Source organism: Gallinula chloropus (assembly GCF_964237585.1).
Source record: "Gallinula chloropus genome assembly, chromosome: 24".
Lineage (NCBI taxonomy): Eukaryota > Metazoa > Chordata > Aves > Gruiformes > Rallidae > Gallinula > Gallinula chloropus.
The window spans coordinates 6,283,799-6,355,473 of record NC_140109.1 but is presented as its reverse complement, the minus strand read 5'-3'; the positions used below and the strand labels follow the sequence as shown (position 1 = coordinate 6,355,473).

The window sequence follows — 71,675 nt, the reverse complement described above, 5'->3', positions numbered from 1 at the left end:
CAGAGACATGAGAGATGGGAAACCTAAGGGTCACCTAGATCCCTCACTCAACACCCAGCAGTCCCAGCTCCTGGAACTTGCCCAGTCCTTCTCCAAATCTAGAGTCCCACACACAGGATTGTGTGTATTTATATACAAATACATATTTATGCACTCCCCTCTAGTTAAGACAATGATGAGAGATTAGGATGTGAAGGATGTGATTAAACACACAAAATAATATCAGCAAACAGAGACAATTCCCTTTCAAGAAGAACAATTGTGAACAATTGTTTGTATCAAAAATAGTGTGGCCAGCAGGCCCAGGGAGGGGATTGTGCCCCTGTGCTGGGCACTGGGGAGGCTGCAGCTCGAGTGCTGGGTCCAGTTCTGGGCTCCTCAGCATCAGGAGGACATGGAGGTCCTGGAGCGTGTCCAGAGAAGGGCAACCAGGCTGGGGAAGGGGCTGGAGGGCAAATCCTCTGAGGAGCTGCTGAGGGAGCTGGGGGTGTTGAGCCTGGAGAAGAGGAGGCTGAGGGGAGCCCTTCTCCCCACCTCCCCTGCCCTGCCAGGAGGGTGCAGAGAGGTGGGCGCTGGTCTCTTCAGCCAGGGGCCAGGAGCTGGGACAAGGGGCAATGGGCTCAAGCTGCGCCAGGGCAGGGTCAGAGCAGCTGTGAGGAGAGAATTCTGCCCTGGCAGAGTTGTCAGGGCCTGGCCCAGGCTGCCCAGGGAGGGGGCTGAGTCCCTGCCCCTGAGTGTGTTTAACAGAGGGGAGATGAGGTGCTCAGGGAGCTGGTTTAGCACAGGATGGGAATGGTTGGACTTGATGGTCTTAAAGGTCCTTTCAAACCTTGTGATTCTGTAATTACAGCAACAGAGTTTCCTACAGCACTTCCTGCCCTTATGAGATGCCTGAAGGAGAGTAGAGACACCCACTTACAGCCTCACTGGTCTGTGCACTGACCTATAGAAGATGCTACTGTGGGTGGAAGAAGCGATCAAGGGAAAAACCCAGCCTCTGGGTTGAAAAGTTTGTGACTCTATCGGTGTCCATCAGCAGAAGAAAAGACAAACCACTCTGCCCTTCTGCCAGGAATGGGGCAGAAATATTAAGAGAAGGGAATATATCTTTTTTTTCTTCAAAAAAAATGATCCAGCACTAGTTCCCAGACAAAATGTGCCAGGACTGAAAGATGCTCCTGGCCTGAAACTTCCCTCAGCAGCCCTTAATTAGCAGGTATGGCCCTGCCTGCTCAGCCACATTTTTAGATCTCTGGGCTCTTGCAAGCTGTCAGAAAGGCAGGCATTATTTTAGGTAAAATACCACCACAAACCAGAGTGACATTCAGTTTGACGTGTGTGGATAAATTAAGGATGAGGATACATTCAAGAAAACTCTGAGTGCCTCTGTCACATTCCTATATTCAAGGAGAAATGCAGCTGAGTTTCAGTTGGTCTTGGCTTCTCCGTTGACCTGTAGCAGTAAATTTCCCTCCCTCCCCCCCTCTTTTAGTGTTTAAATAGTTTGTCAGTGAATGATCCCATTCATAAAGCGCTGGTGATGACAGTTCTGTAAAGCTAAATGGCACTTAACTGTGCACCTAATAAATCTGCAACGAAAATAAACAGAGGGGATGAGGAGAGGGAAGAAAAGGAGGAAAAAAATAGATTAACAGTGTCAAAGAGGGGAAAACAGATTATTAAAAAATAAAAATCACTGGCAGGTAGCACAGGATATCATCATTAAAACTGGTTGAAATGGTATGGGGCAGGATTGGGCCCTTTTCCTGCCCCTGGTTGGGTGATCTGTGCATTCTCAGGTGGAAACGGGTTTGGGTGATGTCTGGGAACTCTGCATTTGGTCAGATAAACCTGCTGCAGACAGCACAGCCCCATCATTTCCCTGGTCAGGCCCCACCTGGAGCATTGTGTCCAGTTCTGGGCTCCCTGGGATAAACCAGCCAGGGATCTCCTGGAGAGAGTCCAGAGGAGGCTACGAAGGGGATGAAGGGCCTGGAGCATCTCCCCTGTGAGGAAAGGCTGAGTGAGCTGGGGCTGTTCAGCCTGGAGAGAAGCAGCCTGAGAGGGGATCTGATCAATGGGTATAAAGATCTGAAGGGTGGGACACAGGGGGACATGGGCAGCCTCTGCTCAGTGTCTGTGGGGACAGGACAAGGGGCAATGGCCGCAAGTTAGAACATAGGAAGAACTTTTCCCCAGTGAGGGTGAGGGAGCCCTGGGACAGGCTGCCCAGGGGGTGTGGAGTCTCCTTCTCTGGAGAGATTCCAGCCCTGTCTGGACACCGCCCTGTGTGCCCTGTCCTAGGGACCCTGCTTTGGCAGGGGGCTGGACCCCATGAGCTCTGGGGGTCCCTTCTGACTCTGTGATCTCTCTGTGTCTCTGTGCAGGTATCTGCTTCCACTGGGACCTCCCGAATTAGCAAAAAGGCATCTCCTGGAAAGCCAGATTTGCATTGATGAAAGGGGTATAACCCCAAATCCGTTCAGAACCACCTCTCCAACAGCCCCCCCAACACACAAACACTCAAACTGCCAAAAGCAGGAGTCACCCCAGGGTGGAAACCAGGGCAGAAATACTGGAACTACCACAATCCAGCAAGAAAGAAATCTCAGAGAGCTCAGAGCCCTTGTGTCGCAAACAAGATGCTTCTCACGGAACCCACAAACTCCAAGAGAAAAAAGCCTTAATAAATCAATCAAGCCAGAGGTGGCCCTGAGAAATGTCAGGAGTATTTAAGAACTGGAAAGAAAAATTGAAATAAGGAGAGTGAACAGAGACTTTAGTAGCTGGGGGGTGGTGGGGTGGTGGTGGGGAGCAACACTAAATATTGCAGAGATAGAGGGAAATGGGATAATGGGGAAAGGGGTTTGTTATGCCTAATCTCTCTCTTTAATAAGAGAATGGGGTTTCCAGACAAAGGAAATGTGGGCAGTATAATTCTGTACAGGGAATTAATAACTTTGTGGACAAAAAGTGGGGTTTGGTCTGAGAGGGTCCAGAGATCAAAGGGAAACGTGTTCGGAGGGAGACAAGTGGGCTCAAGGATGTTTATTAACAGACTTGTTTGGGATTCAGACTGAGATTAATTTTATAGAAGTCTTTCATTAAAACCCTGGGCAGAAAAAAGCCAAGTTGAGACATCAAAGTCTGCTGATGACAAAAAGCTGAGTCAGATTGCCATTCCCCAAACCTGCAAGAAAACCAGGAGATGGAGGGGCTGGAACAGGGGAAGGAGACATGGGAGGAGAGAACTGGGAGTGTGGTAATCAGGGAGTGATTAAACGAGGTTTCTGGCTACCAAAATCAGGTGGCCCACATTGAAGAAAGAGGAAAGTAAGAATGCAATTGTTAATACCAAAATGGGCCAGGTGAGGGGTGTGCACTGGAGCTAGCACTGCTGTGAGACCTCGTGCCTGGTTTTCATCACCCACATTCAAGGAAGATAAATTCAGCCTGGAACAGAAGCAGCTGAAGGATGCCAGGGTGGGCAGGGGAAGGAGGTTATCTCATGAGCCAAGCCTCCCAAGAGCCTAGTGGGATGAAGGCTGCGTGGAGACACCATCCCTACCTATAAATACCCAGGGAGAGGAGCAGCAGGGAGGGAGAACTCTTCATGCTACTGGACAACACTGGTGAAAATAATTATAAATACAGCGAAATGGGACATGGAAAATACAGTGAAGACTGCCACAGGGGTTAGAGCCTACACAAGAGGAGCAGAAATGGACACCCCCCCCCCCCTAGTTATGAAAGCACAGACAAACATGTCCAGTTGCAACAACCTGGGCTTGGTAACCCAAAGAGAGACCCTGAGTTTTATTTCCTGCCATCAGACAGGATCTCACCTTGAGAAAGCAACACCCCACACCCCCTGCCCCAGAGCAGGAACAGTGGAGAACCTTGTTGCTCAGGGAAGAGGGGAATATTTGGATTACATTTTCTAAGCATCCATCTCCCTGTCTGTTGGGATTGTAACTACGCTGAGTTTAATCAAACTAAGTGGTTAGGAAGAACATGCTGGAAATGAAACTGATAAAAATAGGATCCTCAAGAGGACAGTACTCCTCAAAGCTCTAGGGGAACATCCCTGGTTTGGCAACACTCCCCTGCTCACCTACTCCAGATTTATTGTCCAGAATTAGATCTTAGTTTCTTTGCTGACAGCAGATCTTTCAAAAGAGCTACTAGAAAAGAGTCAAGGTGCAGAAAGCTTCCCTCTTCCAAAAGACAAACACCAAACAGGGTCCTGCCTTCACCATCCAGCTGCTGGGTTGGCAATAACTCACTCCTGATTGAGGACAACCTAAGGAGATGGCACATGGCACCCTCAAAGGAGCCCCATCTTCAGTGGTGGGATTATCTGCTGCCCAAAAGGTGGGATCTCTCCCAGGTGTCCTACAGCCAGACTTTGCAGGCTTGTCTTGGCCCTTGTTCCTGGGCCCATGTCCCACACAAACTGCAGGTAGTGCTGATAAACCAGGCTACAAACCCCACTCTCTGCTACCTTGGGCTCTCCATGAATTACTGCTGGAACAGATGGGCTCTGTACCATGCCCACAAGGTCAAGACCAGAGCTGGGAACCAGGGAGCAAAGCATCCCCCAGGAAGGGGTTCAGAGCCACTGCTCCACAGCTTCCCAACAGCTTTCACAAAGGGAGGGATGAAGTTCAAGGGCTCTCCTATCCCTGGGTGGCAGCATGGCAGGAGGAGAGAGGCAGGTCCTCAGGAAGGAAGGGGGGAGAACCTCAGGTATAGCAGGGAAATGTCTGGCTGATGCTTCCTGGATGAGTTATCCCATCTCTCCTGGCAAGAGCTTAGAGGAGCCGTCAAGCCGTGCCCTGCTCTTTGACATCTCTATTTCACTTCTCGCGATGGGAGCCTTTTCACTGCACAAATGGAGCTAATTATTACCTCAGGGGTAAATACTCACCCAGGCACACTGAGAATAAGGCAGGTAACTCCCAGTCTGGGCTTCTAATCCCATTATCAGACACCTCCTCAGCATCATTATCCTAAATAACCAAATGAAACATGAAGTGGAGGGGGGGAGGAAACACGGCGGTATTTCCAGTAATGGGAAGCATGGACAAGAGGAAACAATTTCTCTGAGTCATGATCCCCACCCAAATAATAGAAATACCTCCATGTGGAGAAGCAGATGACGTTATGGACTAGCTGTGTGCTTCATTTTCCTCATGAAAAAGCTCCTATGTGCAAATCCCAGGACAAAAACCCAGCTCTCCCTGCTCCGGTGGCTTGGACCCCAGCGACCTGCTGGCTGTGTGGTTTGCAGGGATGTGATGCTCTATGCATCCCCCAGTTCAGACTGGGATACCCTGAAGCCCTGCTCTTCTGATCATCCCACATCTATGGGCACAGGAGCAGAATATATTTGGGTTTTAGGGTTCACTGCAAATTGTCCTCATGAACTTTAACTGCAGGACTCCAAAGTCTAAAGCTGGTGTTCAGTTATGCATTCCTAGAGCACAAGAGAAGCAACAAGTTGCTTGGGGTTCTTTCCTGGTGGGATATTTTTGGGGTTGTCATTTTAACCAAGCATCACTAACTGGAAGAGGTCTGAATTACACAACTGTAGGGGTTGGAAAGGACCTCAAGAGATCATCAAGTCCAACCTCTCCCCCCAAAATTCCATCTACTATGTTCACAACGTGCTGCTCTTGTCAATAAAAGGAAAGTTACTATGCTCCAAGGATTCATGCTCCCAAACCACTTATTCTTCAGCTCACCTGATAAATCCTACCTGGCAGTACCAGACCCTTGGAAGAAAGAGGAGCAAGCTTCTCACAGGATGTCCATGCCCAGCATCTAAGATTCCATAGGATCTAGGCTTTGCCAAACCTCTGCATTTGTCAAAAACACAGATTAGGGCCCAAATTGGCTGAGAATTGATGTGGCTCAGGAACTGGTTGAGCATCTGGTCCGGATGGTGAGCATTTGTGCTGTGCATCACTGGTTTGATATATTCTTTTATCATTATTAGTATTATTCTCTTCTTCTCTGTCCTATTAAGCTTTATCTCAAGCTGTGAGTTTTACCTTTCTTTTTTTGATTCTCTCTCCTATCCCACTGTGGTTGTTTTAGCTGCCTGCTGGGTTAAACTGTGACAACAGTTCAGCTTTTCACCTTTGCATTTTCTCTCACCTCCTCTTTCTCCCCTCTTTTTTTTTCCCCCCTCTCATTCCTTCCTTACCACCCTTTTCCATTTTGCTTCTGAAAAAAGAGAGAAGAGGAAACTGAAAACCCACCCAAACACCAAATTTCTTTGTACTGGCCTGGAGTTTCATTTTTAAAAAATAGGAAAAAAAAACCTCAGGATGAAAGCCCATTTATCCTCACTGGGACCTGGGGGAACTTACCATCTTGCAGGATGAGCTCAGTGCTTTGCAAAATGATCTAAAGTTTGGGTACAACAAAAGGTGGGTCCCAGCCAGGTCTCCGGATACCAGCCCTTTCCATCCCTGTAGGGGAGCTTGGGTTTCGACATCGGGGCTTGTTCCTTGCTGTTAGCACTGGAAGCCAAACAGCCCTCAGCATCTGTGAGGTTCAACCCCCCCAAGGGCACAGGTCTAGGATCAGCCTCCTCCGATAAGTGACGAGCAGATCTGGAACACACCTCAGTGCCTGGGAGACAGAACAATCAATAATCTTTAAAAACCAGCCCAAACAACCACAACCTGTCTTCAGGAGCAGTGCAGAGGCACATGGAAAGCCCTTTGCTGTTAGGGTGTTGATATAGACTGAGCCTTTCTGTGCAGACTTCCTCAGCATTGACTGCAGATAGTGAATCATAGAACCATAGGATGGTCTGGGTTGGAAGGGACCCCAAGGGTCACAGAGCTCCAACCCCCCTGCCACAGGCAGGGACACCAACCTCCAGGCCTGGAGCTACACAAGGTTGCCCAGGGCCCCATCCAACCTGGCCTTGAACACCCCTAGGGATGGGGCACCCACCCCCTCTCTGGGCAGCCCCTTCCAGCCCCTCAACACTCTCTCTGCAAAGAACTTCCCCCTAATCTCTCCTCTCACCCTTCCCTCCTTCAGCTTCACTCCAGCCCCCTTGTCCTGCCAGTCTCTGCCCTTGAACAAGCTGATTCCCCTCCTGTTCCTCTGCTCCCTTCAGGGACTGGGGGGCTGCAATGAGGTCCCCCCACAGCCTTCTCTTCTCCAGGCTGAGCCAGCCCAGCTCCCTCAGCCTCTCTCCGTAGGGGAGCTGCTCCAGCCCTCTGATCCCCTCCGTGGCTCCTCTGACCCCTCTCCACCAGTCCCACATTTTTCTTGTCCTGGGGCCCCAGCTCTGGACACAGGACTCCAGCTGGGAGTGGTCTGCTTTGGCTATGCTTCTGAACAGGGGTGCATAAAGTGTGGTTCATCATGTTCTTTCTGGGTCTCAGGAGCACGAAGCAAATAACTCCCCACCCCAAGAGCTGGGCATCACCACAGCTCCTGTTCCAGGTTTTCTCCAGCCCAGCCTTGAAGCCCATCTCAGCTCAGCAAAGGGGAAGAGCTGCTGCAATCTTTCCATTTCAGTGACAGGAGGAAAAACAGGCTTAATGGAGGAAAATCCTGAAACAAGAGGACAAGAGGCACTTGCCTACCAACAACAGCTGGGATGGGTATGGTCAATTCTACTAGAATTTGTAGATGTTTTTCTCCAACTGCAGATGTAACCCAGAAGAGACAAGTATCACAGAATCATTAAGCTTGGAAAAGACCTCAAAGCTCATCCAGTCCGATCATCCCCTTACCACCTCTATCTCTCACTAAACCATGTCCCTAAGCACCTCATCCAACCTTTCCTTGAGCACCCCAAGGGATGGTGACCCCACCACCTCCCTGGGCAGCCCGTTCCAATGCCCAACTGCTCTTTCTGAGGAGAAATTTCTCCTCATTTCTAACATGAACCTCCCCTGGCACAACTTGCAGCCATTCCCTCTCGTTCTGTCACTAGTTATCTGCAAGAAGAGGGTGACCCCAGCTCACCAGGACCTCCTTTCAGGGATTTGGAGAGCAATGAGGTCTCCCCTCAGCCTCCTCTTCTCCAGGCTCAACACCCCCAGCTCCCTCAGCCGCTCCTCAGAGGATTTGCCCTCCAGCCCCTTCCCCAGCCTGGTTGCCCTTCTCTGGACACGCTCCAGGACCTCCATGTCCTTCTGATGCTGAGGAGCCCAGAACTGGACCCAGCACTCCAGCTGCAGCCTCCCCAGTGCCCAGCACAGGGGCACAATCCCCTCCCTGGGCCTGCTGGCCACGCTGGGGCTGACACAAGCCAGGATGCCCTTGGCCTTCCTGGCCCCCCGGGCACACTGCTGGCTCGTGTTCAGTCGCAGCCACCCAACACCCCCAGGTCCTTCTCTGCCTGACAGCTCTCCAGCCAGTCTCCCCCAGCCTGTAGCGTTGCCTGTGGTTGTTGTGACCAAAGTGCAGGACCCAGCATTCGCTCTGGAAAGGTTTAGCCAAGAAATTCTTCAATGGTTTCAGTGTTTCTCCACTGCTGGGGTTTTCCATACAATCACACGTGTTCTGAACGTGCTTTCCATGAACATTCAGGAGATCATCATGGAAGGCATTGAAAGTAATCCAGCACCAGCAAGCATCAGTACTTCAAGAGCTAATTTTGCACTTAATTACATTGAAAAATAAGATGCTACAATTGCTACTCATCCAGAAGAGGAACAAAAACCGTCTGCAGTGTCGTAGGGCCTCATTAAAAACTAGCCCAGACAGCTAGAGGATTGCAGTGTTACCCAGAGTGACTCATGAGTGATTAGAATGGGATTAACAAAAAAATAAATCACTGGAACCATTCCCACTGTAAAGAGGGGTTGAGTCAGAGACAATTACTTTCATCTGGGAAGTGGGAAATGTCATATTGTAAAAACTCACTCTTTGCTGGAAAGTGACCAACTCTGCTTTGCTTTTGATGCAGAAATGGCTCTTTAAGATGTTTTGAAATTGTATATTTATATCTTATATAAGTATATATACTTTATATACATCTATTTCCATATATATTTATATGTTTATCTATTTATATTACATATATACTTATATTTTCTATTTATATTTCTATTTTATATTTATCTGCTTCATTAGATATCACAGACACACCCCATCCTATTTCAGGGCAGGAAAGGAAATGTGTTTCCCCCCTGGTTTTATTTTCCTCCTCTCCCCACCCCACAATAAATTTATCAGAACTCCTCCAATTAGGCAAAGCTGCTGGGTCCCAAATGGAAAACAAACCAAGCAACCAACCAAGCCCACGTGCATTCTTACAGCACACAGGCTGGTTGAAAGAAAGGCTACCTAGATGGACATTTCCATAAGCTGTGTTTAAAATACACACTTAAAATGGTTTGAAAGTGGTTTTTTAAAGAAATTTACTCCAAGGGATTTCCACTTGGAACTCAGAGGAGTTAAAATATCTTCCCCAACAGTCAGTTTTTTCTGTCTCTGGAATGATCTGCACACAAAATTGGATTTGGGGAACTATTCAGCCTTCCAAATAAACCTGAATTTTTTCATTTCAATCTGAGGGTGGAAGTCATTAGACAAATTATTCCCAGTAAATTGCTCTCTTCACCCTCACAGAGTACTATCACACTGAAGACTTGTGGAAACATCTTATTTTTGCAGATAACAGTGCTGATGCTGCTGTCCAAGAACAATAGAGGGGGGATTATAGATTTTGTAGACCATCTAAATCCAATTCCTGTCCAAACAAGCCATGGGCCTTTTTTAAATTAAATGCCATTTCAAGTCCAATAAATACAGTTGAACAAATGCATGGCTCTGGAAAGAAAAGAGAAATTTAAGATAGCCATAGATTAAAACATACTGTGTCATCACTCCAGACAAGCACCCAAATCCTGCCCCACCACCCTTCCCTCTGTGCCCATCAGGAGGATGTCAGGGCTGAGGGGAAAGAACAATGGTTCAAAGACCAGTTTAGATGCGTTTTAATGGCAGAGAAAAGATTTTGTAGCTCACAGCCTGTGTTTTTAACACAAGAGGGAAAGCTTTTGTCCCATTTCCAGCTCTCAGTGCCATGAAAAAAAGGCATTGAACTCCCTGGGATTATCAAAGTTCCTTGCAAGTGAGCATTGCCCAACTCCAGTCAACTTGTTTCAGGTTTAGGTGCAAACCTGCAGATGAACTTCAAGCTGTAGGTGCTTTCCCAGAGTTGATTGCTATGTATGAAATACACCTTGAGTGGAGCAGTGTCCCACCTTGGCTTTGCTGAAGTCAGCTGGAGTTTCAGCATGAAAGCTTTACATGATGCAGGCATGTGCACCATGGCAGAGGTGGAATCCAACTCTTCCAAACACCAGTGGGCAAGAAACTTGGGGGGAACAAGGTGGGGGAAGTCCTTCCTCCACACTTGACACTCCTAGGATAAAGTCCTTTGAGATCCACATGTGTGATCTGTTACCACCACCCCAGAAAATATGATGATATGAAGAAATCATCTTCACAGGATCACAGAGACCCGTTTATTGGATGTCCAGACTTAACTACAGGTGGGGAGGTGACAGAAAATAGCTCCACCACCCATGCTCTGGTGTTCTGCCACATTCACCTGCACCCTGAGACAAGGTGGCCTCAACAACACCCCTCACCTACCCCAGCAAGGTGCTACAAGGAAGCTTGCACAGTACTTGCTGCACAGAAAGCCTGAGGAGTCCTTCTTTTCTCTCCAGGGTTTGTTACAATAGAAGAACCTAGCCCAGGAAAGTCTCTCTGCCTAGCATTCCAAAAGACCAAACAACAACAACAACAACTGGGTTATTTATATATTTATTTTTTAATTAAAAAATAAAGGTTATCTTAATACATCTCTTGCAGCCTTTGGGCAAAATGCACCCTTAACAAGACTTTTATGAAACACGATGCACATCTATTCTTGGCACACATCTTAAACACGAACTTCCTGCAGCAACTTCTCAACTCCATCATTCTCCCAACACCCCTTGGAAACATTTAAATGTTCTTTAGAAAAAATCCTACAAAAAAAAAAATTAGAAGTGGGCCCAAAGCAAAAAAAAACAAAAAACCACCAACAAAAAAATTCCAAGATCCAAGAACCTCAAAGCTTTTGGAGCAGACTCAAACCCAAACCCTCATCTCATTCAAAGTTTTATCCTGGATCACACTGCAAATTCACAGCCATGGCACCCAAACAACCAAGAGAGATGAAATCTGAATGGTGACCTGGGTATGGATCTCACTTTGAGATCAAAGGTTCCAAGAAGAACCTTTAAGCTTGGGCCCAAGCAAACCTACTGGTCTGAAGTTCTTCCTCCAACAGTCGAAGTTGAGCCCATCCCTAACTAATAAGTGCTGGTTACAGGATGAAATGGTGCTATCAGAGCTCCCCCATTTCTTAGCTGTCCTTGAGCTCAGACCAGACCAAGTCCTCCATCCATCTGCACCACTTCAAAAGGCAAGGACACAGTCAAGAGAACACACCAACCCCTCCAAGGCAGCCAGGCCACCATACACCTGCCTCCTGCAGCGTGAGAGGAGCCCTGAGCTTCTCCTTCCTTTGCCAGGAGCTGACTCAGGTTCCTTGAGGTGTTTTCCTCAGTGGGAAGGCTCACACATGGCACCACAGGGCCGGGATGCTGCCGCCGCTCACACGGGATGACTCTGTTCCCCCCTGGCCCGTGGGGGTTGAATCCCAAAGGCACAAAGTGACCAATCTTTAGACTTATACACAAGGGCTACATATATATATATATTTATATATATATGTACACACACACACTTACATACATATTTAAATATATATATATACATATATATATTTGGTTTTGGTTTTTCTTCTTTTATTTTTTGCTTTTCTCTTCCCCCCCCCCCCCCTTTCCCCTCCTTGCTTTCCCTTTTAACTTAACGGTGTAGTCTCCTCTGAGGAGGGCTCTGGTATATGTTCTGGAGACTTCTCTGTCTCTGAAGAGACTTCTGGCTTCTCCTCTGTCAATTCAGGCTCCTTGGGGGCTTGAGATCCCTCCGGGTCCTGACTCTGAGCTTGGCTGTTCATTTTCTCTTCTGCTTCGATCTCCTCAGAGGTGGGAATGGAGTTTTTCTTTGGACGGCCTTTGGGCTTGGTTGGAGCTTCCTGTCCACCCTTCAGCACCTGGGGCAAAGAGATGAACTGTCAGGATCAATCTGAACTCTGCTGCTGTGAGACATCCTTCACAGAAGAACTAATGAATCAGGAGAATATGAGGTTGGAAGGGACCCCTGGGATCACCTGGTCACAGAATCACAGAATCATAGAGGTTGGAAGGGACCTTCAGAGCTCATCGAGTCCAATGCCAAAGCAGGGTCCCTAGGACAGGGCACACAGGTCAGCATCCAGATGGGGCTGGAATCTCTCCACACCCCCTGGGCAGCCTGTCCCAGGACTCCCTCACCCTCACTGGGTAAAAGTTCTTCCCCAGCCTATGGTCCAACCCATCTTGGAAAAAGCTCCATCTAGGCAAAAGCAGCATCTAGACAAGATGGCCCAGAACCCAGAAGGATGAAACTTGGCTTTGACCTCAGAGGTAATCCACCTTGGTCACCCTTTCAGCCTCACAGAAATGCCCTGCATCTGTGCTGTGTGCTCACCCCTTATCTTGCATAAGTAAAATGAAATGCAAATGTTACCCACAAGGATACCCAGACTCCCCAAGTCTCTAAGTTCCTACAGGAGGCCCAAAAGGAACCCAGGCCCACAGCTCTCCACACTACAGAGAAGATTTTGATCCAGAATCCAGTTCCTTTCCAGAGTGTTTGCTTTATTCACAGCCAAGTAAGAACAGTCATAAACCTTAGCCAGAATTTCCTCTCACTGCCTTTCCTCTGAGGCTGCTGAAACAGCCTTTAGTTTTGATTTTAGTAACACCTGCATTAAAACACACAAGCCCCCTCTCATCTGTGTAAAATGTGGGAATCAGCAAAAGAGAAAGTCTGTTCCTATGTGCAATTCCCCTCTCCCTGCACATCACCACAGCAGCAACAGGACACCTCCCATCAAGGATCTGTAGCAGAGCTAATCCCAAATTTGGTTTAAGTGGTAGTGACTGTTGCAGCTGTCAGATGCATTCAAAGACACAATCTAGAATCCCAGCATCACCAGGCTGGAAAAGCCCTTTAAGATCATCAAGTCCAACCGTCCCTGTCCTGTGCTAAACCAGCTCCCTGAGCACCTCATCTCCCCTCTGTTAAACACACCCAGGGGCAGGGACTCAGCCCCCTCCCTGGGCAGCCTGGGCCAGGCCCTGACAACTCTGCCAGGGAAGAATTCTCTCCTCACAGCTGCTCTGACCCTGCCCTGGCGCAGCTTGAGCCCATTGCCCCTTGTCCCAGCTCCTGGCCCCTGGCTGGAGAGACCAGCGCCCACCTCTCTGCACCCTCCTGGCAGGGCAGGGGAGGTGGGGAGAAGGGCTCCCCTCAGCCTCCTCTTCTCCAGGCTCAACACCCCCAGCTCCCTCAGCCGCTCCTCAGAGGATTTGCCCTCCAGCCCCTTCCCCAGCCTGGTTGCCCTTCTCTGGACACGCTCCAGGACCTCCATGTCCTTCTGATGCTGAGGAGCCCAGAACTGGACCCAGCACTCCAGCTGCAGCCTCCCCAGTGCCCAGCACAGGGGCACAATCCCCTCCCTGGGCCTGCTGGCCACGCTGGGGCTGACACAAGCCAGGATGCCCTTGGCCTTCCTGGCCCGCCGGGCACACTGCTGGCTCATGTTCAGTCGCAGCCACCCAATGCCCCCAGGTCCTTCTCTGCCTGACAGCTCTCCAGCCACTCTGCCCCCAGCCTGTAGTGCTGCTTGGGGTTGTTGTGTCCCACTTGCAGCACTCTAGAACAGCACCTCCTCTCCCAGATCAGAATGCATAAACAGCTTCACTGTTCATGGTTCCTACCAGGACTCCTACCAGGATTCCTACCAGGATTTATCAGGTAGGTGTGCTTTCTAAGAGTCTTTTAACTGGAAAAGGGGCCACAAAACTGAGAGTAAGTGAAAGAGCTGAAAGGGAGGTATGAAAAGCAAGAATTAACAATGTTAATTACCCCAAACTGCATCGATTTCCACGGAGCAACACAACCATTTTTGTCTGTGCACATAACCAATCCCACAAGCATTAAGATCATGGGAATGCCAAAAAAGAAGAGGGAGATATTTCAGTTCTTCCCTCTGTTCTGTTCTAATTTCTTCCATGCCTTTGCTTATATAGTTCCTGGTGCCTCTGGTCCCTCCAGCCCACCAAACATTGCTGCAGTATAAACCTGTTAAACCAGGGAATGATCTTCAAGGTCTTTTCCAACCTTAATGATTCTGTGTTTCTGTCAAAAGCAGTCAAGAATAAAAGAAAATCTGGTCTAAGTAGACACAGGTCACTGACACTATGCTCAGCTTCCAAATCTGGTCTTTTGAAACCAGTTTGTAAAGACCATGGAGAAATGGTAACACACCACTTACCATTTTCTTCCACTTCATCCTACGGTTCTGGTACCATGTCTTCACCTGGAGTTGAGTCAGTCCCAAAGACTGGGCTAAGTCAAGCCTGGGAGACAAGACAGACGTTGATATGAGATCAGGGAAGAGCAAAGCCCAGATGCCATGTGCAACCAACCCAACTCTAACAGTGGGACTGCCAGAAGAGATGGCTATTTTTCTCCCTAATCTACTCTTCTGAGAAAGGAAGGGTGAATTTAGGGTGTAAAGATAAATGCTCTTATGGAATAAGCAAGAATATTTAGGTGTTTTCTGAAGTTCCCCTGCCCTCCAGCTGCTGTATTTCATCTGCTAGTGCTCCACATTTGTGTACCACCCCAGAAAAACAGGTCTATGGTGTCTGGAGCAAACACACAAGAACAAAGAAACCCAGCATCAGTCTGCCTCTGAAATTGCTGTTCTTTGTCTTGCACCTGGGAAGGAATAACCACTTGTATCAGTACAGGCTGGGGGTGACCTGATGGAGAGGAGCTCTGTGGGGGTGCTGGTGGGTGACAGGGTGGCCATGAGCCAGCAGTGTGCCCTGGGGCCAAGAAGGACAATGGGATCCTGGGGGCATCAAGAGGAGTGTGGGCAGCAGGTCACAGGAGGGGATCCTCCCCCTCTGCTCTGCCCTGGTCAGGCCCCACCTGGAGCATTGTGTCCAGTTCTGGGCTCCCTGGGATAAACCAGCCAGGGATCTCCTGGAGAGAGTCCAGAGGAGGCTACGAAGGGGATGAAGGGCCTGGAGCATCTCCCCTGTGAGGAAAGGCTGAGGGAGCTGGGGCTGTTCAGCCTGGAGAGAAGCAGCCTGAGAGGGGATCTGATCAATGGGTATAAAGATCTGAAGGGTGGGACACAGGGGAACATGGGCAGCCTCTGCTCAGTGTCTGTGGGGACAGGACAGGGGGCGATGGGCTCAAGTTGGAGCACAGGGAGTTCCCCACCAATCTGGGGAAGAACTTCTTCCCAGTGAGGGTGAGGGAGCCCTGGGACAGGCTGCCCAGGGGATGTGGAGTCTCCTTCTCTGGAGAGATTCCAGCCCCATCTGGACACTGACCTGTGTGCCCTGTCCTAGGGACCCTGCTTTGGCAGGGGGTTGGACCCCATGGGCTCTGGAGGTCCCTCCCAACCCCTGTGATTCTGTGACTCTGGGATTCTATGATCACGTTTCCAGCCACGAGCTGACAGAGAAAAACACTGCTTGACTAACTCTTGCCTTAGCACACATGTCTTATCACACCTTGATTAGCTGCAACCAAGTTACCACCTCTTGCCACACACATGAGTGTAACCAGCACTGCCTGGAAACCCCAGGAAACAAACAGAGGGGAAGTGGTACACGGACAGGAATTGCTCATCCACCTCAAGCGTGTACAAAGCCAACCAACAGTCATACCCTAAAATTAATTAGCAGCCTTGGGTGCTTCATCAACAGTGTCAACCATCTGGTTCTGTGAAGCTGCAAAGAGCATTAGGAACTCTGAACTGCATGAGACAGCCTGGCCGTGCCTGTGAAATTTGGTCTAGCTGAGCTCTTTGGCTTTGGTGACAGGCAGGATGAACAGAGAATGCCAATCTTCACAAACAATTTAAACACTGGGACTCTGCCATCTGGGGAGTTCAAGGTCTGGCGTGCCTTTCAAACCCTCTCTAGGTTTATAAATATAACAGGAATTGGTCAGGACTTTCTCCTGTCATTTGAATTTGCAGAGTAGGACTCAAAGCCCTTAAAACAGATAAAACCTTTTCTTATTTTGCTTTGTTCATTTGGCACCAAATAGTACCTATGAACTTGCCTTTTCCTTCACAAAGACACAGCACCTGCCTGTACCTTCACAAGGGCAAGGTGGCCTTCAACTCTATGCACTCCTGGCTCTGTTTTCCCAACTGATGGACAGGCCAACACCTTATCTTTGAACTGCTGCCCAAGTCTGCTAGATGAAAGCTAGCTCAGCAGCCAGCTGAAGCTACAGCCAGGCTTTCAGCCACCATGGACATGCTGCCATCCACCATGGACATGCTGCCATCCACCATGGACATGCTGCCATCCACCATGGACATGCTGCCATCCACCATGGACATGCTGCCATCCACCACGGACATGCTGCCATCCACCACCAGATCCCAGGATGAGATTTTTTCAAGCATGCAGCATGAATGGGAAAGGCAGAGAGCCTCCTGCTCTGCACCTTGCCTGTCTCTGAGCTGGGATGCCTGCTAGCAAGCACATATATCATCACCATGTGGCATTTCCATTGATAGAATCTATTCGTGTCACCTTTGATCCCAGGGAAAGTTACCCTTGAAATGGAACCTGATCATCTGCCCATGTCCTTGGTCAAAGGCAGAGGCATCTCTGTGGAACGAGGAGGCAGCACGCTACAGCCAGGGAGGGTTCAATATGGGAACAGCTGAGCAGGGCTAGAGCAGCCCTTCCCCTCGTTCCTTTCTTAGTGTGAGAGACTGAAGTTACCTGTCAGGGGTAGAGAGATACTTCTGCTTCTGGAATTTCTTCTCCAAGCCCATCAGCTGCAGCTCTGTGAAGATGGTCCTACTCCGGCGTGGCTTCTTCAAGCGAGGCGTGGGCTGCTCTGCCTCCGACTCGCTGCTGCCGTGGGTCTCGCTGGTGGGCGTCTCGGAGCTGGCAGGCCCTGAGGAGCTCTGGGCTGGCAGCACACGGGAACTGGTGGCAGCTGAGACGAGGTGAGGGACCACAGAGGGCTGCCTGGTGATGACAGAGATGAGGGGATACGCCCTCAGAGGAGGAGACCCTGCCAGGGAAGGAAGCAGAGGTGGATAAAGGGCAGTTCAGCATCGACATTGTTAAGTAACTCGAGCATTGGAGAGAACAGGGAGAGAAGAATACATTTTCCACCTCTACCATTGACCACAAGTAAGTCAGTTCCCTTCTCTGGACCTGCTCCTTCTCCCACACGGCATAGCTTTCCTTGGGCTGGGAGTCTTGATGCACAAAGCCCTACCCAGGGGAAGGCAGACCTGCATCTCTGTTGTTGTTGGGTTTTTCCTTATTATTTCTTAGGAGCTATTATAAGACGCACCACTGAAGTCATCTGTCTAGTTACCACAAGAGATTAAACTCAGCAAACAAGAAATCTGTCCCCATTCATGTAACTCTGCTTCTATAGGGACACTTGGGATAGTTCCCTAACCTCCCTTTACAGGCGACAGACAATGGAGTTCAAGAACCAATTCAGCTCATCCTCTAGTAGGTGACTCAAAGAGTCAGATGAATCACACTTACATCTTCCTCCCCCTCTGCTCTGCCCTGGTCAGGCCCCACCTGGAGCATTGTGTCCAGTTCTGGGCTCCCTGGGATAAACCAGCCAGGGATCTCCTGGGGAGAGTCCAGAGGAGGCTACGAAGGGGATGAAGGGCCTGGAGCATCTCCCCTGTGAGGAAAGGCTGTCCTTCTGTTTACCTCATTTGCAAACTGGAAACAATCCTCCTTCTCCACTTCACCAGTGGTAAAACATGGATTAAAGTTTGATAAACACAAAGTATTCTGAGATCTTGAGATAAACGGTGCCATGGAAAGGAACATACTACAGCACTAATGAGAATGATGATCTATAGACCTCAGTGGGTCTGATCTGGTGTGTAACCTGTCACAGTGGAGGAAAGGAGCTGCCAGCCTGGCCTGCTGATGGTCTGTATTCCTTACCTGAGTGAAGGTTGTGATCCTATAAATCAGGTCCCAGGTAAGCTGCACACAGGACATCAGAGAATCACACAGCTTCTTCCCACAAACACTGCAGGTTGTGCAAAATCCAGCTGCTTGCAGAGCAAGCTTGGAGAGCTACTGTCAAAACACTGTGCATCACAGAACCATAGGATGGTCTGGGCTGGAAGGGACCCCAAGGGTCACAGAGCTCCAACGCCCCTGCCACAGGCAGGGACACCAACCTCCAGGCCTGGAGCTACACAAGGTTGCCCAGGGCCCCATCCAACCTGGCCTTGAACACCCCCAGGGATGGGGCACCCACCATTCCTCTGGGCAAGCATCCAAACAGGCCAGGGTTTAAGCAAGACTGGGACTACAGACCTTGGGTTTAGGCAGGCTGGGACTTAAGCCTTGCTTTCTCCTCCACATCTCTGCAACACTAAAAATCAAAATATTTCTACTAAATTTGAATTGCTCCACTTAAACCACCAAGGAAGCACTTGAGGGATGAGATCAGAACTGCCAACCTAACCTTTAGCTTGTGTAAAGCATGATCTACCTTTTCAGTTTATGTCTGGGTTTTTTTTTCCTTCTGAAGATGATCTACATCATCCTTCTGCTGATCTACAGCATCACCAAGTAACCTGACAGAAATTCTGCCTTGATTTACAACCTCAGTGGTTGCTCAAAGATCATGGATTAGGATATAGCATGCTGCCCTTTGCTGTACATCTTGCCCTTGCTGATACCACAGAAGGTAAGATAGAGCCTGCTCCCAGTCCACACCATCATCACCAGTACTCACTACAGCTAGTTTCTGCCATCAAGGGATAACAAAGGCAATGCTGACCCCCCCCAAGAGAACAGACATCTTCCTTGGTTTCATCCAAATTTTCTGAAAAGAATCAGCCCCCTCTTCCCTTCTTGGAGGGCTCCTCCATTGCAAGAGTCCTACGCAGGGACCCTGAAGCCACCTCCACCATAAGAGATGTTCCTGGGTGAGTGATGAGGTGTGGTGATGACCTTCAACTGGCAGCAGCCCTGGGACTTAGTCCTCTGCACTACTGCTCCTCTGCACAGAAGCTCTATGAGGAGAGACTTCACAGACCCCAGTTCCAATCATACAGGTGTGGATCTAGTCCTATTATACACCTCTACCCTGCTGTTAGAGGGTTCCATCAAACCTTCCCAGCTGCCTTGCAGGTTCATTCTCCAGCCTTCTCTCAGAGCCCAAACCCCCATCCCTGCCCTCACACATGGCTGGGTTGTGGCACCAGATCTCTGGTTAATTGATGCTTTCACCCTCATACCCCATATATTTGCAGCAGGACTCCCCATAAACCACAAGATTACTGAGAAGTAATAAATCACCAGAGCTCAGAAAACCCTACAAGGCTCCAAGCCACTGAAACCTCTGGACAAAAGCATTTTTATAAGGAATTCTCTTCAAAGGAGGGCAGCAAAATGTATTTGGTATCAGGGATATTTGCTTTCCTCTACGGCATAGTAGCAGCATGAAGGACTGCTCAAGGTGGGGGGAAGCTAGCTACAATAGTCCCTGAGCTTAAGATCTGCCTTCATCAAGCAGGGGAAAGACTCTTCAGGCTGTTTCGATGATAATCAGTTAGGATCAGGAATAAAATCACTGGTTTTTCCCTCCTTCCAGGATCACCAGCAAGAACTTAGCTATTTTTGTAGGGCAAAACAGTGGTTGGTTATTACAGAACAGATGACACCAGAGGTGTTCAGCTTACAGAATCACAGGGTTGGAAAAGGTCTTTAAGCTCATCGAGTCCAACCGTTCCTGTCCTGTGCTAAAGCAGCTCCTTGAGCACCTCATCTCCCCTCTGTTAAACACACCCAGGGGCAGGGACTCAGCCCCCTCCCTGGGCAGCCTGGGCCAGGCCCTGACAACTCTGCCAGGGAAGAATTCTCTCCTCACAGCTGCTCTGACCCTGCCCTGGCGCAGCTTGAGCCCATTGCCCCTTGTCCCAGCTCCTGGCCCCTGGCTGAAGAGACCAGCGCCCACCTCTCTGCACCCTCCTGGCAGGGCAGGGGAGGTGGGCAGAAGGGCAGCTGTGACCTGACCAAAGGCTCCAAAAAGCTCAGCATGGGCTTATTTATGGTGCTCAGGTCAGGACACCTATTTTGCTTACAGCACTTCTGAAAGCCACCGTCCTACTTCAGTGCAAGTCATGGTTTGCCACTGCTGAGGTGCTTTGAGCTCCAGGTGGTGAACAGATTTACCAGGCTGCTGACACCAAGTGTCTTCCATTTGTCTATCATTTGTGCTCCTAAGAGAAGCCTTTGCTTAGGGTTTGACACCAACAGTTGCAAAGGTGCTTTTAGAAACCATGGTAAACAACAGAAGCATCTGCTGGTCTCCAGCCTGGCCGTACACAAGACTTCTCAGCTTTCTGCCTTCAGCCTGATGAGGACACAGGCTGGTTAGGGCAGAGTGTAAGGACAGAGAAGTGGGGGCCAAGGCTGCAGATATTTTTCTGGGGGGAATAAAGTTGCTGGCCAGAAAGGGGACAAGACTTTAGCAGCAAACTCCCCTTGCAGACAGAAACAGTCTCTACATAGCCCTAACTATAACTAGCCTCTAGATCCCAAACCAAACCCTCTGCATTCAGCATCCTGCTCTGGATCTAGTTATTCCCAAAGTTCAAAGGTAGCTGAAGCTGAGCCAGTCTGTTGTCTCCAGGCACTCTATCAACATGACTACTCTTAAACCATCCGTACAGTTCTTACCCTGATAAAGCCTTGGCTTCCAAACACCACGAGATCTGAAGCTAGATCTAAATTTCACATCCCCTGGAGTTCAAAGCTGTTTCTCCCCTGACATGGTATTGTGAGAATGGAATAATTTCTTAATCTTCAACAAATTAAATGCTGGCAAGCAGCTCTTGTCTGCTCAGCACTGTGGTGACATGCTTTCTCTCCCAAAATGGGAAGGAATGGAAATGAAGAACCATTTCAGCTGAACACATCCTTTTCCTGCACTGCTGCCCAAGCACCTTTCCCAACCTTGACCCATGGGTCTTTTGCACCTGAAACCCAAAGAGCAGCCCACATAAGCCAAAAAACAAGGAACTAATTACATTACAGAAAGAGTGGTGAGGGGCTGGAAGGGGCTGCCCAGAGAGGGGCTGGGTGCCCCATCCCTGGGGGTGTTCAAGGCCAGGTTGGCTGGGGCCCTGGGCAACCTTGTGTAGCTCCAGGCCTGGAGGTTGGTGGTTCTGCCTGTGGTAGGGGGGTTAGAAGTCTATGACCCTTGGGGTCCATTCCAACCCAGACCATTCTATGACTCTATGAATGCCCATAGGGAGGACAGAAGATTCATCCCCTCGGCTCCAGGCAGGGATGTGAATTTTTACTAGCCGGAACAAGCTGTTATCCTAGGTGTAGATCTGCAGCATGTCAGCCTCTTGCCCCTTCTTACCCCAGGTGTGAAGGCAAGGGGCAAAACAGCCAAGACTCAGGTCTCACCACCAACTCCAGCAGCGGGAGTTGGGAACACTTGCTTTTCGTCAGACCAACCTGAAGTCGTCTCTACTCATCTGCTGGGACATCACCATCAAACTTCTTAGGACCACAAACTACACCAGATCCCCTTGCAAAAGTTTTACTTAAAAAGAAATACTTCTAACAAACCTTTTCCCTTTTCTCCCCTTCCCCCTCCTCCCTGGCTTACTTTCAAGCCCAGCAGACACAGACTAGAGGGAAGAGAAAAGGGAAAGCACTAATTAATTGCACTGTTTGACTGCCGGCAACAGCAGAACAGTTTTCCTTCTAGGCAAACTCAGCTAATTCTGTTTTGGAAAGAAAAAGGAAGGAAAGATTTATGGATCAGCTCCTCTTGGCAGGTCAGCCCTGCTCGGAGGCAGAATGCAATTGAAGCTCGGAATGGGCTGCAGTGAAAGGTAAATAAAAGAAGAAAATGAACTTACGACTCAGGAAGGTCCATAAATCTGCTGTCTCCTGAGTGTCAAAACAAAAGGGAACTTGAAGAGGAGTTGAGTTCATTTAGGAAAGAACTTCATTTTCCTGAAGGAGCAGGCAAGCCCATTGAAAGGAAGAAGCAAGCCCTAAGTGAAGCCAAGGCTTGAGAATAAGGTGAGCCACACGTGGAGTTTTTTAGCAAGGAGGGTGTTACATCTGCTTTTCCCACCACAGATCCCCAAAAGCTGAGATTTCCCAGCCATGCCATTCCCAGGGATCTTGGCTACACTTCACCACCAACCTCTGCAGGAGTGGAGGCAAGCCAGAGCTGAGCATAGACCTGAAACCAGAAACTCAGCATCACCCATGAGTCAACCAGTTAGAGCAGCCAAACTCCTGCTGTGTACCCCAGAAGGCAGGATGGCCTCCCAGGTCGGAGGGGGCTCCTTTGCCCTGTAGCTATTAGAGCTGGTGAAGGCTGGTGAGGGACCTAGCACAGCTCTTCTGCACACTCAGCTGCCCCATGTGAACTTGCAGCATTTCCCTTGGCCACCAGAAACCCTGCTGAGGGTAGCAAAGCAATTCCTGCTTTCAGGTTAGGCCTCACCCCATCTATTTGTGTTGACGTTGGCTTTACAACTTCTCTGCTCCATTCTACCAGCCCCCCAGATATGGGGGGCCTCTTCCTGCACATCCCTGCCTCTCCTTTGCTGTTCCCCACCACCCTGCGAGGTGACAAGCGTGGGATCAGTGTTTCTTTAGGTGCTGCTGCTTGGCTTTGCTGGAGAGGTGACTTCCCCTCACCTGGCAGGGCTGGTCTCGGCCTACACCCAGCACGGCGTCGTCGCACCGCCACGCTGTCGGCTCTCTTGCTGCCATGAAAGCAATCATGGGGTCGGTCAAGCCAAGAGGTGGTAGGACCAGAGAATGCACACAGACACCCCACCCCACCAGAGCTGTACCCTCAAGCTCCCAAGTCTGTCACTAAGCACCACCCCAGTGAGTTTCCTTCTTGCCCCTTCCCAGTGCTATCATTGTGTTTATACAAGCACCACCACACCAAGGCACCTTATAGTTGTATTATATTATTAACTCACAAAACTTACACCACTGTGTAACAAAGAAGACTGCACTCCTCCAGTTCTGATGTTTTCCTTAAGCTCCACTTGATGATTATGAAGTACTAGATGGCAGCTTGCATCGGGCTCTTCCCAGGGTCAATCCTGTGCTCCACCAAGCAGGAGAGGGACAGTTTGCAAAGACATTCAGCAATGGTATGGGGTAATGACCTTCAACTGAAGGAGGGGAGATTGAGTTAAGATATTCAGAAGAAATCCTTCCCTGTGAGGGTGGGGAGGTCCTGCATAGGGTGCTTGGAGAAGCTGCGGGTGCCCCTGCGTCTCTGGTAGAGTTCATTGCCAGGTTGGATGGGGTTTTGGGTACCCTGGGCTGGTGGAGGTTGTCCCTGCCTGTGGCAGGGGGCTGCAGCTGGGTGGGCTCTAAGAGCCCTTCCCACCCAAACCATTTGGTGATTCTAGGGCAAAGACGTAGAGGCAAAAGACAAGAGAAGACCAGCAGTCGGCAAGGCACATACCAGGCAAACTCATTTCCTCTTAGGAACAAGCACTTAGGAGAGGGTTCAAGGGAAATAACCAGACCCTGCTCATTGCAAATAGCCCAAGACCCATCCCTTCCTAGGATGCTCTGCCCACTGGAGTGCTGTCACTGACAAGAGCTCAAATCCCAAGCTAAAAGGTTGACCTGGGTGATGTTTGCGCTATGCAGCATGGTGCTGCGTGCAGATCCCTCAGCTATCCCTAGAATGGGAAGCAGCACAGCCATGCCAGGGTATGATTGCACCTGAGCTAATTATGGCCTAAGGAGAGGTGGGCTAATTAGGTTGTGAACACCATGTTGACAGCTCGACAGCTTCCAAGACATGAGTCGGGTGTATTTGCATGGTGCAGTCCTTGTAATAACATCGACAGAGATGGTCTTTCACAGAGCTACCTACCCCATTTGTACCCTCTCCTAATGGGCCAGGAGTTCAGGGATAGCCACAAAATCCTCCTGAAGCTGTCCCCTGCAGGGCAATTCTTCAGGAGTCTGGACCTTCTGTGATGAGTCAAGAGTAAGCAGGGGAAAAAAAGCAGGCCCCTCATCAAGTGGTAATTTTTGACAACAGTTTCTTAGGTGGAAGAAAGTTACAGCTCATACATTAGTCCTACCTTAGCCCCACCCAGGCACATTAGAGAATAGTCACCTTTATGCTCAATCACATTTCTTTGAGGGGGTGGGTTTTTGGCTACTTCAGCTGCAAACAAACTCCCTGACACCTACAGATGTTAACTTGGCCAGCAGGTAAAGGAGGGGATCCTCCTCCTCTGCTCTGCCCTAGTCAAGCCCCACCTGGAGCATTGTGTCCAGTTCTGGGCTCCCTGGGATAAACCAGCCAGGGATCTCCTGGAGAGAGTCCAGAGGAGGCTACGAAGGGGATGAAGGGCCTGGAGCATCTCCCCTGTGAGGAAAGGCTGAGTGAGCTGGGGCTGTTCAGCCTGCAGAGAAGAAGACTAAGGAGGGCTAGACCCTTTTCAGTGTCTGTGGGGACAGGACAAGGGGCAATGGCCTCAAGTTGGAGCACAGGGAGTTCCCCACCAATGTGGGGAAGAACTTCTTCCCAGTGAGGGTGAGGGAGCCCTGGGACAGGCTGCCCAGGGGGTGTGGAGTCTCCTTCTCTGGAGAGATTCCAGCCCCGTCTGGACACCGCCCTGTGTCCCCTTTCCTAGGGACCCTGCTTTGGCAGGGGGCTTGATGATCTCTGGAGGTCTCTTCCAACCCCTACAATTCTGTGATTTTATAATAGTGCATATAACATATTGCAGCTAAAAGGTGCTCAGCCTCATCAAAGCACCTCTCATCATACAGCTACCTGGCCAGCTACCCAGGGATGAGTGGAGCTGGACATGAACTTCAGCTGCCATTCTCCAGGCTGTGGGGCACTTTAGATGACTGGTTAAAAATTTAGCCCAGTTTCCAAGCCACTAGTGAGGTTTCCTCAGTTCTTGGAGCTGTGGAGCCATAGCAATTCATCAACATAATGTTTCAGCATAACTTCTACATAATAGCAGCAATTAATAAGTTTGAATGCATCTGAGGTATGTGTGCCGCAGGCCTTCACAAAAGCTAACCAGAAAGATAATTAATCCTTACTTAATAATGACATTTGATATTTATATTGTGCTTTTTTCCATGTTTAAAGACATGCAGTAAGTAATTGGCCTCAAACAAATGAGGAGCCCAAGAGCCTCACCTGAATGAGAGCTGTCTCACTCCCTGCTGCCACACGACTGGATGTGGGTGATTATCTCCCATAAACACCATCCAAAAATTCAGCATCCCCAGGGATGCCAGATCCCTGAAGGATGGAACCAGCGTTCTACTAGCAGGGTTGGTGATACCAATTATACCAAGCTGGCTTTGTTCAAGGGCCACGCTGGCAGGGGAGGAGACAGCAATGTACGTTGAACCTGGAGTGCAAAGACCTGGCTGTGCCACTATCCTGGGGTTAGACACTCAGCAGAGGTTTCCTGCCACAGGACAGTGTCCTGGTGGATGAGAAACTTCCCCTGAGCCAGCAGTGGCTCTTGCAGCTGGGAAGGACGATGGGATGCTGGGGTCCATCAGCAGAGGGGTGGCAGCAGGGACAGGGAGGGGATTGTCCCTCCCTGTGAAGTACAAGAAAGATGTGGGACTGGTGGAGAGGGGTCAGAGGAGCCACGGAGGGGATCAGAGGGCTGGAGCAGCTCCCCTACGGAGAGAGGCTGAGGGAGCTGGGCTGGGTCAGCCTGGAGAAGAGAAGGCTGTGGGGGGGACCTCACTGCAGCCTTCCAGTCCCTGAAGGTCTCCAGTCCTGGAGGTTGGTGTCCCTGCCTATGGCAGGGCGGTTGGAGCTCTGTGACCCTTGGGGTCCCTTCCAACCCAGACCATCCTATGATTATGATGGCTGCTTGGTTTCTTCTCAGCTGCTGGGAAGATGGAAGCAAGCACCACCTGGGTGCTACAGATTGTTCTCCTTGCACACAGCAGCCTTTCTTCCAGGCTGTGTGTCAAACAGGGGAGCGTGCCAGGACCTTGTCAGATCCTCAATGAAGAAGAAAATTTATATACAGAAGAAGATTATGAGCTTTTTTTTTTTTTTTAAGAAGCATTTAAAGAATCTGTTTGGCTGCCACTCAAGAAATCCTTTGTAGCAAATGTAATAGCACTCTGGCTTCATCAGAGGAGAATGAATCAGGAGAACACATACTGCTTCTCTGTTTTGAATTATTCTGCTTCACATATTCCTGCCTTTTGGAAGGGAGCTCCCCCTTGACTCAAACCCATACTCTACAGGCAAACTGAGCGTGGCTCAGAAAGGTCCTGCTCGTTGCCTGAGCCTACAGAAAAGTGATTCTATCTGGGATAGATTCTTGAGCAGATGATCCCTTTAAATCCTACTCAGTGCACCCAAGCAGAGCAGTCCTAGTATCTCCTGTTTGGATGTATGGGCCCAAGGCCATCACAACTGGAAACTGCTCCAAGAGGAGGGTGGGTTTGGACATGAACCTCCATTCCAGGCCCTTACTGTTTGGACTCTGAGGGAGTTTTAAGACCAGGCCACATTCACCCCAGAGAAATAAACATGAGCACATCTCCAGAAATGACAGCACTCAGTGCAGGAAAGTTCCTGGGACACAAGCCACCAGCTCATTTACCATATTTGTATCAAGGGATGCTTTGGGGCCATGAAGCTAATTTCCATTTACATTAGGTACTTCAGCCAAGTGTTTCCTCCATTACAGAGGGTAAGGCTCAGCTCTAGAGCTCATCACCCCTTGGAACCAGGTTTAGCAAAGTAGCCAAAAGATTACAGAATCAAATGGCAAGAAGGAATGAGTTTACAGGCAGTCTCTGGTCTTGTCTAGGGGGGGATGGAGGAGAAAAACATGTGCTGAGGTAACACAACTCTCAGGGTGTCTAAGCTGAAGTCACAACAAGTTTCTGCCTGTACTGATGACAGCCAGATGACCAGACAACTCAGGACAGCGGGGAGAAACGTAGGAGGCCAAATCCAATCCTCTGTCCAGATGGCGTCAACAGTCAAGGAGCAAGACTGGGGCTTAGATCTGGAACCAGATCATCAGAGCTGAGAGGGTGCAGTTTAATGGGAGGGTAAAGTCACATTCTGTTCTTTATACTGCTCCCTAGGTATCTCTTTCTGGCCCCTGTCCAAGATACAAGTGGACACGGACTTTGGACTGACACATTATGACCATTCCTCTAGCCTTACACACTGGATAAATAATTCTGCCCTTCTCTCAGGATCTCACTGTTTCTGGCCATGTTCAAACACCTAATGCCACTCATGCACAACTCAGTAATCCCTTCACTTCCCTCTCTGTTAATTATTATCACAACAGCCACAAGCAAACACTGCCCTTGGCCAGCCGACCAGCCATGCACACAAAAGCACTCTTCAGGTTTCTCAAGCCCACTTGTGCAGGAGCTCCAGTGAAGAGCTTGCCATAAAAACCACTACCTCTTCCAGCTTCGAGCCTCTAAAGCACTCTGCTGAGGGGCATGTGGGAAGAAAGAGAGCATTTTCAGTGTCTGGGGAGACAAGACAAGGGGCAATGGCTGCAAGTTGGAGCACAGGGAGTTCCACACCAATCTGGGGAAGAACTTCTTCCCAGTGAGGGTGAGGGAGCCCTGGGACAGGCTGCCCAGGGGGTGTGGAGTCTCCTTCTCTGGAGAGATTCCAGCCCCATCTGGACACCGCCCTGTGTGCCCTGTCCTAGGGACCCTGCTTTGGCAGGGGGTTGGACCCCATGAGCTCTGGAGGTCCCTCCCAACCCCTATGGTTCTGTGACTCTGTGGTTGTTTCTAAACACCAGATTCTAAATTCTGCCTGATGGATCTTTTGCAAAATGATTGGTTTTTCCCCCTTTTTCTCAGCAGAATAGTAGATGGGTGTTTCAAATACAGACACCCTCCTCCTCTTTTCCCCCACACTGAAGTGAAAGGGGAACTTCAGTGAGTACCAGTGTTAACCTGAAAGAGACTCATCACATCTCAGCAAAGTCTTTGCCTCTTGCAATCAGGACTTACCACCCCAAGGGTCACTCTATTAATAATCTTGCCCCCACCAGGCCACGTTCAGCAGCAAGGCTGGTGTCTCCAAGCTGCACGTAGGATTCTTTGATCTTCCATCTGCCCTAACAGAGAGAAAACTCATCTTCTGTTTCCTCTACAGCCCAAAATAAACTCCCTGGGTGATTTGGCTGAACAGCTGCACAAACAATGCAATTTAGGAGGATGCAAATGATACATGAGCAGGTTTTGTTCACAGCCTGTCTCTCCTTTGTGATCACCAATTAGATGGGCAATCTTGGCCTGGCTCTTGCCTAGGCTAAGGAGAAGAGACACACAGAGGGAATAGAGCTAAGCACAGCACACATCACAGTATTATTCTAGGAAGCTGAAGCCTTGTTGTCAGAATCTAGAGCATCTCAGGATAAGGATTTCCTCCAAACCTGATTTTTTTTGTTTGTTGAATAAGCTGACAAAGACTATGTCATAGCTTCCAGCAGGCCAGGGCATGGATATTTTTATTCCCTCCACATCAAACAACAGCACACACACGTCATACCATGGATTGAATCTGAACCCAAACAGAATGAATCAAGGACAGCTAAGCTCTCACTTTGGGGGGTGGAGGGATAAAAAAATATATATATATACATAGCTGAATTTCCAGTTTATGGATTCAATGCAAATCCTTCTACAACACTGCTGGAAAATCAGAGCTGGCAATTTCATCCCCAAAGCAGCTCCCTTGACTTCAGTAGGTCTAACGTCATATAAAGTCAGCCACAAGCTGAAGATGTTGCAAGAACCCTCAGTCACAGGGCTCCATCAGTGCCTCCACCTGCAGCCAACACGTGGAATCCCAGCATCACCAGGCTGGAAAAGACCTTTAAGCTCATGGAGTCCAACCATTCCTGTCCTGTGCTAAACCAGGTCCCTGAGCACCTCATCTCCCCTCTGTTAAACACACCCAGGGGCAGGGACTCAGCCCCCTCCCTGGGCAGCCTGGGCCAGGCCCTGACAACTCTGCCAGGGAAGAATTCTCTCCTCACAGCTGCTCTGACCCTGCCCTGGCGCAGCTTGAGCCCATTGCCCCTTGTCCCATCTCCTGGCCCCTGGCTGAAGAGACCAGCGCCCACCTCTCTGCACCCTCCTGGCAGGGCAGGGGAGGTGGGGAGAAGGGCTCCCCTCAGCCTCCTCTTCTCCAGGCTCAACACCCCCAGCTCCCTCAGCCTCTCCTCAGAGGATTTGCCCTCCAGCCCCTTCCCCAGCCTGGCTGCCCTTCTCTGGACACGCTCCAGGACCTCCATGTCCTTCTGATGCTGAGGAGCCCAGAACTGGACCCAGCACTCCAGCTGCAGCCTCCCCAGTGCCCAGCACAGGGGCACAATCCCCTCCCTGGGCCTGCTGGCCACACTATTTTTGATACTACCCGGCATGGGCACAGGGATGCAGGATGCTCACCTCAGTTCCCCCCTCCCAGTCTCCAGGCAAACCCATAGTCCACCCGCTTCAACATCTGTCCTTCATTAGCCTGCCCTGAGGCCTGGGAGGGAGCAGGGACAAGGAGAGACATCATGGAAAGAACATGTCAGACCACAGTGCTGCTCATGTACTTTCAATGCAGAGTCCAGCCAGGGGATGAAAGCACAAGGGAAGCAGACATGGCAGCTGTGTGGGTTGGTCTGTAGCAGGGACATGGAGCTAAGCCACAGGCAGAATAGCCAGTTGCTCAGTGGAGAAAGATACTTCCTTTACTGAAAGGGTTGTCAGGCATTGGAACAGGCTGCCCAGGGAGGTGGTGGAGTCACCATCCCTGGAGGGGCTTAAAAGGTGTGCAGATGAAGTGCTTAAGGACATGATCTAGAGGTGGGCTAGGCAGGGTTAGGCTGTGGTTGGACTCGATCTACAGGGTCTCTTCCAACTCAGGTTGGAAGAGGACTCCAGAGAACAGCTCAGACTACACCAGGGTGTAGTGTCTGCACCAGATCTTCAGCCTGTCCATACTCACGTAGCCCCCAGCATCCAAACCAGTCTGATTTATGGTAGCTGAGACCCTGCCCTTTCCTCTCAGGGTGGGTGGGTGGTGGTTTGCTTTTTTACTCAGCTGAAGCACAAAACAAGTTTCACCCCTAATGAAATTCATCTCATCTCAAACTGCAAGCTGAAAAACGTCTCAAGGATGGGCAGTCTCAAAATGGGCACACCCAGCATAAGTAATTCCATGAGAAAAACGTCAACCTTAGGAGTTGCAAAGCACTTTGGAGGCATGCAAGCACTGATATGTCAGAAAAGTGATGACAAGGTTCTCTCAGCTACCAGGCTGCCTGTACCACGGCGCAGGGAGAAGAAGCCAGAAATTCCAGTTGGTGAGCTCTGGCTGGCCTGATATCTGAATATGAACCCTCACTCACATCAGCATGCTGGGTTTCTTTTTGCTGTTCTGATAGGAAGCCAGCCAAGGAGACTGTTTTCACATCTCCAAACAACTGCTGATTAGACTTTGGGTGGAGATAGGCACTAATGAAAAGAGAGTGAATTAGGTTTCTCCAGTGCTCAAATTCTGCTAGCTTTAATGGTGAATTAACACCATTATGGACAGAAACATTAGAGGGGCACCTGTTTCTGACAGGTCCAATCTACAACTACAAACCCAGCCTTTAAAAATGCCCAGATTTGGGGATCTAGATGGGAAACCCTCACTCAACCTAAGGTTTGGAAGGCTTTGAGCCAATGCTTTGGTTATCACCCATCTCTGGTTTCCATCAGCACATCTATCTACCCCCATCTCTCCTCTGGCACCTATCACTGAGGAATGCAGCATCACTGTATCCCACAGGTATGTCTCTCTATTTAAACACCAATCACACAAGTCAATGAGGCAAAAAAAATGCAAGTCTTTCTCCCCTCCACACACGTGGGTGTTGTAGAGACAACCCCAGGCTGATTGGGACATTGTCTCATTCTGACCAGCTTGATTTATTCTTACCTGCCCCACCAAGGACCACAAAAACAAGGCTCTGTTCACACAGATGTAAATTTAGGGGGGGGAAGAGAACATTAGGAGCCGTGTTTCCAACCCTGTTGCTGCTTTAATCTCAGCCAAGATCCCAAATCTCACTCAACTTCTGTTTTCCCTGTCTCCAAGAGGAGGATGGGAATACCTACCACATGAGGTTGCCCTATGGTCTGGTGGGAGAGGTGTGTCACTCTCACAGCTTGCAGAGGACATTCTCCATGAACAGACTGCATGAGCACTGCATTGAGAACTCTCTTGGTGTCATATGATTACGAAATTCCTTAATGTGCCATTAATATATATGTTAATACTGAAGCAATGCATGTATCCTGTTATTGTGCAACAGGCAATGCTTCCATGGGATCTCCTCCAACAACAGGCAGACAGGCAGTGAGTGGATTTTCATAGCAAAGTAACATCTTTTTTACCTAAGTTTTTCTAAACCAAGCAAGAGATTCTGCCAGTTATCAACCAAGAAAGAGATTCTGCCAAAGATTCCACACTCTCCCTGCAGAGACTCTGACATTCCCTGTGTCTTCATTACATTTTGAAACAGGGGCTGCATCCCACCTGAAACATCTGTCCAGAGAGCTTAGGTGATTATTTGTGTGCTACCTGATGAGAAGCAACCAACACTACTGATGCATCAAGCTGAATTGGTTTGCTTTGCTCAGCAGTGGTATAATAGGATCATGGAATTGTCTTGCTTGGAAGGGACCTTTAATACCATCAAGTCCAACCATCAACCTAACCTACCAAAACTACAATTTTAAATACCACTGGGGTGGTGAATCCACCACCTCCCTGGGCAGCCCGTTCCAACACTTAACAACCCTCTCTGTGAAGAAACTTTTCCTAACATCCAAAATAAATCTATCCCAGTGGAACTTGAGGCTGTTTTGTCTTGTCCTAACATAGAATCATAGGATGGTCTGGGTTGGAAGGGACCCCAAGGATCACAGAGCTCCAACCCTCCTGCCACAGGCAGAGCCACCAAGCTGAAGCTGGCTCTTTCCATCCCAGAGGATCTGCTGGGAAGCAAGACCCAAGGTCTTTCAGCTTACGTAGAGCCTTAGAAAGACTTGCTTGGACACTGCAACCAATTTCACTGCCTGGCAATGGATCTTCTCCAGTTCAACCAAGATTTTTTTCCTCCTTCCTTTACTAAACCATTCTCTAGAAAGGAAAATCCTGAGGTTAGTTTAACACAAGGGTGAATGCCTACAGGTATGTAGTTGGATTAATAAAGAGGTGTATTCTCTTCTGCACCCAGCCTGTGTATTCAGAGCACCACAAATACTCCACCACCACCATATAAACCACTACACATACAAAACAATGTGGGGTGGTTTGCAACTGAAACAAAAGCAAAATCAGAAACTTATAATCCAACCCAAGAATTGGCTTGAAATAACTCAAGATTTCAATGTATTTTAGTCCTTTATTAAACATGAATTATTAAACCAAAGACAGCCTGAGTTTAAGGCCTTTGAATAGCTCCCCCCTTCCGAATTAATCAAGTTTCAGCCTGACATTACATTCCTCCTCCTTTCCAACTTGGAGGGAACAAAATAAGGATATCCAAAGAGAAAGGAAAACCTTGTATCAAAGCAGAAACTCACGTGAATTGCCTTTGCACACATGACAAACCAGGGGAAACGGAGAAAAAGAGGGTATAATTTTAGTTATTTTCTCCTCTTTGTGGGTCACCTTCATTAACCTGTTGAATATAAAACATACTCCCACCAAGACATTAATATCTCACTTGCAGTACTGCTTGGGCTTCTACAATAAGAGGCATCATCCATCGTCAGCATGTAAAACGCAGTCATTAATCACAGAAGCAACCTACTTATTACAGGTATTCAAGCACTGGCAGTACAAATGCTTATAAAACAGGGGCTTCTTTCATAATTCCCTGCCCTTGCCTCTCAATAGTTTAGAGGATTAACCCTTTTACAACAAGGGATGGGCCAAACTGGTTTTGCCTAATTCCAAACCGACTCGACGTCACGGGTTCGAAAGTTCGACTTGAACTCCAACGCTGTCAGAGGCGGTTTGTGCCGAGGGGAGAGGGCAAGAAAGAGCTCCAGGAGAGAAAAAGGAAGGAAGATGGTGAGAGAGGGAACTGAAAAACCTCGCAGGACATGGGCAGAATGAGAAAAGGCCAATAAAGGGGCACGGGTTGGATAAAACCTGCCAATGGAGGAGTTGAAACACCTACAGAGTAGTAACACCGCTCTGCCTTGACACTGGTCTTCACCTGGTGTGCAGGGAAGACTCTTGTCCTCCTACAGGCTTCTGTAGGCTCCAGGGTGGGTTCCCCACCCCTGGGGGTGTTCAAGGCCAGGTTGGCTGGGGCCCTGGGCAACCTTGTGTAGCTCCAGGCCTGGAGGTTGGTGGCCCTGCCTGTGGCAGGGAGGTTGGAGCTCTGTGACCCTTGGGGTCCCTTCCAACCCAGACCAGTCTGGGATTCTATGGCCAAATCCCCAAGACGTGCTGTGAAGTTCTCTGCTCTTCCACAGGCTCCCTTCAGTTTCCCCTGTTCCCCATCCCTGCAGCACGTCCCAAGCTGCCAGCTACATGAATGCTCAGCAGAAAACATTCATGGATTTGCAGTCTGATGCAATTCCTTTTCTTTTTCTACACACCCAAACCTACTATAGACTTCAAGGACTGAAAACCTGGGATGGGGGTTGAAATCAAGAAGCACTGAGGAAGGCAGTACCTGGACAGAACCTGCAGTGAGCAGAGAGTTAAACTGTAGGTTAAAACACACAAGCCTCATTATTTACTACTTGTTTTAAAGAGCAAGACATCTGAATGAAGGAAATTCTTGTGGAGAGAAAGTAGATGAGGCATCTATTTGATTTTTCTCACAGTGTGCAAGCTGACCCCAACTTAAGCAGAGGTAACAACATCTCAAACACTTAAGTTAAACTTGGTCATCAACCAGACAAACATTTCCAATGTGGGTATCAATTACCAGAGGCAAATGCCCCACGATTGGCTTTGGGGAAAGCAAATATTTCCAGAAGACAAATTAAAAGAGCCTATCACATTTTAAGCTAGACTAAAGCTATTTACTGGGGGAAGGAACACTTAAGTTCCAGTAAACTAACAAAGCAGCAACTGTATCTTTCCCATTATAAGTTTCTTCATACAGAACAGCTGCTCAGTGAATACCTCACGGGCATGCCTGGGTTCAGGGTGAGGTGGGCTGTGTCCTGCTAAATCATCAGCAAGAAGTTCCAACCCCCTGCCACAGGCAGGGACACCAACCTCCAGGCCTGGAGCTACACAAGGTTGCCCAGGGCCCCAGCCAACCTGGCCTTGAACACCCCCAGGGATGGGGCACCCACCCCCTCTCTGAGCAGCCCCTTCCAGCCCCTCACCACTCTCTCTGCAAAGAACTTCCCCCTAATCTCTCCTCTCACCCTTCCCTCCTCCAGCTTCACTCCAGCCCCCTTGTCCTGCCAGTCTCTGCCCTTGAACAAGCTGATTCCCCTCCTGTTCCTCTGCTCCCTTCAGGGACTGGGAGGCTGCAATGAGGTCCCCCCACAGCCTTCTCTTCTCCAGGCTGAGCCAGCCCAGCTCCCTCAGCCTCTCTCTGTAGGGGAGCTGCTCCAGCCCTCTGATCCCCTCCGGGGCTCCTCTGACCCCTCTCCACCAGTCCCACATCTTTCTTGTCCTGGGGCCCCAGCTCTGGACACAGGACTCCAGCTGGGGCCTCCCCAGGGCAGAGCAGAGAGGGACAATCACCAACGTTTACCACAGTTGTATCCCTGTCTCCTGGTTCACACTGGGGAAGGGGTATTTCTTTCACCCTTCTCCAAAGGACAGGCATTTCCTAGTTTTAAGCTCTTTAGGATGTGTTAGCAAAAGCCATTAATTGATCCTGCTATTAATAGAAATGTGCAGAAAACAGGAAAAGGACATTAAAAAAAGCAAAACAACCATGAAAACTGTGAGGGCACAAAAGAAACAGCTCCCCACACTGAGCTTGCCAGATGAAAACCAAAGTCCATTTAGCCAGCTAAACAGCTCAGAAGACACTCCAACACTCCCGTGCTGGCTGTCAAATCCATCTATTTCATTTCTACCCATGCCCCATTTTCCATCCTTTCAGTGCTCCACACACACCCAGCATCTCCATCCACCACAGCGATGTTTTTGGAGAGCCAGAGCAACATTGTGCCCTTAGTTAAAACAAGGATCAGGCCCCATCTTTCATTTTAAACACAGGACAAAGCAGCATACCAGTTTCAAACCCTCCTGAAGTCATTTCAGCACTCTGAATTGACTGGGGGATCATCCGTCTGTGGGGATGGATTCAGTTCACTCCCAGAGACAGGAATGACCCCAGTTCACAGCTATTCCCTGTTGTGTACCCAGCTCTCCAGCTTTTGCCAGATCTTTAGGGATGGCACTTGTTGCTAAAACCTCCTGAGACAGCCTTCCCCACCAGAAAATAGCCAGGAAACCCTATACCTGCCAACTTTGAGCTGCTCCCAACAGCAGGAGATGCCTTTGCCCTGCTGGAAAAGGGACAGGGAAAGGAAATCCTGAGGGATGAAAATGGTCAATCCTGAATTTGTTAAAAGAAAAACCCAAACCAACACCCCCCACCCCAACCCATACATTGTCTTCAGGCAAGCTTGTGAATCACAGTTTAACAGAAAACCTCTCTGATTTTCTGAAAACACCATCATGCATTGTTAAATTTGAACATGTTTATACATTATAGGTTATTTCTTTGTGAAGAATGTTTGGGTGCTGTGCTTTGCTCAGCTGAGCCAACGCTGAATATCCAGAACTGGAATGAATAGTCCAGTTCTGTGACAGGCTCATGCAAAGGTTGCAGAGGTTTATGAGCTGGTACTTACACCAGTGAGCTCTCTAAATCCCAACAATTAAACACAACAACAGGACTTCTACAGTCTTTTCGGTCACCTGTGTGGTCTCTTCTAGCTGGCTAGTCTCTGATAGACAGAAAGACATTGATTTTAGGGTAGATAATGGCAGGACAAGGGGGATGGAATGAAGCTGGAGGAGGGAAGGGTGAGATGAGAGATTAGGGGGAAGTTCTTTGCAGAGAGAGTGGTGAGGGGCTGGAAGGGGCTGCGCAGAGAGGGGGTGGGTGCCCCATCCCTGGGGGTGTTCAAGGCCAGGTTGGCTGGGGCCCTGGGCAACCTTGTGTAGCTCCAGGCCTGGAGGTTGGTGTCCCTGCCTGTGGCAGGGGGTTGGAGCTCTGTGACCCTTGGGGTCCCTTCCAACCCAGACCATGCTATGATTCTATGGTTTGTGTGACATCTCCTCACAACAGGAGATGCATTAGGGGTTGAGCACCAGTCTAAGGTGTCTCATCCACCAGAAAAAGGGTTTCCTTAGAGCTGTACAAATAAAACACTAACAGTCTGGGATTTCATAAATACTTTTGTTTTAATATCATTTAAGTGCTAAACTACCTTATAATAATGTGCTTTTAAATGTTTACAGTTAAGGCATAATTGAATTTGACTCATTTTGGCCCGGATCCAACTAAGATTTAATTGACTTCAGTGGGAGTTGGATTGGGCTCTAAGTAATTCTAACTAAAATAATCCATCAATTGTTCCTCACCCACTTCATCAAACTCCTTCCCATCATTTATGATTGCTCTGTAATTTATTGCAACAAGGTGAAACCAACCCTTCCAACTTCTGGCATGGCTTCTTGTCCCTCAGTGAAGAATCTCACTACTATCCAGCAATGCCATCTGCTTGAAGGAAAGCAAAAGGGCACAACGAAGAGCAAAGGGCAGAGATCCAAACTGCCTAGTGCTGTCAAAGAAAACTTCAAATATCAGATCCTCCACTATTTAGTCACAGCAGGAACAAAGGAAACTGTGAGCAAAGCTGTCAGGAGGAGGCTTTGCACAGAACAGCCAGGAGGGTGAAGCAAAACGGAGTCGCAGACTCATGCAAGTGTTTTGTGGCCAAAAAAACCCCACAAAACCCCAAACCCATTTGCCTCAGACTCCTCCCAATTCTGTTTCATCAATTATTTGGTTACTCACTTTGTTTTTCAGCCTGGAGAAGAGAAGGCTGTGGGGGGACCTCACTGCAGCCTCCCAGTCCCTGAAGGGAGCAGAGGAACAGGAGGGGAATCAGCTTGTTCAAGGGCAGAGACTGGCAGGACAAGGGGGATGGAGGGAAGGGTTAGAGGAGAGATTAGGGGGAAGTTCTTTGCAGAGAGTGGTGAGGGGCTGGAAGGGGCTGCCCAGAGATGGGGTGGGTGCCCCATCCCTGGGGGTGTTCAAGGCCAGGTTGGCTGGGGCCCTGGGCAACCTTGTGTAGCTCCAGGCCTGGAGGTTGGTGGCCCTGCCTGTGGCAGGGGGGTTGAAACTCTCTCATCCTTGGGGTCCCTTCCAACCCATGCCATTCTATGATTCTATTTCAGTGAGATTTTCCATGTCTTTCCTGTTTCTTCTTTCCTAAAGACATGCAACATCCTGCAATTACACACACGTGATACGTACGGCACACAAGCAGACACCTTCAGAACCAGGCACCACCACTGCTCAGTTTGCTTTAAAGACAAGTTATCTGCCACAGAATACCCCATTTGAGCAACCCCAAACATATCACACACGTCTTGCCCACCTTGTAAAAGGAAAGGAGATGCTTTCATTAAAGCCTCAACCCTTCCATGATTGCACAACAGTGTTTGGGGTTACTGATGTACCAACCTAGGCAGCTGCGTACACCAGATGTGGCAATAGGGACCTGCACACTCCAAGCCACGGGGACCTGTTCTTGCTTCAACATTAGCTGTGAAGACAGGTAGTAAAATTTAAGGCAGGTGAAATCCCACCTCTGCAAGGTGGGATCCCAGTTAAATGAGAAAAAGAACATGCATGTTGGGAAAACTAACCATTAACTACCCTGTAATTTGCAAGACAATCATTGTTAGAAATAGTCAAACCATGAGCCAAGAGCTTGAAACCAACTCAACCAGCACTTTGAAAAATCTCTCATTCTGAAAGAAACCCACCAAGTGATTAGGAAGGTTATCTGAATTACAGGACAAATGTAAAAAGCTCCCAATTCACATTGCTTGAGTAGTCCTCTGAGATCAGCCAACTAACTATGGGAATCAAAATCACCCGTGGTAAAGAAATTGCAAGATTAAACCTGAATGTGCACATCCAAACACATCTTAAGGTCACTGGAAGGTTGTTGCTCTGAATCACACAGAGAATAAAAAGAGCATGTATACTTGCAAATTTTCTTTTTAGTGTGTGGAAGTTCTGGAAAACAGGTTTTCTTCTCCCTTCAAAAAAGCAAGAGTGGCTTTTGTTGGGTTTGTATGGTATTTTTAAAGGAAAAAAAAGGAGATTTTTCTCTGGGAACTGTTGATTGAACCTCCAGGTTTTGTGTTTTCGAGCATGTTCAATTATTTAGGAAATAAATACTGCCAACACTGTCATTTTATAAAAGTCTTATGCCTGCATTTTCCCACTCATCATATATACCAGAGTATTCTAGAACATATCCTCATCTGAGCTATACAGATCTACGTTCTACAGAAGTGCCAACTAGGAAGAGGTATATGTGCAAACCAGCCAAAAAAAAAGGAAGTTAATTTCTCTTAAATGAAGAGATGCCAGGCTGCCTCTCCACATGGCACACTTCAGGGAGAGAGGGATTTACACAGCCATCTAACTGATGTTGACCCCAAGAACACCATCACCCTCATGAGTTCCCATTAGGTAGCTAACAGCAGAATCAAACCTTTAGCATCCTCATGGCACACGTTCTGCCAGCATCACCCAGACTCCATTGGACTTGTTCCCTCTGGGGGCCTGGATATGTTCAGAGGACAATGTGAACAAGTGCAGAACTTCAGTGTGGCCAGGAAGGCCAAGGGCATCCTGGCTTGTGTCAGCCCCAGCGTGGCCAGCAGGCACAGGGAGGGGATTGTGCCCCTGTGCTGGGCACTGGGGAGGCTGCAGCTCGAGTGCTGGGTCCAGTTCTGGGCTTCTCAGCATCAGAAGGACATGGAGGTCCTGGAGCATGTCCAGAGAAGGGCAACCAGGCTGGGGAAGGGGCTGGAGGGCAAATCCTCTGAGGAGTGGCTGAGGGAGCTGGGGGTGTTGAGCCTGGAGAAGAGGAGGCTGAGGGGAGCCCTTCTCCCCACCTCCCCTGCCCTGCCAGGAGGGTGCAGAGAGGTGGGCACTGGTCTCTTCAGCCAGGGGCCAGGAGATGGGACAAGAGGCAATGGGTTCAAGCTGCGCCAGGGCAGGGTCAGAGCAGCTGTGAGGAGAGAATTCTTCCCTGGCAGAGTTGTCAGGGCCTGGCCCAGGCTGCCCAGGGAGGGGGCTGAGTCCCTGCCCCTGGGTGTGTTTAACAGAGGGGAGATGAGGTGCTCAGGGAGCTGGTTTAGCTTAGGATGGCATTGGTTGGACTCAATCTTAAAGGTCTTTTCCAACCTGGTGATTCTGTGATTTACAACACTGGGGTGTGTTAACTGCAGTTGGAAGAGATTTGAACACCAGCAAAGGCATCCATGCTCAGGAAGATGGAGGATTATTTTGGGAAAGGCTGTTGTTGTTCACCCTTCTGACAGGTATTCAAAACACCTGTCCGAAATATCAGCAACCAGTAACTTGGTGTTCTTCCCAGCTGTGTTCCGGCCAAGAGAAGTGAGGGAGAAGATGCCAAGAATCAGTCACAAAAGTTACATGAGAGGAAGATGGAAAATATTAAGTATTTACTCTGCTAGCCAGGTCCTAACACTAAGTCTCTCTATGTTTTTAGAGATGTCATGAAAATGTAGCTTCAGGACTTCCACATCACTCAAAAAAAGGCTAGAAGCCTCTCAGCTAGATATTTCCAGAGTGCTAGGCACACAAGAAATAATAGATAACACAGCAGGGGGTGGTGGTGGGAGAGAAATCTATCTGCAACATTTCCCTGGATGGTAATATTCATATGACCTCATGATTTACTACCATTAAGCCAATTCTCACATTCACCTCACCCGTGTAACGATCAGACACCATGGCACAGAATCCCTTCCTAGCAGAGCAAGAAACACAAGCAACACTAACTGGGGATGCTTCCCCAAGTCAGCATGAGCAGAGGTGCCCATCAGTGGGAGGAATCCCTTGGCATGTCTCATCTGCCAAGTAAATGCAGACATAGGGTATCTACTGCTCAGCTCCCTTTTGGCTTGTCCTTGTGATCCTGTTCTGCTGTGGACTTTGTCTCTCCTTACAAAATACAGCTGAGATCAGAAACTGGGTCCCAGGCTTTCCAAGGAACTATCACTTCCTGTCAAACCAAGCTCAACATTATCATGCTTTGCTCCAGCTGGATTGCAGAAGCCAGTTCTTAAATACAGCTGACTTGATTTAAGGCTCCTTTCATCAAAAGAGAAAAGGAAAGAAGATTTTGCAATACAGAAAATATCTTCCTTGCTTTACCAGGTGTCTCATAAAAAAGGAAAATGTTCAAAAACTTAATTTTAGCCTTTAGGAGACACGTTTCAGTACTTTATGAAAGTATCTTCTTTGATTTCCCCACAACTTACAAACTTTGAACTTGCCAAAATAAATCTAACCCATTTTTGCTTCACTCCCAACTGAAAAGGACAATCGATTGTCATTTCTTCTAGCTCCTGACAAACCAAGTCACTCATTTTTCTGACTATCTTAAGTGTTTTCACTTTGATGTGACCAAATTCTGCACACTAAGTGCAAGGGCCTCTGAGCAGGGCTGTGCACTCACCTCTGGCTGGACAAGGTATCGAGGGAATGAGCATAAGAAATAGATCACTGCAATCAAGAAATCAAGATCAGAATGACAGTAGAGCCTCTCTCTAACCCAGTAAATACCACTAGCAGATTAAGAAACAACTCTCATGAGTATATTGAGCAAGTGAAGCATCTACAGGGTTCCTGACATGGAGATCAATTCCAGGTGACCAGCTCTGCCATCTACCGTGTGCATCTGCAAGCAAACCCTCCTTCCCCATCAGGCTCACATCAAGGGTACAGAAACCACTTAAGAAGTCAGAAAGACAGAGATTTCCTGGCATGAAATTCCCTTCCGAAGACAGATAATGCACTGCCAAGACCGAGCTGTTCTCCACCATACTCCATCCCTGGGAAATAAGTGTCATCTAATAAATACAATGCTAGACACAAGGGCTAAAACTGATGGGGAGTTATTTGAGGAAACTCAAGATTTTCCTCAGAGAAGAAAAGAACTCAAGTCCCATTTGCTGTTGCTCTGCTCCCCACGCACAGCCTGGTAAGCTGATCAGGAGCTTCACCCAACTTACTGGCTCCAAACAGTCTCTCTCCTGCTTCCCCGACTTCCCCAGGGAGGATTTGGGCCCTCTCTGGCACCCAGCTGGTACCGATGCAGCAGTGCTGGGGGGTGTTCATTCTACTGGACCAGTCAGTCTTTTCCCACATTTTGCAGTGGAGAGACAAATTAATGTTCTAAACATAACAAATCCAACAAGTTGGGAACAGCGGCACCAGCTCCACGCTGCACGGCCAGTCCAAACTGGGGTGAGCAGGCTCTTTACCCAGCATTTAAACCTAAACCAGTGTGTAGATAGGTTTAAACTGTTGAGCTGCAAGGCTTCAGAAAATAAGGTGGAGGTGTCAATTTTCCCCCTGGAATCCCACATTCATTAATACCTCCTATTATAGCATTCCTCTGCAATGCTTATTCATGCTTAACACAACGCTGATTCCTCCCCACAGTAGGTTTTATTGCAATTACTGACGTGGGATTTTCTATTTTGTCCCATGTAGCTTTGCCTTTCATTAATTTCTTTTATTCATTATTAACTGTACTGAGCTGCAGACAGTAAAATTCAGTCTTGAGTCCAAATTATTTTTATAATCTAGCATTGAAACTTCTTCAGAGCCAGACTTCCCTGCTCCAGTGTGGGGAATTCAAACTCCCCATTTTCAAATTCAGACTCTGGTCTGGCTTTGTTCCCAAAATCCCACCTCTATCATTGGATATAATCCAACAGAGAAAATTGAAAGACTCTTCCCCAAGTATATAGTTATTATTGGCTAGCCCATTATTATCCTTCATAGGCCACTTTTTGATATTTCTGCACTATTTTTTCTACTAAAGACATCAAAACATGTAAAAACCAAGGCAGACATCCTGAAAAATGCCACAGTCTTTGAAATTAAATGCTATGCCCAATTAGAAGTCACACATGAATCTACTTTTCAAAGTCTACAGCATTGGTTCAGTTTACCTCAGCTGGTCTTCAGCAGAATTGCTAAAGACTTTTTTCTTGTAGGGTTAAAACTGATAGGGAGTTATTTGAGGAAACTCAAGATTTTCCTCAGGTTACAGCAGAATAAATCATGCTATGGGAGGAGGGAGACATTCCCAAGGGCAAATTCTGACTTTCCTAGGTTTCCAGAGTAGCACAGTGTAAACGTGACTGCGCCTCTGAGGATCTGTACGCAGTACTGCCATCTCTAAATTATTTTATATTGGTTAGGAGTAGTTGAGAGCTTCCCAAATGCTGGATCAGAGACACCTACAGAAGCAACACACCGTATTCTTCAAGATTAATAGATTTCCTTTCTCATTTTGCCTCAACTTTCCTTTCCCTTCTCATTTTACTCTTAAACTATGGCCTTACATTGATCTCCATAAACTAAATCCAGTAAATGCTGGCAGTTTTCAAAAGATTCCCCCCCCCTTTTGTGTGCTTGCACAAACAGTGAGAAATAAAATCCCAAATGGTATTGCAGCAATATAGACTTCCACACAGAGATACTGGGAGCTTGGCAATTGAAGCTGGCACCCATCACACCCTGCGGCCTGGTCAACAAGCATATTCACTGAGGGAAGCAGGCCAGAAGGAATATATTTGGAGACACAGGCCTTTAAAGGACCCCGTGAGCCATCAAGTCACAGCTCTTGCTCTGGAAGACACACATTTAAGCCATTTGGGTTCCCTGAGCACCTGCTTCACACTCCACAAGACCAAAACTCTTCCAGAGTAACGATTGGGATTCCACAGCAAACCCTCCCACTCGTCGCGTACTGGGGACAGCAATTCAAGCCCAGTTGGAGACACGGGGCTGACAGGAGCCTGGGCACACAGGGGTTTGAGTTAGCCCAGTAGAAGGTATACCCACAATTTGCTATCAGCATTATTTAACAGGATTAATCCAGCTGTTAGGTTTCAGATACTGTGCTTTGAACGGAAGGCAGCTCATTTTTCCCCACGCTGGGCCGTACACTACGTGGATTCCCTGTTCCTTTCCCACAGTGCCCTGTGCTTTTCCCCCAGGAGCTCTGTAACAGTATCTCTTCAAATTAAAAGGAAAAAAAACCCTAAACTTCAGCAAGTATTTGAGCAAAAGAAATGGTTTCCACCCTAATTTTAAATAATGTCCCAGAGCAAATTCAAACCTTGCCCATATCAAGGCCTTTTTGAACAGAATCAGAAGGAATCTTGTTCGGAGGTCACACATAAAAACCGAGCTGTTTTAAGACACAATAAATCTCCTTTTCTCACCATGGTTTCATGGCTGACAGGACCAGGAGTATCAAAGCTCACACTTTATGGCACGAGCAAGGATTCCCCGCAGGCCCCAGTGGTGGCAAGTATCACTTTATTAGCAAAAAATACCAAATATACTGGGAAAATGGCAGCTAAATAAACCAAACAACTTTGGGATAAATTGTTAAGTTCATCCTAAACCAGGAGAAGACAGTCAGAAGAAACAAAAAAGTAGAATTCAAGTTTGGAACAGTTCTGAAAGTAGATACATGCCGAGATTAAAACTGACTGAACAAGGCCTCATCCTCAGTAAAACAACACACCCAAGCCCTCAAAATCTATAATAAGAACAATAGTCCTAATAATAATAATTCCAAGGAAGCAAGCCATAATTATTAGTGGTCTTTAAAGGCAACTTGTTCCACAGTCTTTAAGTGAGCTAAGAAAATAAAAGCTCTCTGCCTGCTTCCAGAAGTTGTGGCGCTTCAGAGCAGCACAATCCCCTTTAACACAACTCCCCTTGTTGTCAATATTTGATGCCAAAGTAGCTGATTCTTCTAGTACAGGTACTCCAGCAGGTAAAAGAAAACAGCCAAGTCCTAACAGATATCTAGGAGTAAAAAAATCCCCTTTGTGCGCATTCGAATTTAAGTTATAAATCATTCAGATCATTTCAAATTTGAGGTGTTTTGATGAGCTCCAGAACAGGAATGGGTAGAAATTAATCCCAAGCACAGATAATAAATCATTTGCACTACCAACTAGCTAAAATAAACTGTACACTTAAAAAGCTCTCACTTGAAAAAGGCGATTCTTTTCATTCTATCCCAATTAAATTAAGATGGCTGATTGGAAAAGGGCCCACGAGATCGATACTGTCCCTTACCAATATACAATACCCAAATTCCACTACCGCCAGGGATCAGACATAAGCTCCTCATCCATTTTCAAGCTATTTTAGTTCCTTAGATTAATAGGAATCATTTCCAGTTTGACCTCATATCATCGTATACTGACAACCTCCCTGAATTCTCTCTCAGGCCGGTCTCTACAAATACGATGTTTGGGTCTTGAACGTTATTACTGAACTGAGATAATTAAAATCTGGGAAATGAACTGGAATAGGTGCTGAGTCACCCACAAATGTTTTCAAATCTACAACTGAACCACTGTTAAAAGACAATTTGAGAAGTGATTCCTATGGGACACAGCTCAAAAACCAACGTTCAGGAACAACCACGACAAACCAGGCACGGTGTAACGTTACCGCCGCAATCGCGGCTTACACAAAAGAACTAGCCACGGCAGAATATGGAAAGCCTATTAAAATATAAATATCATGAAACAGAATAAGTAATGTGTTCGCTAAGTCAGCCCAATCCAAAAAGTCATTAACTCAAAGAGATGTTCTTAAACCAGCATCTGAAAATTGCTCTGTTTAAACTTATCTTCTTTTTGTTACCATAATGACAGCGAAATTGGGCTTTTTTTTTTTACAGACTCAGGAGTACAGCAGTGGTTATTTGGCTCAATAAATGCCACAACACATATTCACATACCAAAGAAAGCTAATGATGAATCCTTTTCACAGGGAATTGCGTTTTTCATTCCAAATAAAAGTTTAGGCTGGGAGCTCCTTCCCAGCGCTTTGCAATGGGACTCTGCCCAGCAAGACTGGGGAGCTTTGCGCTCAACTATCAGCCTTCCAACTCACAATGAGCAGGGAGAAGTCCCCAGTGCTCCTTCCACACCCCATGCCCCTCTACTTAATTTCATTTTGTCCCAATTTTTTAATATTTAGGGTTTGATCACAGCCAAAAGAGGGGCTATTTTCCATTTGAGAACCAACAGTTTTACTTCTCTCTGCTGAACAACGAATGTTGTTAGACACACAAACATGCTGGGAACAACTAAAACATCCTCCATCTTTCACCTCCAAATAAATTAGGAAGGCATATCAAACTCCTCTGACTTCACCCCAGCTGAAAGAACCATTAAACAACTCTTCAGCCCATGAAAACGCCTACAAAATTTGACTCCTGACACGAGAAAAAGCCGCGCTGCCAAAGAGTTCACCTCAAGGAACTAATCACTCATTCACCCTTTCAAACCCCAATTATGACCACACCAGCAAGGTAAATTTCTGTGAATTACATGAAGATGAATTTCTTTTAGACTGCAGAGAGGCTAAGCACTCACTCCCTGATTAACTCAGGAGACAAAGGAAACACAGGCAGTAAGTTAAGTGCTAAGTGCTTCGCTGCTGTATTTTTGCAGCGGGTTTTTGGGGGGGTGGAGAGGGTTGGTTTGTCTTTTTAAACAGATTCATGTTCAGTATTTTTTCCAATTTTTAAGTTTTCTTTTGGGATGTTGTCCATTTTTCAGAAAACAACGGAATTTCCTCTCTTTTATCATTAAAAAAAATCCCATTACAGGACTTTAATTGAACCTATAAACCTGAGCAGGCTTACAACTTGGAAGCGTGGACTTTAGTAGCAGTTTCTTTTATGGCTTTAATCCCTCCAGCAAATCTCTCTTCGTACTTCAAGCCCTGCAACTCCACAAAAGCTTACTCCACTCAAAGCAGATATCCACAATCCACCCCGACGCGGGGACAGGCCAGAGCTTGGGCTAGAAACACAATCTTGAGGGCAAATTCATTAGAGATCCCGGGTGAACAAAAAGAGGGAAGGCTTTAATTGACTAGGAACCACAAGAGTCATGCTAGCATCACTCAGAACCCACTGCTGAATCATCGGAGGATTATTAATGATTAATTAATGAATATATTACTCTCGCAAAGACAATGTTTGCTGGATTTGACACAGAGCTACGTGGTAAATTAAAGATGTTTCTTTTTTTCCCATGGGGGTGGTGGTGAGGCTCAAAACCACAGATGGGAAACGCCTCAACCCTTCCAAACCACCACGGATCCCGTAGCCTCCAGGCCACACTCAAACCATATTTCTTGACGCCGAGGTAGCCACGCACGCTTCTGGACAGGGGTAAATATCCAGGTTATTATTGCTTTTGGGTGCTAAAGGGAGCTTTGTTTTCCTCTTTCTGTACAGAGGGAGATTGGAATCTCTTCCCAGCAGAGCGAGGCCTGTGGAAGTCATGGCACCGACTCCGAATCGGGCCTGTAACCACAAGCTGCCGTGCGCCGAACCCGTCTGGGAGATTCACACTGATTTTGCACTGAATTTCCCTGTCTACACAGCAAGTAAGGCATCAGCTCTGCAAAATTCTCTTGTCAGCACTATTGTGATTAACAACCAGATCTCCTTGTATTAAATATTGGCCAGCAATTGCTAGAGAAGGCAGGAACGCCACGCACAAATCCATCGCAGGAATCAAGTGTTGAACAAGGAGCATGCTGTTCACATAACCTCTTTCAAAAAGTCATCATGAACCTTAACTCCTGTCTGGCCTCCTAATCACCTCTGGATTTTTAATTATTAGTATTTACAAAATAAATACTGCGGTTGGAGGAAGACTTCTCCTCGGATTACGGGTTTACTCCACTCATGAAACTCTCGAGTAACCTAACAACGAGTTTTAGATTAGCACAGCTCCTCTAAGACCCAAAAAGTGCTTTCTTATTAATATTCCACTACACATCGCAAACAAAACACCAAACCTAAGGCAAAGTCCAGCTCTGGAATTTTTAAGTGTGACTTAATACAAATACAAATTGAACCTTCCCAGGAAGAAGGAAAAAATAAGACATTTATGACCTTGAATTACATACTATTTTACTGGGAAAGAGTCTGTAAAAAAATATTATTCAATAATTCAGGTTTTTAGAAGACTGCATTGTTAACTTTCAGTTTCACCTTTTGATTCTCTAAGACATTAGGTGTCACCATCGCCAGCGCAGCCTTACGGGAAGAATATAAACCTGGAAAACTCCCTACTTCACCAGGAAAACAGGGACTTGCTTTTTTATTCCTTGTTTTCAAATCCAGAATGTATTGCAAGAATACATTTTCCTTTTATGAGGAAATACTATTTTTTCCTTTTAATGAGCATTTTTAAAAGCTCACCTTAGGCCAATCTTGTTTGTGAAATTTAGTATTTTAGGACAAGCCCCAATCATTTTATTTTGCTGCATTAAACACAGCAGGGTCTGCCCAGGCCAGAAAACCATTCCTAGGGATTTATTTGTGGCTGCAAAAATCAACACCACTTCACCATCCCCCCCACATCATCTCTGTTAGAAATAACCTAGGAAGGGGGGGGGGGGGGGGGGAAACACACCCCCATCTCAATAACCGTTCTCCTCATTTTCCCAAATTCCCTAATTCGTTTCTTTCTGGCAATGGAACCCCCAAACCAAGCCCCGGTGGCTTTTCGAGCCAGATATCCAGGATCTCCTTCTCCCTGAGGACACTCTGAGCTCCTCGCCTTGCGACTGGAGTTGCTAATTTATCTGGGAGCACCCCAAGGAAGATGAAGCCCAAACCCTGAACGCCGAAATCAGCAGCGCGGCCCCCGAAGATTTAATAAACGACACTTTTTCCCTCCTCATTTCCTGGGAAATAAAAAACACATCCAACCCAGGAGGGAATGCAAAGCCTCCCGCTGGGGATGGGCAGGGAAAACGCAGGTTCAGGGGGGCGGGGGGTCTCCTTTTCTTCGGAGGAACAGGGATTTGCTCTCCCCGGGAGGTCGGGCTTGCGTCCTGCGGGCAGGGTGCCGCTCCGGTCCCGTTTCCCTGGGGAAAGCTCCCACCGCATCATCCCCCCTCTCCCCCCCAACTCCCCCACCCTACCCGAGGAGCAGACTTACCGGCGCAGGAGTGCAACGGTTTGGGCCGGACCAAGATGGACGGACAGACGGAATAGAGGGAAAGTTTCTCGAAGTAATCGCAGGTTTCCTTGGAGAGGATCTCATCGATCATGAAGGTCTTGTAGCGCCGCCTGCCTGCCTTAGCGCGGCCGGGCGCGGAGAGCCGCGGCTGGGGCTGACAGTGCATGGCGGGGCCGCCCGCCCGCCCCGGGCTTGAGGGGCTGCGAGGGACCGCGGGCGGCCGGGCATGGGCGGCCGGTGCCTCCGAACGCTGCCCCGCCGCTGCCGGTTCGGCTCGGGCTCGGCTGGCTCGGCTTGGGCTGCTCTCTCTCTCTCTCTCTCCCTTGAGCTCGGCAGCGCCGGGCTGCCCCGCTATATAAACCTTCCGATAAGCATCTCTCCGCGTCCTTTTTAGGACGCTCGGGCTGTCAATCAGGGCGCCCGCTGCTCCCCGGCGAGCACCATTGTTACCCTGCGCCGGGCGGGGAGGATCCCGCCGATCCTCTCCCCTCCCTGCTCTCTATTTTAAGATACTGGGGTGTGTGTGGGTTGGGGTTTGGTTTTTTTTTTTTGTGCAAAAGCTGGAAAGGCTCCAGCTTTGGGCTGGCTCCCCCCCCTCTTCTTTTTCTCTCTCCCCCCCCCCCCCCCCCAGCCTGTAATTAGTTAAACAAATTAAAAGTGCGCATCCCGCAAGTGCAGGCTGCCGGCGGGAGAGCTCCTCTGCCCGAGCCCCTACGGCTTTCTCCGATCGGCATCAAACCTCTTATTCCCCAGCCGCGAAGCGCTGGAGAGCAGCAGGAGGGGAAAGAACCCTATTTATAGGTGCTTCGCTGCCCGAGCGCTGCCTCCTCCAGAGCGGGGTTACTCCATCCCATCCCCTCGCTGCCCGAGCGCTGCCTCCTCCAGAGCCGGGTTACTCCATCCCATCCCCTCGCTGCCCGAGCGCTGCCTCCTCCAGAGCGGGGTTACTCCATCCCATCCCCTCGCTGCCCGAGCGCTGCCTCCTCCAGAGCCGGGTTACTCCATCCCCATCCCCTCGCTGCCCGAGCGCTGCCTCCTCCAGAGCCGGGTTACTCCATCCCATCCCCTCGCTGCACCGAACGCTGCCTCCTCCAGAGCGGGGTTACTCCATCCCATCCCCTCGCTGCTGCCCGAGAGATGATTTACTTGCAGTTTGTCCCATATCTCAGCTGCATTTTTTGCAAAGATGAACTTCCAGCCCCTTTTGCCAAGGACAGACCCCACACAGCCCACTCGGGTGCTGAAGTTTCCCACCCCACCAACACTCTTCTTCCTCGCAGCCTGAGCCCTGAGTTTCATTTCTCTGCCCCACAGCCTGATTCACAGGGAGGATTGCAGATTTCAGCCCACTGAGGAATTACATCGTGTCCTGCCTGGAGCTGCTGTGGTTCAGCACAGGAATTGCCAGGGGACGGTATCAGGAGGAGTCCTCCCACCATCAACCAGTTCGTTATCCAGAAATCCCAGCAGCTCACAGTGACTCGTGGCTGCAAACTATCAGGGTGTTAAAAGAGGCTCGTAACAGAAATGCACCACCCCAAAAAGTAAATTATTTATATATATTTTATATTTATATTTATTATATTTTGCAAAAATATTATCAGCCATCCATTAGTTCTCAGGCTCTGGCAATGCAGATGGCAGCGAACTTGTACTTTACTATTAGGAAACTCAATCTGGCGTGGCAGAAGGAAAAAAATAGATCTCAAATGATTTAATCAACTCTGATGGTATTGATCTATATATTTAAAAGCCCTCAAAAAAACCCCATAAGCTATCTTTAATCTCTTTTTGTAAAAGCAGTGTTTATTTTAATTACAAGTATTATTTGGTTTTAAACTTCTATTTGCTGATTTGGAGGGCCCTAAAACTGGAAAACCCCCAAAGAAGATAGCCAAAATGTCCACACACTATCAAAAGTAAGAGGCAATAAAAGTATTTTTGATATATCCTCCCAAGTTTTGTCTTAACTCATTGGAATTCCCTGTGTTTTTTAAAAACCACCTATCTGAATGGAGATAAAGCACTTTGTGCTCCCCGAGCCACGGGAACGGCAGCCTCGTGTAAACTAAATCAGTCAGAGGTGGCTTTCCTTTTTATTTTGGGAAGCTAAAGGGATGGTACAAGCTGGAATTTAATTAGAATAGCAACTACTGAAGAGTTCAAGGACTTCTCCCCCACTCCCCCAACAATAGAACTACTTTTAAATCACTTCAACTGTTGAAGCAAGCGGCAACTGGAGGAGATTCGCTGCCCTCGCGCTGAATGCGGCTTTGTGAGCGTCACAGCTCCGTTCAGACAGAAAACACTTTAGGAACAGGCTTTGCTTCTTTTCCAGACTTCCCCCCTCTCCCCAAGAAAACAAAATAATTACCAGTAAGGCTAATTAAGCGATTGCTGCTAATGACTGTGAAGAATCATTCTGAAGACCCATCCCAAACAAGCTGCCGACTGAAACCCCGAAGCGGCAGAGAAGAGCGGCGAGCGGCATCTTGCACCACCCCAGCTCCTCAGTGCCCCAGCAGGAGCTGCAGCCCCCCTCTCCCCTCCCCAAATTAATGTTACATTTACTGGCCTGACAAGACACAGCAGAGGAATGTTCCCTAAACTGAGAGCGCAACACGAGCACGAGAAATCAAAGAGTGAGTTAGTTCCACAAGTGACTCGATCCAGCCCCGAAATCAAAAGGGGAGGAGAACCATCAGCTCGCTGAACTCATACACAACTGACCCCAAGACAAGAGGCTCTGCTTATATTTAAACATCTCTTTCTCTCACCCAAAAGGCTGGATATCCAGAGATGGGGGGCTGCCACCTCTGCCTGGGCTCTGGAAACACGGGTGCCCTCACCAGAGCCCAGGGCGATCAACTGGCAGGTGGGATTAGCATCCTATAACCTCCAGAAACTTTTAGTAAGGAATTATTTTTCCCTAAAAAAAATGGCCAGAGCAATAGAGCAGGTTATGTCATATGAAACACACGCTGGCTGTCAATCAGAAAGGGGGGTGCTTTGGTCAGAAATAATCAGGGGTTTTGTTTCCAACATTAATGAAGTGGCTGGAATAGCAAACATCTGCCAAGGGGACTCAAACCCCAAGCAGCTGTTGGAGCCCCCCGGTACTCTCCCCATGCAGGACAGCATTGCTGGGAAGTGCTTCTCCCTAAGGTTTCACTAGCAGTTGAGCAACAGGGCCATAGGGAAGGCTGGAAAACGAAAGGCATGTTCAGGAAGGTTTGGAGGGCAGAAGACTCCACGCAGTTTGCATGCACTCCCACAAACAGCAGCAGGGCAGCAAGTTCCCAGGATTTCTGGTACCCTTTTCCAAGGGGGAATTAATCCAAGGCACATAATCCCACAGTTCACCCACTGGGATGATTTTTGTGTGTGGGTAAAGCCAGTATCAGAACTGAGGAGGGAATAAGCCCTGCTCCGAGCTTGTCAGTCAGCAAGGGGCTGCTACTGATGAAGAGCAGGGAGCTCAGCCTCCACCAGAGAACTGAAAGTAGATCATCCAGGAGGGCAACTGCATTCACTCACACAAGAGAGGACAGGACACCTTCTGAACTAGGGTTTCTGGAGACAGCTTGGTTTAATTTGGGGACAATTTGTGCTACCCAAGCACTTCTTGTGCAGCCCTGGCACCCTGCTGGTGCTGCACACCTCGGGAAAATGATTAAGCCCCTGAGACTTGTTGGGTCCCAGCATAAACATCACCCTAAGGTAGTGATTAAGGCCATTGGAATTAAGCTGCTGCATTGCTAAGTTTGTTACAGAGGTAGCACACAAGTCCCTGGCTCTGCACAGGGCTGGCTGACTGAGATTGCTTGTGCCTGTGTTAACAGGAGTGTTGGCCTAATGACAGTGAGCCTGTCAGGTCAGCTTTTGGCTCACTAGCTTTGGCACTGGAAGTTGAAATTAAAATGCAAACCACCCCTTTGTCCCCCTGCTCATTCTGTCACAAAGGGCCAAAGCTTTAGAGTGCACTGGTTCTTGTTCTGAATTCCTTTTTCCTTTGCAAAAGGGCAAAGATCCCTCTCCCAACCCCCTGAAGTCACCACATTTAATCACTCACAAAGTCCCTTTTCCAGCAAAACCCAACCACCATTGAGAAGAGATACACACACAAGATACACACACAAACACAACCAATCCCATGAAATACCAACGCTCTGATGTGGAGTGTGTCTCTTTCAGCATGAGATTGGGCTTGATACCCAATAAGGAGTAGAAAAATCAGCTGTGCAGCCAGAAAAAGGGATGCACAGCTCAGGAAGCATATCCTGAGGCTTTGTGCTCTCAGCCTGAATAGTCTCAGTGTAAAGTCCCTCTGAGTAGATCAACGTCCATCTTGCATTAAGCAAAGGAGGTTTCTCAGATCTGCCCAGGGAAGTTGTTTTAAACTCACATCTCCCCATAAATAGACACATAAGGTAAACCAAATGAGCCCCTTAGTCCTCTCTGTTCCCCTGACAGATATGCTTTAAGACAGACAGACACCCCCTGAGCAGGGTTTCTCCCCCACCTCCTGGAAGGTGCCTGTAAAAGCAGGATCCCATCAGAGGATGGGAGAGAAACTGGAGTGTTTGTTGGGTCTGAACTTCACCTCGGGCCCTCTGTGAATGGCAAGATGACCCCACTGGGCACTGGTGTGAGAGAAATCACAGAGCAGAGGTGACCACACACACTCACACGCTACACTGGCTGCAGGGAGCCTGTTGCTCCCAGCTTCTCTTCACAGGGGAGCTTCACTCATGGCCTGAGAGACTGTGGAACAAGACAGCTCCAAGTCCAGCCATTTCATTGGAAGCTTTTTCCCAGTTCCCAGAGCCTGTCTCAAACCCTCACAGCCACCTTACTTCTCCTGTCACCTTTGACTCCATCTGCAGCCTCTTGGAGTGTCAAAAGACCTCACCCTGAGCCCAACTGACCCCTCTCCTATTCCCCCCACCCCACCACAATGCTGCAGCCTCAGTGCAGTCCAAGCCAGCCCTGGCTCTGCACATTTTGTCCCTTAACAGGCAGACCTGGGCTTCCAGCAGGAACACTACAAAGTAGCCCCTGACATGGTGGGAACAAGCCAAGGCTGGAGTTAACTTTCTTCAGTCAAGCTACACTGAAAGATGAACTATCAATCAGGACACCTTTGTTTCATTCCTCACTCTGCCACAAGCACTAAGCCTGATCTCCCTTGCTTAAAGCCAGCTTTGAATCATCTAGAAATAGAGTCTAACAGTATTTATCATGTGAACAAAGCCATTGGCCAGTTCCCAGATTAAGATGCTCTGCTTTAAAGTACTGGTACAGCTAATAAGAGTTTTGATCTGTACCAATAGCAGGCTCAGGAGGCACAAGGCAGAAAGCTCATCACACAGATTGTTAAGTCATAGAGTCATAGACCAGTCTGGGTTGGAAGGGACCCCAAGGGTCACAGAGCTCCAACCCCCCTGCCACAGGCAGGGACACCAACCTCCAGCCTGGAGCTACACAAGGCTGCCCAGGGCCCCATCCAACCTGGCCTTGAACACCCCCAGGGATGGGGCACCCACCCCCTCTCTGGGCAGCCCCTTCCAGCCCCTCACCACTCTCTCTGCAAAGAACTTCCCCCTAATCTCTCCTCTCACCCTTCCCTCCTTCAGCTTCACTCCATCCCCCTTGTCCTGCCAGTCTCTGCCCTTGAACAAGTTGATTCCCCTCCTGTTCCTCTGCTCCCTTCAGGGACTGGAAGGCTGCAATGAGGTCCCCCCACAGCCTTCTCTTCTCCAGGCTGACCCAGCCCAGCTCCTTGGAGAGGAGACATTGATATGGTTTCAGGTCTACACGCAGAGAACCTGAGGCAGGGAGGGGCTCCCTCTGTGAACCCTCAGGACAGAAGCCAGACCTGACTCAACATCATACACTCTCCAGGCAGAGACCATAATCTAAATCCCCATATTTTCCTCTGGTGACCTCTTTTCCCCCCCATGGCAGCACAGGGGTGGCTGAGAGACAGCATCTTGATATTTTTTTCCAGTTACCTCTTTGCGTGAGCACACAACACCTGAGCAGCTTCTCCTTTCCTGGGCTCTACAGCTACCAAAACAGAACCAGACCCTGCCATTGGCAGTGGTGGTTGGAATGGTTTCCATGAGCTCACCCAGGGCGTTGCCTCACCGCTCCACAGGGCACCAACCACACCAAACCAGATAGAATAAATCATTACAAATCCCAAGACAGACTCACTGGCAGAAGCATTTAGAGGTATTTTTGGGGTGGCTCTGACTCTCTGGGTGTTGTGTAGATACCACATACACCTGAGGTTACACCAAGAAACATCTACCATATTTCTGTGAGCAGGGATTTGTTCTTTCCTGCTGGAGCTAAGAGGACAGAATCCAGACTTGTAAACTAGGGCTGAGGAGTTTGGGAGGGGCAACCAGGAATGCCAAGGAGCATTCTGTGTCATCCTGAGCAGTAAAACATATTGACTGGGCATGCTGTGGAGCAGAGGTAGCAGAACATAGCAGCCATGGACATGCCCACTGCTGAGCGAGGAGAAAATCCTGGAGAGCATCATGGAAGGCAACTGGTCCTCCTGCTGTCCACAGCACAACACCCACGGGTCACAGAGCCACAAGGCTGGAAAAGCCCTTGCAGACCATCAAGTCCAACCATTCCTGTGCTAAAGCAGCTCCCTGAGCACCTCATCTCCCCTCTGTTAAACACACCCAGGGGCAGGGACTCAGCCCCCTCCCTGGGCAGCCTGGGCCAGGCCCTGACAACTCTGCCAGGGAAGAATTCTCTCCTCACAGCTGCTCTGACCCTGCCCTGGCGCAGCTTGAGCCCATTGCCCCTTGTCCCAGCTCCTGGCCCCTGGCTGAAGAGACCAGCGCCCACCTCTCTGCACCCTCCTGGCAGGGCAGGGGAGGTGGGGGGAAGGGCTCCCCTCAGCCTCCTCTTCTCCAGGCTCCACACCCCCAGCTCCCTCAGCTGCTCCTCAGAGGATTTGCCCTCCAGCCCCTTCCCCAGCCTGGTTGCCCTTCTCTGGACACGCTCCAGGACCTCCATGTCCTTCTGATGCTGAGGAGCCCAGAACTGGACCCAGCACTCCAGCTGCAGCCTCCCCAGTGCCCAGCACAGGGTCCAGTTTGGGTGTGACAGATGTGTCTGGTCCCTTACTATTCACCCCAGATATTAATGAGACAATAAACAGTGGTTTCCTGGTGCATCCATTTCTCCAGGGAGCTCCACACCACATAACTGTCTCTTCCTCAGCACATTGCTGTGCTCTCCTTGGGACATCAGTGAAAACCAACACACCTATTTTAATATGGCCAATGTAAAACATGAACCACTTTCCTAGAGGGCCTGGAGCCAACACCAAGAGGAAGGATCTGATCGCATGAGAATGAAAGCTTTTGGGATTGGAACATCTTTTAAAAGCTCCACTGATTTTTGGCATGGAAGGCTTCCCAAATCTAACACCACTTTGCTCTTTAATCCATACTCCAGCCTAATTTGGATTAGGGTCCACATGCAAATGCTCAATGTTTCATCCAGCTTTGCCTAGGGCCAATTTTTTTCCACACAAGGCTTGCTAAATCTCTGCCAAGATGGATAGCAGAGTGTTCAAAAAGGAAAAAAACCCAAAATATTTTCAACCCCTCCTATACAAGAGGCCAGGATGTTTTGGTGGTGTGACTGATGCTTTACTCACTACCTCCAAGGATTGTATCTGGTGGGTTGTTTTTTTTCTCCCTCATTTCCCCACAAGACAATTTACCTGAAAGCAGAGAAGAAGAAAAAAAGATCCCAAAGCAATAGACCAGAAGAATGTCTCCAGTCTCCATAGAGACACCAGAAAAACACCCTGATCATGTGAGCTGTACACAAGAAGCCTATTCATACTGGAATGGGTGGTGTTCCAGGACGTTAAGTAATTTTGACAATCTGCCACTATCTCAGCCTGCAAGAAGCCCAGAGGGAGTTACTGATGCCATCAGGCCCTGAGCTTTATAAACCTTTTTTTTCTAGACAGCCTCCAGCATGCTGGGCTCCACAGGACCCCAAATCCAAACCTGCAGATGGATCCCAGAACAGCCATCCATAAGAATCCATGACCACCCTCCCCAATGAGAGCCCAAATCCTGCCTGTCCCTCACAAACTTCTCCTCCCAAGCAGGATGTAGAGTCAAGAGGTGCCTGCAAGAAGCCCATGCTGCTGCAATTCACTGGTGTAGGCAGCCTGTACTAAAACAAGGATAGAACAAGGAGAGACAGCAGCTGATGGAGCTGGTAGACAGCAGAGCACACCAGAATTGGGTGCAGCATTGCTGGATTCCCAGGGCTCCAGGTAAGGCCAGGACTTTCACCCCTAAATAGATTCTCCATCAGCAGAGGGGTGGCAGCAGGGACAGGGAGGGGATTGTCCCTCTCTGCTCTGCCCTGGGGAGGCCCCAGCTGGAGTCCTGTGTCCAGAGCTGGGGCCCCAGCACAAGAAAGATGTGGGACTGGTGGAGAGGGGTCAGAGGAGCCACGGAGAGGATCAGAGGGCTGGAGCAGCTCCCCTACGGAGAGAGGCTGAGGGAGCTGGGCTGGCTCAGCTGAGATGGGGCTGGGTACTGTGGAGGTGAGCAGTGTCCATCTCACATCCCTTCTGTTTGCTGCAACAGGCTTTCAGATAGAGGTTTTTGGAGGAGCCCAGCTCCACACAGGGACAAGCCCTGCCCCTAGCCCAGGGTTCAGGCAAAACATCCAGTACCCACGAGGAACAGGGAGAAATCAGCTCCAACTCACTTGCTAGTCAGTATAATTAGGGCATTACAATGCACAGAGCTGTTAAGCCCCTGGTGCCAATGGTTAAGCCACAGACCTCTCACTGTGTTAGCCATGTAAGGGTGGCAGCAGAACATCAAAGAACTGGTACATGTGCCCAATCCCCCCACATTTAAGGAACACCTCCAAATCCCTTGACTTAGAGGTCCCATTTCCCTGCTCATAACCTCAGCTTTATGCTTGACCCTGAGCTGTTCATCTTCTCACTGCTCCAGGTTTCCCTGTCTGCTCTTACAAGTGTCCTCAACAGTCCTTTTCCCACAACATTCCAAAGGCCTGAATCCCTACAGCCAAGGACAGGACCAGTTCTGGGAGCCTCAAGCCCAGTATTAGCTGCTAACACAAGCACAGTGTCCAGTCAGGGTTTAACTCAGGCTGCGTGGGTGTTAGCCATGCCAGTTCTCCTTTGCCTTCCACCTATTTCAAAGGCTTTTGGGAGCAGGCAGAGCTCCTCTCCAGTTTGCTCACAAGCAGAAAGAGTAACAATGGAAAAGCATCCTTTAAAGAGGAGAAAAAAAAAACCCTCTCAAGATTCAACCACTTCACCACCATTCTACCAACAACATTTCTTCATCCAGTTAAAATTCTTCACAGATTAAGTCATTTTCTCGTGATTCCACCCATTTTATTACCTTTCCAGAGTTGAGACAGCACCCTCTTTCCATTGAGCACTTCACAAACTGCTCCAGCAGCCTCCCTAGAACAAAACCAACCTGATTTTAACAAGCACTACTGAGCAGCAGCAGCTGATCTTCCCCCTTTTATAAGAAAGGATGGCCATGCCCCCTACACTTCCACCTGCAAGCACTAATTAGGGGTCCTTGTGTTGAGTGCCTATAAAAAGGGGATGGGAGAGCCTTGGTGCTTGTTGGCTTTGCTGTGTTAGCAGATCTGTGTGGGGTTCAGGCTTTGAAAGTAATGTGGTTTAGCTATGTGGGTAAGGGCAATGTAAGATGAGTCTACATTGACTGCAGCTACACCATATTGATCTCAAAGGATGTTGCAAAGAAAAGAATAAAAGCCTGGTACCTCACAGTAAGTATCTTTGGTTGTAGATCATAGACTGGTCTGGGTTGGGAGGGACCCCAAGGGTCATAGAGCTCCAACCCCCTGCCACAGGCAGGGACACCAACCTCCAGGCCTAGAGCTACACAAGGTTGCCCAGGGCCCCAGCCAACCTGGCCTTGAACACCCCCAGGGATGGGGCACCCACCCCCTCTCTGGGCAGCCCCTTCCAGCCCCTCACCACTCTCTCTGCAAAGAACTTCCCCCTAATCTCTCCTCTCACCCTTCCCTCCTTAATCCTGTTCCATTGCCTGCAATGGGATTATCCTGATACTGGATGAAGATCTGTCTTGTGATCTGGGTGAGGCATAGCTGGGGAGTAATTACCAGCTGATTAGGTCTCTATGGTCCAGCTGTTCTTTTGGTTGAATCTGGAGATGTAACTGGTTTATAGTGAAGACCTGTTCTGAGTTTACAGCAGCATCCTTGTGGAAAGCTATTCCTTTAAACTTATAGTGTGAGGTTTTTTGTCTCTATATGTATGATAAAGGCATGACAGTGGCAACCTCAGGCAAAGGATGGTGACTTCAGATGTACCAGTAAGCCACAGATGATTGTTGGGAAAGGCAAAGAGCAGGTTAAAGGATTTTCTGCTCCTAATTGTGTGATGCTGAACTGGTATGGCCACATTGTTTCAAGATGCTCCTGTGCCCAGGAGTACAAACAACTCCTCGTGTTCCACAGGGTGCTCTGGGCATGAGGCTCTACACTACTTCAAGCAGACAGCAGCTTTGTTCATCTACTGCCCAGTTGTCATGTTGTACGTGTAAGTAACAGTAGATATGCAGCCTGGATCGTGGGCTGGGATAAATCAGGCTGGTTCTGTTTGCTTCCACAGGGCTTAGCCAACTTATATTAGGAGATACAGGTCTCTTGGGCAAAGGTACATGCTGTCAGCTGCTGCTTTCTGTCTCCTCTGCAGGGGATTTTTAAGGTCTTGGTGACTTGGCACCAGAGTTGGGTAGAGGTGGAGTGTTCCTGGGCTGCTGTGGAACACTACCCCATTGCACTTTGCTCTCAGCTTCAAGGCAAGCCCTCTGCCTCTTTTAAATACATGCACATAGAAAAGGATGGCAGTTATCAAAGGGCAGATTGATTAGAAGTCTTGGACTATCTCTGACCTTTTCACACCACACTGCAAACTCCAAGAGCAGCTTGCAGGTCAGTAGTGGCAATCTGTCTTCTGTGACAGACTTCAGTGGGATCTCCAGAGCCTTGTTCCCTCTGAGCATGGACTCGCTGTATGAGTGGTGGGGAGAGGTAGGTCAGTACAGCTTCACTGATTGATTTTTGAGTGAAGGTATCACTGTCCATCAGCTGAGAATCCCTGTTCTGCATACCCTGCTGCTAAAGCTTGCTCCTACTCTAGTGGGTGCTGACAGTCTCTCCAAGGCACTAATGGACCCATCATTAACATGCTAAGTTGGAGAAGGCTGTCACACACAGGGTGGGGTGTGTGGTGAGAATAGACAGCACCACAGAAACCCAGATGCTGGCTAAAGAGGCATGGAAACAAATGTCCCTTTGGTCTGCTCCAGCCTCAGATGCCATCCAAGCCATGTTCAGACACCCAGACAGGGCTGCTGTGTTCTCATGGCCAGTTGACTCTCCCTTGTTGCAAGTGTTGGGTCAGACACACGGGTTATCCCTGCTAAAAGACAGGCAACACAGCTCTTCCATAAAAGTCCAGCAGACAGACACATTAACCCCTGTAATCCCTTCCTGTGGTGGATAAGACGCCACCTAGATTTATTAATTAAACCCTGTTATCCGGTGGCCGCTGTCAATTAAGTGCTTCCTGGTAACGTGTGTAACGAGGGCTCATTCATTAGCAAGTGTTTCCATTACATGCAAGGCTGTGAGTCTCTCTGAAGGCCACCCCAAAAAGAGGTAGAGAATTTGGGGTGGTTTGAGGCTCTGGGTGGAGGAGTAAGAAACAAGAGGGACAGATAACGTGTGTGTTGCTAGATGGAAGGATTGACAGCTGACTCTTGCAGTGCCCTGGGAAGGCAGGGAGTGCTCTGGAAGCTGGGTTTGGGGAGATGGATGCAACTCCTGGCTCTGCCACTTGCCAGCCCTGTGACCCCAGAAAAGTTGCAACAACCCCTTACATTTTTTTTGTTGCTCTCCAGAGAACTGGAAAGAAAGAACCTGGGACCTGCATCTGGATGGATACCTTGGAAGTGGGACCTCACCAGGTACTCTTTGCGGGTGGTGTTGAGGTCTGAGGTGTTTGACTCTAACTCACTGTGAGACTTGCAGTGCTGATGCCCTCAAGCACCAGCTCCCCAAGTTATGTTACTAGCAATGTGATCACATCTCTGTCAGATAAGCTGGGACAGTGCATGGCACCAGAAATGAAACTGCCAAAAGACTGATCAGAAAAGCACCAGATGTTTTTTCCAGGCAGCGTGATGATAACCTTCACAGTTTGAGATGAGTACTTGAAGTCCCTTCAGACCTGATGTGATTTTTAGATCACGGGGGTTTGGCAAACCTGATCTAATAGAATAATTAATCCACTCTGAATGTTACCAAGAGTTCTTTCCAGCAGCTGCCTCAAGCGAATGAGTGAAAGGGCTGAGTCCTCAGCTTTTAAGTCCGTGGCTGCCAGTTGTGGTAGAGCAGCAGCTGGGAGATGGAGCTTCAGTTCCCCCTTCTGGCAGAACTTGCAGTTGCAAGTCCGTTTAAGAACAGGATTTAAAATGTTACCCCAGCATCACCAGGCTGGAAAAGCCCTTTAAGACCATCGAGTCCAACCATTCCCATCCTGTGCTAAACCAGCTCCCTGAGCACCTCATCTCCCCTCTGTTAAACACACCCAGGGGCAGGGACTCAGCCCCCTCCCTGGGCAGCCTGGGCCAGGCCCTGACAACTCTGCCAGGGAAGAATTCTCTCCTCACAGCTGCTCTGACCCTGCCCTGGCGCAGCTTGAGCCCATTGCCCCTTGTCCCAGCTCCTGGCCCCTGGCTGGAGAGACCAGCGCCCACCTCTCTGCACCCTCCTGGCAGGGCAGGGGAGGTGGGGAGAAGGGCTCCCCTCAGCCTCCTCTTCTCCAGGCTCCACACCCCCAGCTCCCTCAGCTGCTCCTCAGAGGATTTGCCCTCCAGCCCCTTCCCCAGCCTGGTTGCCCTTCTCTGGACACACTCCAGGACCTCCATGTCCTTCTGATGCTGAGGAGCCCAGAACTGGACCCAGCACTCCAGCTGCAGCCTCCCCAGTGCCCAGCACAGGGGCACAATCCCCTCCCTGGGCCTGCTGGCCACGCTGGGGCTGACACAAGCCAGGATGCCCTTGGCCTTCCTGGCCCCCCGGGCACACTGCTGGCTCGTGTTCAGTCGCAGTCACCCAACACCCCCAGGTCCTTCTCTGCCTGACAGCTCTCCAGCCAATATATATTCTGTTAATCCAAGGCTGGGTTAAAGCTCCTCAGCAAAGCTCTAAGCTAAATGTCTGACAGATTATGAAGTCTGTGTGTCGGGGAGGGACAGACAGAAAGTAATTAAAGCCTATCAGGAGACAACTGCTAAACAGGCAAAGAAATAGTAACTTGTTGGGTAACCTAACCCCTGTAATGCTGTTAGTGCTGCTGTGGCATCTGATCATCTGAGCACAATGATCTGAAAGCTTTAAATTTACAATGATGGTAAGAGAAAGGGAAGTGTCTCATAGAGATTCTTTACTTGCCGGGGGCCAGTTGCAGAGCCTGGAAATAGATGGGAGTGGAAATTTGGGCTGAAAAACCCCCAGGTGCTGTCCCTGTGGGGTTCCCAACTCAATGGAGAGCTGCAGTTGGCCATTGTCAGGAATGGGCTGGACAGCAAACCCTGAAAGAATCCCACGAGTCAGATGTTCTCCTCTATCCCATGTTCTCCTCAGCCAGACTGAGTGAATGAGCTGTAGAAAAAGATGACCTTATCGAATCAAAGTGACTGGGAAAAGAAGACAATACCATCTGGCAGCTTCCCAGTGAGCTAGGGACCGTGCTGGCACTGTCCAGGGCAGGCTGTATGCTCCTCCTTCCCCACACATTCCTGGGACATTTCTAATCATAACTGTGAATGGCATCCTGCAGTGCCTTTCTGGGATCAGGTTCCTCTCTCTCTCTCTAAATGCCCCATCCTGTGTCTGGAGGCAGCAGAGCCATAAGCAAAGCCCACTGAAACACAGCGCTGGGATTTCATGGAGGGCCCATTAATAAGGTTTTGGATGGAATGTGATTTAAGCTTTCAGAGACTTGTATCTGTTCCAAGTGGCCCCTTTTTAGGGCAGGCAGCAAAAGACAGGCGAGGGTACGGCATGACGTATTGCTCAGCCTGTCCCCTGGATCGTTCTCCAGTAACATGGGCATAGAATCGATTATGGGCAGCAAAAACCAGGATTATTTTTAAGAAGCCCCCTTTACTGCTCTCTCTTTTTAGTGTCGGCATGTCCACGCAATCCAAACTGGATTGAGATGATAACGAGTACCTCAGCACATGGCCCTGTCTGCTCACTTTATTATCCTGCATTCCTATCTGACTGGCTAATCTAGAGATGCTTTTAAAGGACCCATCATCAAGAATGTAAGTGCTGCCACAGGATCTAGTTACTAATCTACAGGAAGAAACACTGACTTGAGGGCAAAGCTAGAATACCCCCCCCCCCCTTAAAACTTTACACAGCAAAAAGGGTGGGAAGCTTACTGTGTGAAACAGAAAGCTGCCTTTCTTGTGCCTCAGTCAGAACACTCGATGCACAATACAGTATAAAACTATTGTCCTGCCAGAAATGATCATAGAATCCCAGACTGGTCTGGGTTGGAAGGGACCCCAAGGATGACAGAGCTCCAACCCCCCTGCTACAGGCAGGGACACCAACCTCCAGGCCTGGAGCTACACAAGGTTGCCCAGGGCCCCATCCAACCTGGCCTTGGACACCCCCAGGGATGGGGCATCCACCCCCTCTCTGGGCAGCCCCTTCCAGCCCCTCACCACTCTCTCTGCAAAGAACTTCCCCCTAATCTCTCCTCTCACCCTTCCCTCCTTCAGCTTCACTCCATCCCCCTTGTCCTGCCAGTCTCTGCCCTTGAACAAGCTGATTCCCTTCCTGTTCCTCTGCTTCCTTCAGGGACTGGGAGGCTGCAATGAGGTCCCCCCACAGCCTTCTCTTCTCCAGGCTGAGCCAGCCCAGCTCCCTCAGCCTCTCTCCGTAGGGGAGCTGCTCCAGCCCAATGGGGTTGTTTTAGGCTGCACAAGTCCAGGAGCCATTAAAACTGCATTGTACCATGGCCAAGGAATGGTTGGCCCATGTTATTCACCACTGGTTGGTGTTTCTTTGAGCGTGTTACTGTGGAATTGGAGCGCCCTACGAGTACGAGTGGGTTCATTCTCACAGCATCTTCTCATCAGGCAACACTCGCTCTCTTTACGTGTGGGGAAGTGGAGGCAAATATGAAGGATGAGATTTATGGGGAGAAGTAAGAGTGATGTTATTTCAGGGCAGCACGCCAGCCCCAACCAGATGTCTTGTGTCACAGTCCTTCCCGGCGGGATCTCGACGCGTCGATATGGAGCGTTTTTCCCTTGTCTCCTGACAAGCCAAGGACAGGTTCACCAGCTGGAGCAAATAAAATCACAGCCAATGTCTGCATCCTTCTGCTCAAGGAAGTTATTAAAACTCTGAAGGGGCAACAGGCTCAGAGTGACAAGTGTTAGATACAGGCTTTGCTGCTTTCCATATAAAACAAGGGAACAGAAGACTAGGGAATGAGCCTGGGATGAGATGGCAGTCCTCCAGAGCAGAGCCTCAGAGCATCACCTCCTCCTGCTGCAACCTCGGCCATGCCAAGGGAACCCAAGAAAACAGGTGACCAAAATGCCCCAGAGCTTCACTGAAGAATTCAGGCTGGACACCTCTAGCATAATGGGGAAGATCATCCCTGTGTGCTCTCCTCTGCCTCTCACTTGTCTGTCTTTCCTTCTCAACTCTTGCTATTACAGTGATTTTGATTTTGGAAAGGGATAATTGCTTTTCCTAGCCTAGCAGCTCCTGTGCTAAGGAGGGGATTTCCAAGGGATGCCATCAGGGCTGAAGATAAACCCCATTAGTGTCTGTACCTTGGTAAGCCTGCTTGCCTGTTTGGGTTTGGCTGGTGCCATGAAGGGGCTTGAATGAGCACAAATAACCTGTTACTCTTCCTCCTTTCTGTCTTCTCCTGTAATTGCAGCTTTTGTTACTATAAAACCACTCAAATATAAACTGGGAAGGACAAAGAAAAGGCCTTTAATGACCCTGGGACTGAAGAACAGAATTGAACATGCCAAGCTTAGCAAAGCAAGCTCTAAAACCCAGCCCTGGGAGGAGGATGGAACGGTGGCATTATCCTGAAGATGGGCAAATGGAGAGATGCCCCTGCAGTCAGCACTCAAAGGACCTTCCTCCTCTCAAGTTTGGGGTTCCCAGAGCTGAACCCCTTTGTTTTCTGAGTGCTTCCCCACATAGAGAGCTCCCCCAAGGTGCCAAGCCTACGATCTGCATTTCAAGTCATCCTCCTGCTCTGCGGAGTGTTAAACTGCTGTAAACCCACTGTGCCACCTCTGCTTCTGCCACCTGCATGGGACAAGGGTCTGACCTCGGCTCCCCAGCTGTAAAACACTCGGCAGGAGCCCAGCAGAGCCGGCTGCGGGGTGCCAGGCAAGCAGGGGACAGCAGGGGGAAGTATCAGGCCAGGCATGAGAATAACCAAGAGAAGATTCCCTGCCCCTGTGCTGCTAAGAGATAATCACCAAGGTCCCTCTGGGTCTCCCACCCCCGTCTTCCACTGTGGGAGGTTGTGGACCCTGAAAGTAATTGTGAGCAAGGAAGGAAGTGGTTTGACAGGCAACCCTCTGTGCCCTGCTCAGCTGCACAGCTGTGCACATCTGTGGGCTCTTGAAAGGAGAGTTGCTAGAGGGACAGGGAAGAGGCTTTGCCCCTTGGGTGTAGTTTTGATGGCTACTGATTTCGTTCCCACCACTCCAGTCTAAAGGAGAAAGATAGTGATGCCACATGAATCCCTGGAAGGGGATGCAGCTCTCACCCTCCCAAGGCATGGATGCTCTCAACCACCAGAGGTTCTGAAGAACACATCTGGAATCACTTACAGCATCATCTGGAAGCTGTCATGAGCCACAATGAGACACAGTTGTTTAATTACTCCAAGTCCATATCCTTTGCCACTGTGAAGCTGTCAGTGGCCATTCAACCTCCTGGGCACAGATCCCAGCACACCATCCCTGCATGCTCCTCATCACATGGGACACTGCAGTGGTGTGAGAATCACAGAATCACAGGGGTTGGAAGGGACCTCCAGAGCTCATGGAGTCCAACCCCCTGCCAAAGCAGGGTCCCTAGGACAGGGCACACAGGGCGGTGTCCAGACAGGGCTGGAATCTCTCCAGAGAAGGAGACTCCACACCCCCTGGGCAGCCTGTCCCAGGGCTCCCTCACCCTCACTGGGAAGAAGTTCTTCCCCACATTGGTGGGGAACTCCCTGTGCTCCAACTTGAGCCCATCACCCCCTGTCCTGTCCCCACAGACACTGAGCAGAGGCTGCCCATGTCCCCCTGTGTCCCACCCTTCAGATCTTTATACCCATTGATCAGATCCCCTCTCAGGCTGCTTCTCTCCAGGCTGAACAGCCCCAGCTCCCTCAGCCTTTCCTCACAGGGGAGATGCTCCAGGCCCTTCATCCCCTTTGTAGCCACCTCTGGACTCTCTCCAGGAGATCCCTGGCTGGTTTATCCCAGGGAGCCCAGAACTGGACACAATGCTCCAGGTGGGGCCTGACCAGGGCAGAGCAGAGGGGGAGGATCCCCTCCTGTCACCTGCTGCCCACACTCCTCTTGCTGCCCCCAGGATCCCATTGTCCTTCTTGGCCCCGGGGCACACTGCTGGCTCATGGCCACCCTGTCACCCACCAGCAACCCCAGGTCCTTCTCCACAGAGCTCCTCTCCAGCAGGTCACCCCCAGCCTGTCCTGATTCCAGCAGTTATTCCTTCCCAGGTGCCAGACTCTCCACTTGCTTCTGTTAAACCCCATCTGGTCTCTCCCTGCCCAGCTCTCCAGCCTGTCCAGGTCTCTCTGGATGGCACCACAGTGTCCTGTGTGTCAGCCACCCTTCCTGGCTCTGTATCATCAGGTACTTACTGGGGGGGGACACACTATTCCCTCATCAAGGTTGTTGATAAAGATATTAAACAGGACTGGACCCAACACAGAGCCCTGGGGAAGCATCGGGTTTATCTCCAGCCCTGCCCTGACGGCATCCAGCACAAGCAAACACCTCTGGGAAGTTCACTGTTACAGCATCAATTTGTTCTTTCATGAGTTTGTCAAGAAATCTATTTGCAGCAGCTGTATGGTTGACATGATCTGACCTATGCTGGAAGAGGAGTGTGAAAGCACCCAGGACTGACTTCTACCCTCAATGCCTCATCCTCTCTTGCTGATACAGAATAGATGGGCTTTGGGTGAAGAATGCTCCTTTTCTGTTTCCCTATCTCCCATCTTTGCATGCTCGTGGGCATGGAAGAGTTAAGCAGACTGTACTGTGCATTTTCCTCATAGCACAGAGGGAGAGAAGCTAAGGATTCCTGCTTATTATCCCAGCACTGAACTTCCTCTGGATCTTCCCTTTCCGCCTCCAGCAATGCCTCTGAGGTCAGTGTCTTGACCCCAGGATGCAAGGGATTAGAGCTGGAGGGAGGCCTGTGCTCAGCCAACTGCTTCAGAGTGGGATGGTGCTCCCTGAGGCAATGGGGAATGGAGAAATGGGAGGGAAAACATGGGATGAAAAGGAGAGAAGCCAAACAGGAATGTTGAGGAGTTCTGGGGCAAGGAGGAAATGTGGAAATACACTGGGCACAAAGGGATAGAGGGCACAAACACAGCAGTGGCTGTGGGGGCACAAGGGAGATGTATAGGAAAGGTGAAGGAATGATAGAAGAAGGCATTAAAACAGGCCCAAATTCCACAGGATACATCTAAGCTCAGGCTGCAATAAACAGCCAGATGGCTGCATATCCCAGAGCCACGCTGCTGGGAAAGGAAATGGAGAGGGAAAGAGGGGGAGAGCAGGGTCACTTACACACGACTCCTCCATTCCCAGTGAAAGAGGAAAAGGAAATGGAGATTAAGAGAGGTCTTCACAGCCCCCAGCACTGGCTGAGCCAGAACAGGCACAGAAGGCAGAAGCAGCCAAGGAATGTCTTTGAACCTCTTGTGCTCACATATTTTTCTTGCCCCCTTCCCTTCTTATTCTCTCACAGCCTCTCAGCCCCCCCTCTTTTCCTACTCTGTTTCTGACAGTCTCTCTGCATTTTTTTCAGAGCCCAGGACTGTTTATCCCACTCTAAGTCACGTGTCCCAGGCTCACCTCCTCTTTCTTTTGGTGCTCAGGAGCAGAGTCCTTTGTGGTTTATGGTAAAACGAAGGAGGAGCGGCCAGACAAACATTTCCTCTTACAAAAAGCACTCCCTGGCATCCCCAGAGGCCCACAGGATCCACCAGATGGATAGTCCCTGTGAAAGAGAGGAAAATCACTCTACTAATAATGTCACAACAGGCTGGAGCACTCACACCTCAACAGTTGTGGAAAATTCTGTGAGCTGAGGAAGGCATCAATGAGCTCAAAACCTGAACATCATCTTATAGTCCTTGATGCTCTCAGCACTCATTCCAGGACCTTGAATCGAGTTGTCTACACTTGCTGTGTCATAGAATCATAGAATCATAGGATGGTTGGAAGGGACCCCAAGGATCACAGAGCTCCAACCCCCTGCCACAGGCAGGGTCACCAACCTCCAGGCCTGGAGCTACACAAGGTTGCCCAGGGCCCCACCTGTGAGTCTGTAGCTCTACACAGGACACTCACTTGCTGTTGACATACAGCAAGGATCTTGCCAACTAAAGAGAAAGTAAAAGGACTTAGTTCATGTCCAAACTTTGCTCTCTATATAACACAGCTCCCTTATTTCCCACAGTAACTTCATTCCATGGCAGTCTCCAAGCCTCTGTCAAGTTACAGAGTGCAATGAAATGAAAAGAAGCCTATCCAAACCAAAGCAGGACAGTATTGTGTTTTGCTGGGTGGGTTTTGTGTTTGGGGTTGGGTTTTGTGTTTGAGGTTGGGTTTCTTTTCATTTGTTTGTGTTTTGCCAGCTGGCTGAGGCATCAGGTAGTTCTGATTTTGCCTTTCCTGCTGCTTTCCTTCACCCTGCAGGGTCAGAGCAGTCTGTGAAGGGCTAAGCCATGTGTGAAAAGAGCTCTCCCATCTCTCTTGCCTTCAGTAGCAGCTTGTCTTTGATGTGCCCAAGCCGAAGGGGATAAAAGAATCCATATTCAGTGTGTAACACCTACAGCTCAAACCAGAAAAAGAGCCCAGGAAAAAAGCAAACAACAACAAAACCTTCCAGCTTTGAAATTCATTGATGTTTCTTGCTGCTTAAAATCTTACAGAACTCACTAATACCAGCTGCATTCTCCAGAAACGTTTCTTTAAGCTGCTTTCATGTTTTCAACACAAAATCTTGGAGGTTCTCTACAAATCAAGGTCAATGTTCTTCCCTGTGTCAGAATTGAGGAGACCAAGCTGAGTGGTGTGGTTGATACAACAGAAGGACAGGAGCCATCCAGAGGGATCTTGACAGGCTGGAAAGGTGGGTCTGGGTGAACCTGATGAGGTTCAACACTGCCAAGTGTCAGGTGCTGCACTTGGGCTGGAGGAATCCCAGCCATAGATACAGCCTGGGAGAAGAGCTCCTGGAGAGCAGCCCTGCTGAGAAGGACCTGGGGGTCAGGGTGGGTGAGGAGCTTCCCCTGAGCCAGCAGTGGCTCTGGCAGCTGGGAAGGGTGATGGGATCCTGGGCTCCATCAGCAGAGGGGTGGCAGCAGGGCCAGGGAGGGGATTGTCCCTCTCTGCTCTGCCCTGGGGAGGCCCCAGCTGGAGTCCTGTGTCCAGAGCTGGGGCCCCAGGACAAGAAAGATGTGGGACTGGTGGAGAGGGGTCAGAGGAGCCACGGAGGGGACGCTCGCTGGAAAGGAGCTGCTGTTCCCCTCCATGGGCTCTGCAAAGAGAGGGAATTAGCTGCCCAGCAATGTCCTTGGGATGAGATGTAAGTGAACTGGGACGAAGCGCTGCAAGGATGCAGGGGAAGCCCGGCCAACCCACAGCTCAGGAGTTCTCTTGTACAGGCATTTCAGGGATGCTCTCAGGAGAATCATCCCCTGAGGAATGTTGACTCAGGTCCTCCTCCAAGGCCCTTGCCTTTCACTGGCACAGGGTGCCCAGGGAGGTGGTGGCTGCCCCCTCCTTGGAGGTGTCCCAGGCTGGGTTGGATGGGCTTTGAGCAGCCTGGGCTGGGAAGAGGTGTCCCTGCCCATGGCAGGGGTGGCACTGGGTGGGCTCTGAGGCCCAGGGAAGGGGTCCCAGCCCCGGGCTGGGCTGAGGACAAGAAGCATCTGGGTGATGGGCTCAGTGCCACGCTCGGGCTGGGCTGGGCTGTGTGGAGCTGGGAGCTGGGCTCCAGGGGCCTCCCGGGTCCCTCCCAGCTCAGGACATCCCGGGTTCCCATGAGGCTACGATTCATGATGAACACCCCCCAGACACAGTGACGTTCCCCCAGCAACGGGCCACAGTGAGGTGCCCCAGCAACGCTCTGTGACATCTCTTCACCCCAACCAATAGCATCCCCCCGCCACGCCCGGTGACATCACAGGCCTGGGGGGTTAAATTCAGGCACCCAGCATCTCCCAGTCAGTTGGTGCCTTCACTCCAGCCGAGCGGTTGGCGAAGCTTGGAGTGTGGACCAAGCCCTTGTCTCAGTGCTGGGCTTGTGCCCCGGGAACTGGTGGCAGCAGCTGCCAGCGCCCATCCCCAAACACCCGGAAGGCTTCTCCCCAGCCCTGCCTGCTTCAGGCAGCTGGGGCTCCCAGGAGGTCTTCTCGTGCAGCAGAGGTGAGCTCTGGGGGGGGGAACTTCACCCTGGGCAGGTTTCCTTCTGGAGGGACCTGGGTGTCTCTTCCAGCCCTCCCTGGGCCAGGCAGTGACCGTGGCGCCTCTTCCTCTTGCAGCGGGACGCTCGCTGCCACATCCTCGGAGAGGAGAACTCCACTCTCCCCAGCAGGTCTCCCCAGTCCACCCCGGCGTGTGCTGAGCATGGCCACGGATGAAGAGGACCGCTGCCCGATCTGCCTGAACACCCAGGACAACGTGGCGTGCGCCGTGCCGTGCCTGCACCGCTTCTGCCTCACCTGCATCCAGCAGTGGACGGACGTGAAGGCCGAGTGCCCCCTGTGCAGGAAGCCTGTGGCAGTCATCCGGCACTCGCTGCAGGGGGACCAGTTCCAAGAGGTCCTTCCTTCCGGCCCGCAGCCAGGAGAAGAGCCCAGGGAGGAGTCCCCAGAAGACCTGAGTCTGGAGTGGGAGGACGACCTTTCCCCTGAAGAATGGGCAGAGGTTTTCCAGAGGAACCCGCAACTCGGCGAGCGCCTGCGGCCCTGGCTGTGGCAGGAGCTGGAGCGTCTCCTTCAGGGAGACCCCTGGCACGTGTTCGTGCTGCAGAGCATGGTCCTGTACATCCTGCATGTCTTTGGGCTGAACGAAGACACCCTGGCCAGGTGGCTGCAGGACTACCTCCAGAACCACACCGGGCCCTTCGTGCACGACCTGACGGAGTACGTCATTGAAGAGAGCCAGAGGGAAGTCCACCACTACTTGATGCATGGCAGTGGGGTGGAGGACAGCTCAGAGGACTCCCAAGACAGCTGGGAGCTCAGCTCCATGGACAGCACCAGCCAGGCTTCCCTCCCTGTCAGTAGGGAGCTCAGCCCTGTGGCCAGCCAGGCTTCCCTCCCTGTCAGTAGGGAGCTCAGCCCTGTGGTCAGCCGGGCTTCCCTCCCAGTCAGTAGGGAGCTCAGCCCTGTGGCCAGCCGGGCTTCCCTCCCAGTCAGTAGGGAGCTCAGCCCTGTGGCCAGCCAGGCTTCCCTCCCAGTCAGTAGGGAGCTCAGCCCTGTGGCCAGCCAGGCTTCCCTCCCTGTCAGTAGGGAGCTCAGCCCTGTGGCCAGCCAGGCTTCCCTCCCAGTCAGTAGGGAGCTCAGCCCTGTGGCCAGCCAGGCTTCCCTCCCTGTCAGTAGGGAGCTCAGCCCT

At 49.5% G+C, this 71,675-nt stretch overlaps 1 protein-coding gene across 1 annotated transcript; it reads right to left on the bottom strand.

The window, feature by feature from the left end:
• Nucleotides 1-11,905: 11,905 nt before the first annotated feature.
• Nucleotides 11,906-48,925, bottom strand: BARX2 (BARX homeobox 2; the record flags this gene model as incomplete). The annotated part of the gene is made up of 4 exons (XM_084274879.1): nucleotides 48,610-48,925; nucleotides 16,977-17,274; nucleotides 14,486-14,570; nucleotides 11,906-12,157 (listed from the first exon to the last, which is right to left on the bottom strand). Exons 1-4 carry the CDS (start codon nucleotides 48,794-48,796, stop codon nucleotides 11,906-11,908), a joined length of 822 nt encoding a protein of 273 aa, XP_084131005.1. The 5' UTR covers nucleotides 48,797-48,925.
• Nucleotides 48,926-71,675: the final 22,750 nt, after the last annotated feature.